Below are 72,089 nucleotides of genomic sequence, written 5' to 3' on the forward strand. Positions count from 1 at the left end.
TCAAGGCTAGTTGCGTGATTTAGTCAAAGATTTCTTAATTTAACCTAAAAATGTATCATATTTGGACGTACTATATGAATGCAAACCCTAGACCTAAGAGGGTATCGAGGGGTTGAAATGTATCTTCAAAGCTTATTTGGTACCAATCACGTTAGTTGTGACGCCCAATGAAGACTTTTCGAAGAAGTCACGAATAATGCAAAAATATGAGACTCTAAGAAAATAAAAGAAATAAAATAATTATAAATATACATGTCTTAAAGGAGTGCATCATGTCGGGTACGGGGGACTAATGTTCGTGACTCAATTTTCCCTTTTAATGGAGGGAATACGAGCGTGCTAAAGCTAGAAAAGCCAAACTCGTCCATATCCCATATCCAAGGGGCTTTTCCTAGTCTAATCAAGCAAATGTACTAATCTAGGTCTAATGCTTAGATGAAATGCAGGTCTAATGTCATGTTTCATACAAAGATATACATATAAAGGAAAATACGGGGAAGGGATATATGTATAAGGGGGGATGTCATGCCAAGAAATGATAAAAGATCCTAAAAAGTGAAAAATATGCATGAGAATGTAATGTAGTCATACGAACATGATCTAGCACGGGAGGTCCCTAAGGGTCTAGCATTGGACTAACCCTTAACTAACGTTCTCTCGCAAGCATTGGACTTGTGAGGGATCGAAGGGAAAGACCATGACTAGCATTGGACTAGCCACGGTAACGTGTATTCATTCACATAATCAAATATAATATTAAAGCAAATAGACATGCAAAGCACCTAGTTTCACATAGCACGTAGCACATAAGCATGCTTATCTAGATGCAAAGGCCTAGGAAAGCGATAAACACATAGGCACACACAAGCATATAGCACATAAGCCCTATCTATTACACTTGGGGAACCCTACTACAATTGTGGCATTTAATTGCTCTCCCCAAATAATTACAAATTAAACTAAAATAAATATACAAAACTAAAGCCAATAAAGTAAATAAACAAATAAATGAAATAAATAAAAACATTCAAGAGGCATGCAATCAAACACGTAAAGTCACATAGGGCACGTAGAATCAAATAAAGTAAGAAATAAGGGATTAGGGTGTACCTCCCTTGATTTGGAGCCTTAATGGAATGAAAATACTTATTTACCCTCCAAAATAAAAGAAAAGATCAAGGCATCACAAAATGTCACATAAATACGAAATTGAATCATTAAAAGCATTGAAATAACTAAACAGTCCATATTCACAACATTAGGATCCAATTGAAAGGAAAAAGAAAGTTTAAGGGATCAATTTTGATTAATTTTTCAATTGCTTGGGCCATAGTAGAACAAAAAAGAACTCAAAGGATTAGAATGTGATATTTGGAAGATTTTCCATGCAAATTCCATGCAACAAATAAGCTTCTGCAATTGAAAAAATGTTTTGCAACTTCCCTTATTCTCTATTGCGACTTATCAGATTACGTTCTCAAACTCAAAACAGCTACTTCAATCAAATTCAACTTGAATACAAGGACTTGGAACAAGGGGAGAAGGAGATAACAACACAATGAAATGCTATGATCATGTGCTAAACATTCGATCCAGCCTTTCCAAGGAAAACAAAACCCAGAACAAGATAATAGACACTGATGGCTTCGTATCACTAAGTTCCCAAACACACACATGCTTTGTAAAAGGAAAATGGCAACTAAAATCTTGCTTAATGCTGACCAAACCAAAATCTCTCAAACAAGCTCTTGAGTAATCCTCAGGACTACACAGAAACGCAAGGAAAACAACTACTGGAACAAATGTGAACCAGAGAAAAACCAGTTGCAAAACATCAAAACATTTCTGCATTTTCCTATTGCAGCCCTTGCCGCAAACTTCCTTGATGCTTTGGAGTTTTAACAAGTTCATGCACCAGTCATTGACAACTCCAGAAAAGAAACCTTAATCTAAAACCAGATAAACAACAACATTCAGCGTCCAAACCATACAAAACTTAAATTGAGATCATGAAATTCTCATGTTTAAACACGAAATCATGCAGATTAGATTCAGAGAAAGTTGCTGCAATTTTTCCAGCCACGATTCTATGCAATTGCTATGTTCATCAAGTGTAAATTTTCCATCCGAACACAGCTAACATCTCAACCGAACATCAAAGGCATGATCTTGAACAATAAAAAAATCGCAGAGATTCATTATTCAAGCAAACAAGTTTTCGGCAAAAAATTCTGCAATCTTCGGGGTTTCATCCTTTCATTACCAAACATATAAGTTATGCAAATCAGTTTCTAAACTAGAAAACTGTGCAACCTATACCCTTTACTGCTAAAATCCATCACCAACCTTGCAAAAAATACAAGCAAAACAGCAGCCATGGAAACATCAAAAAGATAACAAACACAATAAAGCTCATGAAGCCGAACCCGCAGCTAAAAATGTCTCAAGATTCATGTCCCATCGAATTGTATTCTCATGAAAGGAACTCGCCAAAGCAATAAAGGAGGAAACTATGGTTACCTGAGAGTGTTCTGAACCCGGACGGACGCAAGGAGTAGCAAGAAAGCCGTGCAGAATGGAGCCAAAGAAATTTCGTCGCCGCAAAGGAAAACGCTGATGAACCCGCGACTTGGAGCTTCAATTTGGCCCTTTTAGAGTTGTTATCCCCGAGCTCTTCCTGAATGAAATTTCCTCCATTGCAGTCCAGGATATTGCAGAAACGAAGAAACCTTCCTAAAAGCCTGAGATACGATCGGAAATTGGATATAAAGTGGGCTGATGAATCTGCCTGAAATGGGTTTTGTTGCAGAAAATTTTTGCACTTTTGCTTTCCGATTCTTTCTCACTTTTGCTTTGCTATTTTCCTTCCTTTCCTGTTCTCCCTTTTCCTCTCTCAATCACTCTTTCTGCTACCCTTCTCTTCCTCAGTCGTTACGTAGCTCTTTTTCTCAGTTCTTTTCTGCTTTCCTCCGTCACCCGCATCTCTCTATCTCAGATTTCTCTAGCTACCCAGACCCCCTCCCAGCCGTCATTTCTCTCCTTCTAGCCGTCGGGTTTTTCCTTTTCCTCTTGCTTCTGATCTCTCTACCCAGCTGCCACCCCAGAATCCTCTCCCTTCAGAATTTTTCAGCCGTCAGTCCTCTCCTCTCTTCTTGGCTGCGGCTACCCTTTTTGTAGGAATCTCTAAGTCCCTAAAACCCTCACCTCAAAGGTGAGGATGAAGGGTAGATTATTACCAAAGATCTGAGCCATTGGATGTCATCTTTTTGGATAAGGTTGGGATCAAAGAAAATCACTGCAAATTTCTGTTCTTTTCCGTTTAATGGTTCTGCCTTGAAATGGAATATTGAGAAGGAGCTTGGATCCAGTGCAGCATGGTGCATGAGCTCTTTTTTTTTTTTTTAACAAAATAAACAACAAACCTTCCTAATTTGAATCTAAAAATTTAAAGAATATTTTTTGTGAGCAATTCTCTTTTTTTTTAAAAATCTTAAAATAAAATTAATAGACAAATAAGCAAAAATGAATAAAAATAACAAATAAAACTAAATTAAAAGATTTGATGTCCAAAATGCTAAAAAAAATGTCTAAGATGAAATTTTGAGATAAATTAAAACAAAAATAGTAAATAAATAAATAAAAGAGTAAAAATTTGATGTCTACAAGCATAAGCTATGAACTGTGCATGGCATAAGTGTAAAGATCTTTATCATGGGATTTGAGGAAAATAGGTATGTATGTCGAGTAGGAATCTTTAATATGGATGATTTACGCTTGGGACCGGCCGGCTCGAGTTGTGAATTATCTTAAATGGGATTTTTGCTCCCGGATACGGAAGAGATGAGAGCCTAGGCTAGAAAGGACTTGGGCGAACTAGAAATGTGATTCTATGGAATTTCGTGTGGTTTGTTCGAGTGTTAGTAAGCATGATTAACCTAGATTAAGATATAAATTGGGGCATTCTCGTAGATTAGGGATGGAGGCCTAGAAGGAAAAACTTTTCATTAGTTATTTTTGTACTTGTGACTTAGTCTGTCTATAGTACTTTTGGATGACCCCGCAACCAACTAAGACTAACCCTGGACAATCGGAAAAGGAAGGGATTGGATTGAAGGTACCGGTTCGGGTATATTCTTTAGAGCACCATCAGGTCCCTGACTCGTCTGAGAACGTAGAAGGTACGATCCGTTTGGTACCTTAGATTTCGAAAGATTCCGTTGTTAAGAAAATTTCGAGGACGAAATTTCTTTAAGGGGGAGAGAGTGTGAGAACCCGCAATTTTCTTAATTGATAGGTTTTATTTTCTTTTAATTGCACGCTTTTCCACATATTAAGTATTCAAAAAATTGTGAAAATAATTTTTATGAGTAAATATGGTTTTTAAATCATTTTTCTAGTATAAGTGAATTTATAAGGTTTTAAGAGTGTATACTGGTGGTGGGACCCACTAGTGCGGTAAGTTCAATAAAATTCGACCAATTAGGTTACGTTTTGTATACCGGAATTAATATACTAGGTGTTAAGAGATAATTAGAAGTTGCTTAGATGGTTTAATCTTGGAGAGACAAAGGGATAAGAATAACTTAAGAATGTGCCAAGTGTCATGACCCTAGTGCAAGTTGGACTTTTGACCATCTTACCTCAACTTTACTAAAATCAAAATTTGACCAAAAATCAAGCCATTTTCTCCTTCATATGGCCGAAACTTTGAGAGCAAGAGAGAGAGAAAAACCTTCATCTTTCACTCCAATCTTGAATTCTAACCGATAGAATTGCCAATTTCTCCATAAAAGTTGTTTACTAGGGAGATTCCAAGGTGTTTATGGAGCTAATTTGGGAAGAAGAACTCTAAGCCATCACCTTTCTTGAGATTTCAAGGTATCATGTCTAGCAATCCATTCTTTGTTCTTAATAATGGTTTATTAGTGACTTGTGTTGGCTTAAGAGGTGAATTTGTGGACAATATCATGACTACTGGTGAAGAATGATGAATTTTATGTTTATTCTTGATTTTTCTGTTTTTATATGTTTAATATTGTGTGGCCATGGATGATGGCTTGGGATAGTCTAGAATGAAGCCATAGTGCGTAAATTGTAGCTAATTGCGGAAAAATTTTACTTTGTGCGGAAAATTTCAGATTAGGGTTTCAATTAACCCCATTCTGTCTGGTACTGTTTCTCCTAGTTAGAGGCCGAATTAGCCTTTAGTTAAAACATGAAAGTTGTAGAGAATGATGTTTTATAGTTGCCTGCAAAATTTTAGTTCAATCGGAGTAACGTAGCCTATTAAAAGACCAAATTACCCCTGCTGCCCTGTTTCTGTCCGAAACTGATAATCAGCTTCTGTAATTGGTTAGTTTGACTGAGAAGACTACTGATTTGGTTGTTGATGTCTTCTTAAGAATTATAGCCTTGTATCTTAGATTTTAGATGGCTTTGGAATCACTTGAATTAGAGTCGTATGTACTGAGATATGATTGAATGAATCAGGACTGCTAGTTGAATTTCATAGTAAACTTCGAACTGGAAAATCTAGGGTTGTTTTTGTATATTTGACTTAGATACATTGTAAACTGGACTGAGTAACCTTCAGCAAAGTTGTAGCCCTTTGTCTTAGCTTCGAAACTGTATACCTTGTACTTCAATCCAATAAGCGTAGTTTCGATTAGGTCCGATACGCTAAGTAGTGGTGAATCTGCCTTTTTGGTTCCTTAGCTTAAAGCTTATTTCCGGTCATTTTCCTAGCTAAATCTTGTACTTGGATGACTTTGAGCCTATTGAACGGCTGTTGTGATGAATTTATATTGTGTATGACTTTGGGATTGATTGAGGAAAATAATGAAGCCATAAGTGGCCGGGAAAATAGGTAAATACAGAGGGCATGCTGCCCAAAATTTTGGGGCTACGCGATTCCTTCAATTGAGTTGATCTTAGTACAAATGAAGAGTTTTTGGGGTTGTTTGTAACCCTAGGACCAACTGTTATCTTTTTGCTCAAAAGTCATGTTTTATTCTTTTGTACTAGTACTTAACCTGGAAAGGCGTACGACATGTAGTCGAGCCTCACTTGTGCATTCCGTTTACTCGATTTTGGATATGAAACCTTCAATTGTTTTACTTTGATGATTTTAGGGTTTCTTGGCGATTAAAGCCAGTTTGAAGTGAAAACTTTTGAAGTATCTGTACTTGAACCGGTGAGTGTACCACTCCCCTCATTTGCTGCTTAACTTGGTTTCTGCCCCTGCAATCTGCGATTTAAATGACTGCACTATCTGTTTATTCTGTTTGAGATGAGAGTGTACTTTATCACATTCGTTCTCCTGTCTGTCCATATGCCTATTTACTGTGTGAAATCTGTTATCTGTATTTGAATATGTTCGGACGTCGTTTGGAGGCTGGTATCCAACGACCTTTCTATGACCTCTGAGCTCAACACCTATGGCTAGTTACTCGAGTCGAGCCGGCAAGGGCCTGGTCGATTAGATAACGAACCACAGTAGTCTGTTCTAGGAATCTTTGGGTATTGAGACCCTTGATTCCGGTATACTTGAGTATTACCATTTCTGTTTCCTGTTTGGCGTTCGGGCCCGGTAAGGGGTATGCTTGGTGAACGGGATTTGGCGTAAGCGGGGTCTACGGTCATGGTTTTTCTTCGAGCGTTGACGGAGAGTCAATGAGTTGGGATTAAGTACTGCAAATGGGGAAAATTGGCTCCTGAGAGCCACCCGTATCCTTTCTATTTAAGGTGTTTGTTCATTTCCTTATTTGATATGCATATGTGACTAATTGAATATGAAATGCCATGTTTTAAACTGCTATGATTTTGGTACCTCATTGAGCGTAAGCTCACCCCCTTCCCGTTACCTTTTGTTTTCCTTACAGGGAACAATACTTTTGAACCATGATTTTGAAGAAAAATGTAGAGTGAGCTCTAGTTATTCTTTTGTATAGCACCTCTGTAATTGAAATCCTAATTGTACTTTGATCACTCGTGAATATTCCGACTTGTATTGCTTGTTAAACTTTTAAACCTTTCAGCGTTTGTATATCTTAAGAGATTAACCGTGTAAATTGAGTGTACTTGTTGGGATGGTACTTTTACTTGGCTTGATGAACCCTTCTGGTATCCGTATGGTTTGGTAAGTTTTATTTTGGTTTGGTGGTCTCCAATTGTTTGTTTTCTTTGGGTTTCTGTGCGCGGTTTTAGAGTTTTAAGTGATTTGATTCCGTAGACCTGGTGAGAGTTGGGCAGGTAGTCCGCTAACCCTTTGGTACGTCTTAGGGGAAGGTGGGGCTGTCACAAAAATTCCAAGAACAACCCAGATTGAAGACATCTTTACCACATGAGAGAAAATTTCATCAAAGTCTACACCTTCATTCTGACTGAATCCCTTCACAGCTAATCTTGCCTTGAACTTTGGCTACGAACTATGTTCTTGAGTTTTCAACCTATAGACTCGTTTGTTTTGAGTGCTCTCTTACCCTTAGGCTGTTTCATCAAGTGATAAGTATGATTCTCATATAAAGACATTATCTCCTCCTGCATAACTTGCAATTAGTCTTCTTTCCTCTCGTGCTCTAGAGACTCACTATAGGATTCTGGTTCCCCTTCATCTATCAACACACATATTCATTAGAATTATATCTGCTAGAAAGTCTACTTTTTCTACTAGATCTTCTAAACTCATCTTGTGGTGATGGTGGAGTTGGTGGTGTCTCTTTCTCAAATTCATTAATAGCAGTGCCATTATCATAAATATCCTCTCTCTGTTTTGTGCCAACTCCCCTATGATCACAATCAACTGGTTGTGGAAGTGGTTCTGGATCTGGATTTGAACTAGCAGGAATGTCATCTGAGAATTTTGGATTGTCACCTTTATCAATATCCTCAATGGTTTGATTTTCAATGAAGACAACATCTTTGCTCCTGACCACCTTCTTTTCAACAGGATCATATACCCTATAGCCAAAATCTTCATACGCATAATCCAAGAAAATACACTATTTTGATTTTACATTAAATTTTGACCTCTCATCTTTAGAAATATGAACAAATGTCCGGCACCAAAAAATTCTCAAGTGTTTAAAGGACACATCTTTCCCTATCCATACTCTCTCTGGGATATTACCATCCAAAGAAACCGATAGAGAAAGATTAATCAAATCAACTGCAGTCCTGATTGTCTCACCCCAAAATGATTTTGGTAGTTTAGCATTAGAGAGCATACATCTGACCCTTTCAGTAATGGATCTATTCATCCTTTCTGCTACTCAATTCTCTTGAGGAGTTTTTGGTAGTGTCTTTTCTAGCCTGATCCCATGGGACTTGCAGTAACTTTCAAATGGTTCCCTATATTCATCACTATTGTCAATACGAGCACACTTTAACTGCTTGTCAGTTTCCCTCTCAACTTTGTTATGAAAATTTTTGAACACATCCAAAACCTGATCTTTGGATTTCAAAGCAAAACACCATATTTTTCTAGCAAAGACATCAATAAATTTTGCAAAATAAACAACACCACCAAGAGACCTATCTTTCATATAGCAAACATTAATGTGCTTCAACTCTAATGGATTCAATTTTCAAGATGGAGAAAAATTTTGAAATGCAACTCTGTGTTGTTTCCCATAAATGCAGTCAACACAAGATTTAAGTGCATTACCTCTAATTTCAGGTAGGAGTTGTTTACGAACAAGTGTCTGAATCCCCTTTCACCCATGTGCCCAAGTCTCCTATGCCAAAGGTCAATTGAGGAATCACAAACTGCATTCACTTCTCTTTTCCCCAACTTGGCTTGCATCAAGTAGAGGGTACTCTGCTTCTTTCCTCTGACAACAACAAGATTTTATTTGCTGAGTTTTTATTTGCCTCCACCTTATGAGTTATGGTAACGCTTGTCATCAAATTTTCCTGTAGAAACAAGATTAGAGCGAATATCAGGAACATGTCGAACATTTCTTAAGATCAGTTGGTACCTGGTATTTGTGTTCAAATATATGTCTCCCATGCCAACAACTTTGCACGAGACTTCATTTTTCATCCTAACATCAATATTTTAAAAATCGGACCGTTAATTGAACCGGTGAAGTGAAAGGGTTGAAGTTCAACCGGTCGGACCGGTTCAACCTTGATTCAATGAATTTTTTTAAAAATAATTTATATAAATATATATATGCACAAAATAAGACATGTAATGGACTAATTTAATACTTTACATGATGAAAAGTTTACTATTTTTGAATAACTTGGATTTTTAAAAATAAATTATTTGTTTTTGAATTATAAGTTAAAACAAATAAATTTCATCTCAATTTCAATTATATCTAACAAAAAATCTTAAATCCAACCCAAAAATATCACAATATTTTGAAATTATACAAAATTCACGTCTATGAGAATTTAGACATTGTGAACTTAAATTTTAATTTACATTTTGGGATTTAGAAATTGTAATTTAAAAAAGAAAGTTTGGAGTTCGAAAGAAGTCAAGAGAATCGAAAATAGAAATGCAAACTTGATAAGAAACAAAAAATGAGATAAAAGTAAGTGGTTGTGGCATTAAATAATTTGGGTTAAAAAATAATTCTTTTTTAACTTTTTTAATTTAATGGACAAAAATAAAATTAAAAGATGTAAGAAAACATCAATAAATTAAAAATAAAGATGTTTGATTAAAAAGGGAGTGACAAAAGAAAAGAGGATAGAGAGAGAGAGAGTTGAAGATTAAAAAGAAAGAGCCATGAGAGGATGAGATTTTGTAAGAAAAATGGAAAAAAGAAATATGAGTGTTTGTTTTATATAAATAAGTTATAAAAAAAATTAATAAGATGTGATAGTGCAACGGTTACTATATTGGTCTTCTATTACAAAGGTCATGAGTTCGAATCTTGAAAGCTACATTTTGCAAAATGTTAAAAAAAAAAAAAAAAAAAAAAAAAAAAAAAAGGAAAACTCGAAAACCGGAAAAAATCAGTTCAATCCGGTTTCGACGGTTTCACGGTTGGATCGGTTTTTGACCGGTTTTCTAGCATGGTCAACCCTAACATAGAACCGGACCGGTGCCATGGGCGGTTCGCTGTTCAACCGGCCGAACCGACCGGTCCGGTCCGATTTTCAAAACATTGCCTAACATAGCCAAGGTCTCCTTTGGTGTAGGTTAAGAAGAAATGTTTGTAACGAGTAACATGGTATGAAGCACCTGAATCAACTACCCAATCATTGTAATAACAAATAATATTCATATGATAATCATCACATAACACAAACATATCATCATGAGTTACTACAATTGTTGTGGTCTCCTCATCATCTTTTTCCTTCGTTTTACCTTTTTTTTCAACTTGTTTCTGTTTTAAATTCTGCACTCGTTCATATAATGCCCTTTTTTTTTTGCAATAAAAACATGCAATATGTTTTCACGACTCAGACTTGCCTCTGGATTTGTCATTCCTGTTGTGGAGTCCTCTGCTTTTGCTTCTCTTCCTTCTTTCTTTCTTTTCTATCACTAGGGTCTGGGATTCGTTTACAATTTCTTGTTCCTTCCTCCTAAGTTCTTCATTTATTACAGCTTTTGCCATATCCATAGTTAACACACCATTTGGAACTAAATTACTGACAGAGACCACCATTGTCTCCCAACTATCTGGCATTGAACTGAACAATAGCAAAGCATGCACCTCATCATCCAAGTTCAAGTTCAATATAGCTGCTTGGTTTATTAAGCTCAGAAAATTACTGAGATATTCAGTCATATCTGCACCATTTTTATATCTCATCCGAGTAATTTGTTTCAGACAATAGACTTTATTTAAACTGGTCTTTCTTTTGTACATTCTAACTTTTTCCAGAGTACATCTGCTTTAATTTCATTAGCAAAGTGCTAAAAAATATTTTGATCAATCCACTTTCTAATATTACCAACAATTTTTCTATGCATAACAGTCCACTTTTCATCACTCATGTCACTTGGTCTACCCTTATCCCCTAGAATAGATTCAAACAAATCTCTATAATACAGGTAGTCTTTCATTCTACACTTCCAAATCGAATAATTAGTTGTATTCAATTTTATCATACAATCACTATCCGAATCATCCATTTTAATCAGTACAAGTGAGCAGCCCAACCTGATGGCTTTGATACCACTTTGTTGGGAAAGGGATACCGTTGTAGGCACACAATATCAGAGTTAATTCAAAACAAATTACTCTTTTCTCAAGTACCAGTTAAAATAAAAATAAACCAAATCACCAAACAACGAAGCCAACAGTAATAATAAAATGCAGGAAAAATAAAAGACACATGATACCAAGATTTTTACGTGAAAAATCCAAATTGAAAAAAATCACGGGATCTAATCCTGTCAAAAAATCTCCACTATCACAATAATGGGAATACACAGGTCTATCCGAAATATTCGGATGACAATAATATCACCAACCAAATTAAATTACTACAAAATCATCTCCAAAAACTATAACTGTCAAAGAAGTGGGTTTGAAAGGGTATTACCAAAAGAAGAGAAAATCCAAAATTTGAACCAATAGATGAGTAGAGTTTGACGAGAGGATCACGTGGGTAAAATTTCATCTCAATCGAGTTTTGAATCATCCTCTAATCAAGACCTTAAAGCTATTTCTCTCTCTCTCTCTAGTTTCTTTTCCAATTTCTCTCTCTTTGTTTCTCTCCAAACCAAGACCTTTTTCTTTCCTCGGTTGATGAATGATGCGGCTGAAGCTTTTCTTTTTGTTTCCAAGAAAGAAAAGTATTAGTCAATCTAATGGGTTTTGTTTTGTGGGTTGGCCCACCAAATGGGCTGGATCTCACAAACCCAATAGATTAGAAGGTGGAATGATGAACTTCCAACAATCCAAAACAAACAAGGATCGAAGAATCAATGCTTAAGAGCTGAGAGGTCAAAAATGGAGGAACAACTAGAAAATTTTGAGGATAAAATCAATTCATTGAAGGTAGAAATGGCAAAGCTAAACTGTCACGTGGGGCAGTTTGAGAGTCGCATAGCCACCTTGAAACAAAATGTTAAGAACATGAAGAGTAAGTCAAAAGAATTGATTGTGTTCTTAGCCCGAATATTAGGCCTCTCCTTGGTTAACACGACAATTCAGTGCATGGAGGTAGAACAAGAACCTGGAAGCTATTAGAAAATGAAGGGAAGAAAATTGATTACACCAAAAGCTTCAAAAGCATATCTAAGTCCATAAATGAGGAGTCAATCGCAAGGACCAAGATGATCTGGAGGCTAATGCATCGGTCAGAACATCAAAAGAAAACTGATACCCAAAAACTGTGGAAGGAGTTCATGGAAGATGATTCCATCAGTGAGAATGAATTAGAGCAAGTGCTATCCAAACAACAACTCAAGATTGATAGGGCTTTAGTCTTTCAATGACTTGATGGGATCCAAAATTGTGCATTCAAAGGAACCTTATATGGGTGTGGCGGATCAAATTACTTTTGAACTGTGGATAACAATCATCAGTATAATTCTTGTCTGATTTTTCATCTATTCTATTGCACAATGATTTATTATTTTTCCAGTTGCTCAATTGGTAAACACAACCAAGTGAGCTTGAGGTCACTAATTCAATTCTCAAGCCATTCTCCCTTCCCCAATGTAAAGTTTAGAGTCTTCTCTTGAATTAAAAAAAAAAAAGAATTGAGGTAAGATAAGCCTAGGAATCGTTTCCCATTTTCCCTACCCCTAATTGCCTAAGCCACTAACCAGGAAAAGAAAAAATGCATTTAACCATTGCCTCGACAAACAAATAGTGATAAGAATAGAAAAATTATTTAGGCGTAGTTTGGATTGAAGAGTGGAAGGGACAGGCAAACACATGAGTAGGAGGGATTGGTCGTTTGCATTTAATTGTAATTCTTGAGGAAGGGATGGAAGGTTAGAAAGGAAATGGTCTAACTATTTTGTCTTAAATTTAGTTTTCGTCAAAAAATGTGTGAGTGTACATAAATGAGACACACTTGCAATTAAATTTCTTTACTGCCTAATTCATAAATAATATTTTCCTTTCCCTCCCCGGTTAGTACATTATATATATTTTAATTACTTTCATATCACCAATATTTGTGACCTCAAATCTTTCTCTAGCAACAAATGAGATCTCGTGGGTGGCAAAGCAACATTGGCAAGATTTGCCAAAATTGTGGAGGTTGATAATCAAGTGGCATCCTTAGACTGTCGATGCTTCTACTATTTGGTTTTGAGTAAAGAACCCAGGATTGTGACGAGTTAGCAAACTTAGCTTTCACTAAGTTAGCGCTAATATGTTGCAATTGTTACATCATAAAGGAAGCAACAGACATAGGCAGTTCATCTTCTTGAGATGAGGATTTATGGGGACTTTCCTCAATGTTCTTGCAGTTATCTTTCTTGGTGCCCGAATCTAAAGTTTTGCGGTTACACTCTACGTCACTGAGAATCTTTAAATTACTCATCAATTTTGTGATTTAGAGATCTCTCTTCTATGATACTTTTCAAGTTGTCAATCACCTTTAACATCTCTAAAACTTACTCTTCCAATTGACAAGTATTAGTTACCGTAGATGGCATGATGTCCCCGCAAATATTTTGTTGTAGTAAGAAGAGAGGGCCACTTTCTCAGAAGATTGGCCAAATCTAGCAGATCCCTCCAAGATTGCAGACTTTCTTTCATGTGCAAATAAATTTTCACTTGTTGGGCTATTTTTGCAGCGAGTGCATTAACCTTAGCGCGTGTCATAGGACCAGCATACGGATCATCAGCAATCATCATGTTCCTTTGAGCAAACAAGTTTCCTTGAATGGCAATGATACTTTTTGAAGCAGAAGAGATAGAATGTTTTGGTCCGACTGGGCATGCCATAAATTTGTTCTGACAAATTTCAAGCATGTAGAAGTATAGGAACAAATTAACAAAGAAACATAGATCTATTAATTTCGAATCTGATGGGCACACCACTCTAAACTTATATCTTTTACAAAAAAATGAATAATAAAACTTCCTTGATTCTTACTCCTTCTAATGGAGATTTAGGCACAAAGATAGACAACAAATCTACCTCAATAATGCCCAAAAAGGTTGTAAGAAAAACACTTGAGTGTAGAACTCAAGAAAGAATGCCTCGTGATCCACGGGAGTCTTAGCAGATCTTGAGGAAGAACGTTTTAGTGATTGTAGGTTTGAGCGCTTGAAAAACTCCAACAAGTTTTGAAGAATTCTTGCCGCCTATGTCTATCTATTTTATATATATCTACGTGTATTTTATTTAGCACAAGAACACCCTATCTATAAAATGCTTGTGTTTCCTAACTCCTAATGGGTTACTTGTGGTTCAAGATTTCCATCAGCAAATACAAGGCATTAAGTTAACCCATCAACATGGACATGGCTCAAAATGCCAGCTAGAGCGATTGATATTAATTCCAACTTTCACTTTGGGCCAAATTTAACTAAATCCAATAACTTGTTTTGTAATAAATGGACTTTAATTTGGATAACCACTTTAATTATTTAACCAATAAAATAAATTTTAATTATTTTCTTCACGAATTAAATTTCAAATTTTCGATAACAACTTCCAAGTTGGTCATGTATCTCATGCAATCTCTTTTGTTTTTCTTCTTTTATTGAAAAGATTAAGCAAATGAATGACATGCAATGCTTATGTCATAGTCAGCTAGGAGATGGGTATGTCGTAAGTATTTTCTCAAATTCGTATTGACACGTGGTTATTTCATTTATTTTTCATTCTTTTGTGGCTATCATTTTCTATTACAGCAAGATGTTTTTGTAAAATTTTGTCAGCATTAACCCAAGGGCTACCCTTATATCTAAAGTAAAGATACATGAACATTACAAGGAAAATTATTTTCTTTGACCTCTTGCATTCAACTCGTAAAAGAAAATCTAGGATTTCAAAATATAAACAGAGTCGCACTGTAATGCCAAATTCAACAATGGAAAAATCGAGGGTAATTTCAAAAACCTCCTCTGAGTTTTGTCATAATATCACTCAACTCCCCTGAAGTTTTTAAAATCTCACTTACCTCTCTTGTCAACTTGACAAGACTAAATATTTCTATCAAATGTCACAAATTAACAACATTACCCTTGCTCTTAATAACTATTTAACCAAAAAGCCAACACAAAATAAAATTTTAAAACCAAAAAATGTAAATTGAAAAAAACAAATGATTAGCTAATAATGGTCCATATTTCTTTATATTGGGATCATGGTAGGATGGCAAAGGATGTGGATAAATTAAATCTTATCAAAGTCAGCCACTTAGGAGGATTTTTGGTGAGTAATTAATACCTTAAAAGATTTTGTGTAAAGTTAAGTTACAATTAAGGAAGTCAAGATATTTTTTTGGGAAAATATGTTTTAATTCATAGTATAGTTTAAGTTGTATTGAAAACTAAAATAATCTCTTCATCGTGTGAATTTTTCAATATATTTGCATGTTATAAAAATTTAACCTTATTTTATTTTTTATTGTTGTTATAAACTTTATAAGTAGGATAACATAAGGGTAGTATTAGAGTAAAAGTTTTATATTTCTTGTATTTCTTCCAAACGGATTCAAATGTTACAAGAAATATCAATTCAAAGGAGATAAGTGAGATTTTAAAAACCTCAGGAAAGTTGAGTGATTTTATAAGAAATCTCGGGGGAAGTTTCTAAAATTACCCCAAAAGTCAATCATCATTCCTTACCTAAGCAATTATCATTAGGAAATATTAATATTAGTATCCATTTTACACTTTTAATACTCATTTATTGGTCTTTTCGTACAAATCAAAATATGCCAAAAGGTACCCTTGTCCGCACTTATGAATTTGCCACATAACTTATAATTGCAAGGTCAATTTTGTGAGGACTCGTAAAATTATTTTTTTTTTCGACCCCTAATTTTTGCTCATTTAATTATTTATTCATATATTTGCTCTGATTATTATTTTCAAGCCTCATTAGACCTAAGTACATGGTACTATAGTTTCGTTACATTTTTAAAGTGTCTCGTTTCAAAAATTATTTTTCTTAGGAGCTTGTTTAGAGAAAAGGTGAAAATACGTTTGGAGAATTTTTGCCAATTAAGAGTACAATTAGCCCGGAAAAATTTGAGACATGCACAACGGTTTTAAAATAGGTAATTTTAGATTTAAGTACTTAAATGATAGTTAATAGTATTATCGTTATAAGAATTTCTCGGAGGTTTCGCGTATTAGCGCTAAAATTGACGGTACGCGTTTTCACACGTGCGGCTTTATTTGAGGGACTTTAGACCCTTATTTCGAGACAATTAAGAGTGAATAATATTTATATGAACATAAGTGCATTAGAGGTTTAGTGCACTAGTGAACCAAACGCGAGAGAAATCGAGCCCTAAACGCACCAAACGAGCTCTAATGAGAGTTGACTTTGGAGTGAATTTTCACCACTCATTTTAATCTTCCCTTGGAAGCTAGAATTGATCATATTTCACTCTCTCTTCTCTCCCATAGTGCCGACCAGCCCACCTCTCTCTCTCACTCCATTATTTCAAAATTTTCTTCACCAAATCAACCACAAAACTTCAATCAATCTTCACCAAACTTGAAGACCATCTAGCAAACTACTTGGAGGTTGGATCTAGCTAACTAAGGGGCTGCATTTCACGGTTTCTTGGAGCCTCTTGAGGACCGAAATTTCTGATCTAAAGCACTAAGGAGGTATAACATCATCCTACACCTTAAACTTGGTTTATGATGGTAGAAATGCATCTTTAAGCTATTGCATGTATATGGATGGCTTGATATTGTTGGAAAATTTGAAAAGTGGGCTCTATGAATTCCCACTCTTGGGTTGTTGCTGATTAGAGGTTTAATGTTGGATTTAATGATAGTTTAGTGGTTAAAATGATGGATTTATGGAGTATTATGGTTGGAAACTCAAAGTTAAGGTCATGACAAGAAATTTCCGAAACTGCCCCTGTTTTGTTCGGCCATGATAAGGCCAATTTTTGGTGATCTATTGGCTTGAACCTAATGTTTATATGTTATGTTAGATGTGCAAAAATTTTCATTGGAAAACATTAACGTTTGGATGGGCAAATGAATTTATTCGTGAACTAGGCAAGCTGGAAAACTATTTTCGGATAACTCTGTCCAGTGGTAGCATTTTGACCATAACTCTGTCCTCCAATGTCGAAATTGAGTACCGTTGGTGGCATTAGAAACTAGACATCCATACCTTTCCAACGGTATAAAATATGAATTCTGATTCCATGTGTAGGAGCCGAACCATTCGTTTTAAGATAGCTGTCCTGTCTCTCGGATCTGCTGGAATGATTTGTAGAGGCAGCAACTTGAGGCTCAATTTCGAGCTGGTTGCTTGCCAAATTTCAGAACATTTCCTTCTGTGAACTTTTAGCCCTATGAATTTATTTTCCAATGCCATAAACCATGCTCAATTCTGAGTTAGGTCGACTGAGTTGTGATCAAAACAAGAACACTGCTCTGTTTTGGAAAAACTTAATTTTGGACAGATTTGAGATAAGACTTGTTGTGGTCTTACTAAATGAAATTCATGGTGTTAAACACCTACCAAATGTACCATGAAAGTTCCTTAGACTTTCCTTTCACATATGAACCATGATTGAAGGATTTTCTTAGCCAAACGATTGGATTTGGAAAGAAAAGGGATTAAAGGCAGATTGCCTTAAGAATTTTTTCTGAACTTTAGTTGGTTCGTTGACTACCTTCCTGAAGGTATTTTTCAGTGAAACTTGATAGAGAGATATGCTTCATATAAGAGTAAAATACTGCCAATTTTGGTACCAATCCAAGTTTGTTTCGATACCTAACTAAACTCCTAGTGTTGGAGGTTCAAATCTGGAAATTCTTCTCCAGTCTTGAATTTTCTCCAACTTTGAGCTACCGTATCTCGGTACTCGAAACTCCGATTCTTGATCTGCTTGTTTTGCTATAAACCTCACTTGCAACTCTAATTGAGTTACAAATTTTAGAGGCCGGTTCGTAACGTGTGAATCGTGCCGAATTTTCAAAGTTGGCCGAAATCCAACTTAATTCTGCCTTGTAAACCGAGTCTGTACCTTCAAGCTCATTTTTGAGCACTTTCCACTTCGATTCATGGAAAAGTGTCTTCTAGGAACTTGTAGTACTTTCTAAGAGGTTTCCAACGGTATAAATTTTTCCAATTCTCGACTTGTGCAGAGTGAGTTACGATTTTTCAAAGATTCATAATAAAACTGAAATTTTCCAATTTCAAGGAAGTAGAGTTTTTCAAGAACTCTTTATTCTTTTGATATTATCTAAACGTTTTAACCCCGATTTCCTAGATAAAGACTTAAATACTTTTGAACGTTATCAAACCCCACTCAAACCTCGATTTACGAGTAATTGAGGTTCATTTTCAAGGAATTTCCTAGATTAATACTAGTGAACGAATTATTCCTCGATATTTGGGATATGAATGATAATTCACTATTATTTGCTCAGGCGCACACGAGGACCTTCAAGAGGATTCCCCGGTGGACGCTTGAACTTCCCTTGACCTTACTTACACCTAATACTTGGTGAGTGTCAGGTGTATGTAAACTGTTACATGTTTAATTGTTATTAATGATTGGAAATCTTGAAAGTGGAGTCGAGTGTGTACTTTACCACACTCGTTCTCATTAGAAATGAAATTTTAATGATTGAAATGCATTGAATGAATGATTGAAATGCATTGAATGAATGAAATGTAATGGTATGCTAGCTGCATACGTCGTTGGAGTGAATCTCCTCGACACACAAGTGCACATGGGGACGCCCAAATCTCATTGGCCGACCTTGGACTCGAGCCGGCATGGGCTTGGTCGGGAACCTTGGCGAGCCATGAGATGTATAAGCTTGACTTAATGAGAGGTCTTGCTTGGCATACTCGAGTAGTATCGCCACAAACAAATGACAGGCGGGCCCGATACAGGGGTATGCAAGGTGAAAGGGGACAGGTTAAGTGGAGTTCTACGGACTAAACCTACCCGATTGACGGAGTGTCAATTCGTGGAGGTTATTGACTGTGCAAGTGGAATATAGCTCCTGAGAGCTCCAGTATCCGTGAATTGTTTCTAGTTATATTTCCAGTAAATTGTTAATTACTAAAAATGCGATTGCTTGACTTGTAAATTGAGATTGTTATTTGAGCAATGTGCTTGCATGTGTGTTCTTGGCCTCACGAGCGTTTTGTTCACCCAGTAGATTTGTTTTCCTTAACAGGACTGGATCTGGGGACGAATTGGAGAAACCCTCTTGATGTACTTTTGTTTAGGGTTTCTATCATCTTTATGACTATGCCTCTTGGTTTTGGGTTGTACTTTTGTATTTGGAATGTAGTACTTGGGCATGAGATGAATTTGGGTTTAAAGTTGTATTTTGAACACCCGATGTACGGGTTGGATAATGGATGACCATGGTTAACTTGAACGCTTCCGCATCATTGTATTTATGTTATTGTACTTGTGACTTTTAGATTAGTAACAAGCTTGAATGTTTTGCGTGAGTCCTGGCGAGAGCTGGACAGGCGTCTCGCAGATACCCTTTGGTTCGCCTTAGGAAGAAGTGGAGGCGTCACAAATTTGAATGCCATTTTAAGCTAATCTTCAAATATGTGCTCCGCCTGCATAACATTGCTAACTACTGCACCATGATTGCAGGGGCAGTAAAGTTCCCTAATCCCCCCCAATACGGATAGCCACACAAATTGACTTTGCGATTGATTTTTATAGCTTATCCAAAACTTTATTGCTATGTTTTCAAATCAAACCGTTAAGTAAAGTAAATAAGTATTCGATTTACAATTCAAATCGGTTCAACTGGGATTCATATGTTTTTTTTATTCTTTTATTTATTATAAAAATTGGATGACTTTAAAATTTTAAAAAATTAGTATATACTAGTTGGAAAGTCCAGGTTTTTACTTGTTTTGATAGGTTCAACCAGTTCTTAATCGAATTTAATTGATTCAATTAATTTATGAGTTTATTACCAGATCGATGTCATGATCAGTTCACGGTGCGTAATCAGTCAAACCGGCCGATTCAGTCCAATTTCAAAACATTGCCTTATAACCCAATCAAATTCATACTTTGCATCTAATGTAGTGTGAATCTTTGTAGCATATCTATTACACTAGAAATAGGTTTAAGTAGAAAGCAATTGAGACAATTGACTCAAAACACAAAACATTCCCTTTTTTTTATCACAAAACAGTGCTTGGCAATGACTGTATGCTACAAATTTGAAATACTTTTGTTTACAAGGAGCGAGAGTCATTTTTATGTGACAGCCCCACCTTCCCCTAGGGCAAACCCAAGGGTTTGGTGGACTGCCTGCCCAGCTCTCGCCAGAACTCATGCACTCACTCAAACCAAATCACGATTTTCAAGCCAAACAATTTCTTAAAACTAAGAAAATACTTGAATAACAACAGTCTCAATCCTTAGGCAATAGCGTTAACTATTACAACCATAATATTTCAAATACAAATGAAATCTACACTTCTAAATGTCCAAAAGCCGCTCAAGGAATCACACTAACTCTAGACAAAAGTTGGCTAGTCTAGAGCCTCCAATTCTTCACTTCAAATTCCTGTTAAGGAATAACAACTTAAAGGGATGAGCGGACGTTCAGTGAGGCTATCAAGCAAGCAAGTAGAACAAGTACTATTATTCAACTCAAGTAGCACATATACAGAATAGCAACAATGGTTTCACATAAAGCCACAAAAGGACTAAAACACATTCATTAAGAGGATACAGGAGCTCTTAGGAGCTAATTCACAAGCTTGCCATTTCACGATCTTGGATGTCATTTTCTTTTGTTGACACTCCGTCAACCACGCAAATAACATATCTGTAGAATTCACTTGACACGAATCCCCATCCACCGTTTCACCCCCTACCGGGCCCGAACGTCAAATAGAAATAGTGGTGGTAATACTCTAGTATACCCAAGCAAGAACAAGTATGGTTGATGAGATAACACTCCAATCGACTTAATCAGGATAAAAGTACGAGATAACACTCCAATCGACTTAATCAGGATAAAAGTACTGAGACGGGATGAGAGGCACCTCCCACTCGAATTGAGTGTGGTACATACTGCTGCTCAGCACTTACAAGTCAAGCACAAACACAAACACAACCACAAGTACAGGTCAATCAAGTTCAAGCAAGTACAAGATCATTCAAGAAGGGGAGAATGAGTGTGATAAAGTATACCCTCACCTCATCAAGTTCCATATTCAACACATAACACATGATATCATTCAAATCAAGATATCAAGAAACATTCACTTAACACTCACCAATTTAAGCAAAATAACGACAAAAATTCGCCCCCGAGTTATTCCCTTGATCACCGACAAATCCTAAGAACAAACAAGTAAAGTATTATAGTTCAACCATTCAAAGCTTAGGTAAACCAAAAAAAATCTAAGTAACTACTAGTGCAACGATGCAAATATGGTTTTGGAGTGAAAAGAGAACATTTAGAGCTAAGGAACATGAGTAACCAAGAATTTCCTCATTCCAATCATAAAACCAAATTCAAAATGGTTTAACAATTCCAACTTAAAGTTGGAAATGAAAGTAAGGGCAGTTTTAGGAAAACAGAATTTTTCTAGTTTTGCGCGATATTATTTGAAAAATCATATCTCAAGCTTCTTAAGTCCAAAATTTATAAACTTTATACCATTCAAAAATAGACTCAAAGAATTACAATTTTCCAGAAGAAACATTTGTAAGATTCTCTCCACAAGTCAGTCAAATTCCAGCCTCAAATTGCTGCTTCATCCAGTAGAAAAACAGAGCAGGTGTGGAAATTTAGTCAACTTTGGAAAATCACAGATATTCATAGGAATTGAGGAAATTTCTGAAATTTTCATGGTACAAATTAATCTGAATCTAGTTTCCAACGCAACAAGAAGAACACAATTTGGATTTTTCTACACCAAGATATGACAGATTTCCCAAGACTGTTCAGAGTTTCCTGCGGGAAAATTTCCAGCCATGGGTTTTGGTCAAAATGTGAGGTTTAAGCCACTTAAAATGCATGATTTTGATCAAATTTCAGCACACACTTGTAGGCTAAAGTAGTATAACGTATTTTGAGCAAAACCATGCCTAAATCATCAAGAAAATTTCGAGACAAAGGTTGCAATTGCAGCCCTTCCATTCGGCTAGCAACTAGAAATTTTCCTCCCAATTTTTCAAACTTTCCTCCAACTCATTGTCCCAAATTCAGTCTAAAACATCTAGCAATTCCATAGGGTTTCATCACCAACATTGTGAGGACCCAAAATTTTCATACCTTTCATTTCGGTTTACTTGCTTGTATATATAGTGAATGATAACGGACAGTTGTACCTTATTGTTTCTTTTAATTGATTGCCTAACATTTTGTGGCACGAGATATTTATGGTAAGAAAGAAATTTTAATACAAGAGATTTCAAATCCTAGATTTGACCAAGAAAAAAAAAGTTTGGTTCATTTTTGCTCACTTTCAGATGTTTGCAAGTTGTGTTGTGACCCGATAGTTAGTTACATATTTTCTTTGATTTCATTTACTTGCCTTGAATTCTTGGTTGTTTTATTAGTTTAACCATGATTTTGACCTATTTTCTTATTTTACTTGGTGCATGTTTCATTTGATACATGTTAAGTCTCATAGTGCATAATACTAGTGTGACCGATTAGTGAGATGTGTGCAATAAATTTAGAGGATTAGAAGGAGTTTTGTGCAAAAGGAATTATGTGACAAAAGGTGTTAAGAGATGATTGGAGGAGTAATAGATATTTGACTGCTTAAGAGAGACAATTAGATAGACTTCACTTGGATTTGTGCCACTTGTCAAACACCAAGCCAATCTTGACCAAGACCTTGACCAAGATTAAGCTTAAAACTTATCCAACTCAAGTCAATCACCATTTTCTTCCTTTGCCTTCCATGATGGACGGAATTTGAGAGGAGAAGAAGGGAAAAATACTCCATTTGCAGCCTTGATCTCTTGTTTGAATCATGGAAAAAAAAAACCAAGATCAACCCTAATCCACTCCAATCAACCTTGAGATAATCGTGAGGGAAGCTCTTGGAGAAGTTTTGGAGGAAGAAACCCTTAAGTACTTCTTGTTTGGCTGTCCATCTAAGTTTTAGAGGTAAAGAGGAGAACTTTGCTAGAAATCCTCCCTTATCTTTGAGTTTCTTTGATATATGATATTATATAAGCTAAAGGAAGGATTTGTATGGTGGATTTCACGATTTTCAGGTTGTGTTGTGATTTTCCAGCATTGTTTTGTGGGATTTAAGAGGTAAACATGATAGTCACCTTATTTTTTCCACTTGCCTTTGTATCTACTTGATGGATGATACTTTATAAGGTAAAAGGCATGACTTTTATGATAGCTACCATGGTATTGTTAGGTTTGGTGAAATTTCCAACCTTGATGTAGTTACTTGAAGCTCTATATATACATGGAGTTGTGATGGTTAAATGCTATGTATATGTTTGATTTAGTGAGTTGGTGGCCTGGTGTGTATATGCTTGATTTGAGGCTGTTTTGTGGTGAGAATGAAACCTTGAAAATGGCTGGAAATTAGGGAAAATAAGGGAAGTGCTGCTGAGAATTTTTCCTGCAGGAGACTTTGAGCAGTTTTGGGAAATCTGTTATATCTTGGTATAGAAAAATTCGAATTGAGTTCCGTTTGTTGCATTTGAAACTAGACTCATAGCTCTTTTAACCGTGTAAAATGCATGGGTTGGTTCACTTTCTATAAATACCAGAAAAATTTCAAAATGGGTTGAAAATCCAAGACTGTCCTGTTTTTGCACTGAGTTGAGCAGTGAATTGAGGCTTAGATTTGACTAATTTATGGGCTGAATTTTATGAAGGTGTCTTCTAGAGAGTTGCAGTCTTTTGAGTTTATTTTCTAGCGGTATAAAATTTATGATTTTTGGACCTACAAAATTCAAATTATGACTTTTCCAAAAGCGTTACAAAAACTGGAATTTTTCTTATGAAATGACAAAAAATTTGAAAGGGTCTTGGAAACATTTTCTGGTTTTTAAACCTAACTTTCTCGATTACTTGCACTCCATTTCATACTTAGATCATGGATTTATTATATATATGAGCTTGTCAACTTTCACATGGGACTTTCTAGCTTTGATATAACATAGTAAGCTTTGAAATGTGATTTTTAACTTGGTTGTAGGGATTTCCAGCTTTCAATTGAAATTTCCGGCCTTGAATTATAATTTTCCAGCTTTAATTTGTAAATTTCCAGCCTAGGGTTTAATTTTCCAGCTTAGATGTATAATGTTTGTATGCTAGAGATAAACCTAAGTTAGTTGGTTTTGTAGTCTAGTGTAAGAACCCTTTTTTTTCTTATGAGTTGTGAAGTTGATTTGGGCTGTTTTACCATAAAACTTAGCTTGAAAAATTGGAGGAAAAATTGAAGGAAGAACAGGGGAATTGTTTTCCATTTCATTTCTTGAAGGATAAGTGAGTAAAAGTGGACATGGAGGTGTGCTTTGTAATCGATTTAGACTTCACTTGTTTAGGAATGTTTGAGTTAACCTTGGAGGTGATATGTAAGCTGAAATTTTGCCAAAATTATATATTTTGCAAGATGAAAGTAATGACCATTTTAAGACATGATTTTTAGTAGCGTATGTCACGTTTTAAACTTAAAAGTTTCGATCGTTTTCTTTCTAAAACAAAGGCAAGCATGCATATATTTTGCCTGGGGTTAGTAAGTCATGAAGTCTATGTATATAAGTTATATTCATGATCTCCTTGTGATATTCACAAATGAGGGTTGGATATTTGGAAACCCTACTTGATTGTATTTTGTTATTCAATATTTGATCGCAGATTTAGAATCTGGCCAAGGAGTTAGGCCTCAACCTGATTTTGCTAAACACTAATCGTTGGTGAGTGTTCATTGCATGTGTGTGCTTTAAATGACTATGTGGAAGGTTGTGAATGTTGTCTGAATGTTAAATGCTTTCCAATGATTGCTAAATGAATTTTCGATGGGCGAGTGTGTACTTTATCGCACTCGACCCAAGCAAAAGTGAATTTTCAATTATTTAATGCTACTTGTGCATGAATGTAAGTCTTTTGACTGAACTGGACCCTTGCCCTTCATTGCCAATCGACTCGAGCCAGAAGCTGACTCGGTCAGGCGGCTGGTGACCCTGAGATAATATTTGGTATATTTGAGTATTACCACGAAATCTGGTGGAGAACTAGCTAGTGAATTCAATGCAATAAAAATAAATGAATGAATGAATGACATGAACATTGAAGAAGTTTTCAATTGCAAATGTTTTCTGATGTCGGAGGGATAAGAAAAATGGTTGGCGAATGAATTAATGAATGGCTCCAAGTGAGCACGTATCCTTTCAATGAGTGAATGATTGATTTTTGAATGACTGCTTATACTGTGCCAAGTGTGTAAAGTGCTAAATGTAAATGTTTCCATGTATGTCTGCTTGATTGCTTATTTGGGAACCTCACTAAACTTTTAGCTCATTCCATTAGTTTGTTTTTCTTACAGGGGTGGAGGCCGGAGCAAGTAGGCACGAACTAGTATATATAATCTCTTGTACTTGTACTTTTGTAGATGAGATGTATTTGGAATCTTTAGAATGTGATCCTATGTTTTTCTTTTGGATTGTGATTTAAGTTTGAATTGTTGGTTGAAAATGGAACTTTTATGTTAATTTCGGGACTTGAAAAGGCTATTTCAAGAACATTAGTGAATGAGTTCTGGCAAGAGTTGGACAGATGGTCCGCCAAACCCTTGGGTATGCCCTAGGAGGAGGTAGGGTCGTCACAGACATAACCATAGATACATATGTAGCCATAATCACAACAAAATAGCCATCATAATCACATCACAATCGTATGCATAATCAAACTCTAGAATTCAAATATAAGGCATAATAATCATCAACTCATAATCTTTCAAGATTCACCATAAAATCTTGCCTTGAATCCAAAAATCCAACTTGTTTCCAACATAAGGCAAAGAAAGAAGAACAATACTTTACCTCTTTGGCCTTCCAATCAAGATGAAACTTAATCCACTCACCAAATCTACTCCCTTTTCCAAGCTCAGGCAAAGGTTGGTAGAAACCCCAAGTTATTTTCTTCCTTTCCCCTCAAAGTCCAAGCAAAATTGAAGCTAGTTGGAATGGATCTTTTTCTTCCCTTTTTCTCCTCAAGCTCATGGCCCTCACTCTTTTTTTTTTCTCTTGGTTTTTATTTTGTTTGGTCTTAAGTCAAGAAAGGAAAGAAAAATGGTAAGACAAGATTGGTCAAAGGTGTCTTATAACAAAAACTCGGTCCCTACTTCGCCAAGTGTCACTTCCTTGTGATTTCTAGCTTCCAATTTCTCTAATCTCTTTCTTTTGTGTTGGTTTATTAGGTTTAGAACAAGTAATGAAAGGATAATTGGTAAGAAAGCTCGGTCAAAGTAGGATTAAGGCTTGGTCAAAGAAGTTAACACTTATGGCTATGGTGACACATGTCACCATCTAGATGTTTCTAACTTCAAGTATCCTACCTCTTCCTTATTGCAGTAAACCCTCTCTTTTTTTCCCAAAAGTTCCTTTCACACCCCACAAAAAAAAAAAATCACATTTTCCCCCACTAAACTCCCACATGTAAAATTTAATAAAAGCATTAAGACAAAATCATTATCAAATCGATAAATAAACAAATAGATAACTAAATGAATAAAATTGCAAGGTAAGTCTATCTTTACTTGTCAAACATATGTGAGTTGTCAAGACTTATTCTAACAATTACCCCTCACTTCTATATTCTCATGTTTTCCTACTAATTTCTTATTCTAGTGTTAATTTCTATAAAGGTTGATCCAACACTAATATAGGGTACATCCAAGTTATTTAATCACAAGAAACAAGAAACAAGTAACAAGTAAACACAACACCTTCAATTTTAAAACAAAAGCATGAAATACATAATAAATTTCGGGCTCTCACATTTTACATCAAATACTATTGAAAGTTGTTAGTCATGTTTAACAAATAAACGTTATTAGACAGTTTCTAAACTAAAAAACATGGTACTCCAAAAGTTCGTGTAGGCATATGCTTAGAGATCTTCAAAGTGCAGGAAAGCACACTTCAACAGTAGTTTTCAGCTTTAGCTCATTGGTAGCTTGACGCATGCATAACGATTCATCAAGGTTAAAAATTATTTCCAGGGGATGGGAGCTAAATTGATTGCCTTTGCCCGTGTACAAAGATAATTATCAGTCAAGTCAACCAAACAATACACTTTATTTTTCGATCTCATTTTTTGGAATATCAGAAGGTTTTCAACACATGAAAAATTGATAGAAAAAAGATAAAAGATGCTGCTAATGAAGATTGGTGATAGGCTATTGCATATCAGTTCATAGATGATCGAGTATTTACAACGATTGAACCCGAAACTAGCTTTACTTATAATATCCTGATGGGACAGTTGTGTTAAAATACCTGTTGAGAGTGTGAGGAGGTCATGCTTGTCTGACTGGTGAATTCATCGTAAATTTTCCAGGGGAAGCATATAGAGTTGGTCTTGCACATGGCGATGGAGTATATGGCGATATTGGTGAACGCAGTAGGGGAGTGTGATGATATGAGATAGGTGTCTGATGAGCTGAAGAAAGTGGGGACACCATTGGAGTTTTCCTGTTTACATTGGAGGCTGAGGCTGCTCCAGGAGATCTTAAAAAATATTTCTTTCCCGGAAGCATATTAATCTTAATTCTGGAAGGGGAAGCGAGGTGCAATGTACTTAGTATTGCCAAAATGAATATGTGGATCAAATGAAGACAACAAGAAGCTGAAAATGGTTTGAACTTACTTATTGTGGACGTCAATATATTCGTCAGTTTCATCATAGATTGGCTCCTACAGAAACAGAATGCATGTTGGAAAGGATTTAATTAGTCTCATTATGTACGCAATGTTGGAATTTTGTTGATTAAGCACAATGGAGATATTTATGTAGTCTGTTTGTCAGTAAAAAGCACTGAAAGATAACCAAATTAAATTGGTTTTGCACCATACGATAATTTTATTCTATACCTACTATTACCCTACTCTACACCAAGGGCAAGGAGTGAACCCAAGGGAATCAATGCGGAATCCGGAGGAGACTGAACCGCCTCCCGCCATCGAACCAAACGAGTGTCTTTGCATCCGTTGGTGAAATATTCTACACTTACTCCTACTCTACACTAAGGAAAAAGGGTGGACTCAAGGAGATTAATGGAGAACCCAAAGGGGACTGAATCGCTACCGGACCAGATCAGATGAGTGCCTTTGCACCCGCTGATGAAATTTTCAAGAAATTCTAAACAAAAATACAGGCCAAGGGATTCAATCCCTTGACCTATACCGAAGGAGACATTTAAAACTCTCCCCGTGGCCAACTACTCTCACCATCAAGTGGTCAGATTTGGTGAATTCACATACACGAGTTGTTCTCATAAAACTTAAAAGAGTAAATTGCCGAGCTACCCATAAACTATTACTTTTGTACACTTTTAGCGTCTCAACTATATTATGTATCATTTAAGCCCTAACTAACTGAATGTGTACACTTTAGGCCCTTTTGTCAATTTGTGCTATTTGAGCTAACAGAATGGAGGGACAATTTTGTCCCTTTTGGCCCTTTTGGCCTTTTTGTCCCTCCATAAATAAACATATAACTGGAAGATGAGTAAAAGAATCAGACCACCATATTTCTTGTTATTCTTGTAGAATCTCATAAAACTTAAGATTAAAAAGTGGAGATTCCATGAGGAAGAGAGGAATAAAAGCCAAAAGCTCGCTATCCCTTCATTTTTTTGTGGGTGGACAATTTTGTCCCTCCATTCCATTAGATCAAACAATAAAAATTGCTAAAAGGGCCAACAGTTTACACTTTAATTTGTTTAAGGGCATAAATGATATACAATATAGTTTAGGGTACAAAAGTGTAAAACAGTAATAGTTTAGGGGCTGGTTGGGTAATTTACCAACTTAAAATGAACATGATTGTTAAATAAATGTGGATTAAAAGGATCATTTTCTTCGTCAAAATGTTTCTTTTCCATAAGAAGATTACCTGCAGTAATTCTTCCAGAACATCTTCCATGGTAATTATACCAATGACTTCTTCATCTAAACTTGGAACTGTGTCTATTGCATCTGCTGCTTCTAGCTTGCCACTTGTGATTTTGCATTTCGATGCTGGACTCAAGACTCTAATGTGACAACAGGGCCCTGATGACTCCAAAACATTTAGTGGTTTACCTTCGCCATATTGATAATTATTTGCTGCAGCAGAAAGAACAGCAAGCAAGGGAGCGTTACAACTATTACTCGATCAGGTTCGTATATGTCATGGAAAGACTAATACAGCATTAGCTATGAGACACTTAACACTAACTAATTACCATTTTGAGCTACTTGAACTTTATATGAACATGAATCGATTTCTCTCTTCAACATTTCACGTTTGGATATAGCAACTTCGGTAGCATCATTGTTACGCTCACGGCTCTTCACAACAACAGCCATATGGCTATTCCCTTTCTGAAACTGATTCAGAATATCATACAATGGTATCGAATCATAAACCCTGTTACAACGCATCACCATCAGTTACTCATACTTTTAATTTCAGTGTTAATTATGATTTGGCTCGTTCTGCTTTATTTGATCATGCTCTAAAGCAACAACAGAATAGTCTACCTGGGTATTTTCCTGATTGTCAGATTCCTGATTGGTGTTTCATCTTCAGGACGGCATTTCAATAAATTCTTGACCTACATCCAAATTCAACAAGACAAAAGAAGTAAGAGAAATGAAAAATTTAGCACGGAGTTAATTTTAGCCTCCAAGAAGAGTACTCTATGGACATGATTACCAGAATAAGGCCAACGATATTAGTCGGACTTCCTGAGTACACGGGCACACGACTATGTCCTTTGTTCAATATCAAAATCATTAAATCACTGAGAAAGCATACCGAAGAGATTTTAGTTGATACGAAGGAGCAACAACCCGAACAACATATATTTGTTGACCAAATTCAAAGTGGCATACTCATTGAGCTTAGAGTTGAGATCAAGGGAAAATATTTTCGACATAGGTGTCATAGCATCTTTGGCAGTTTTCTGTGTCAAGTCCAACGCTCCCGAGATGATGGTAGTTTCATCATGAGTTAACTCTCCACCTTTTCCTGCCTAAAATGAAAAACGATAACGTATAATGCTTTAAAATGTATTTAGGATGATGATTTTAGAAAGAACCTCGTTTCCATGGAAATCAATCAAGGTCTTCAGCTCTGCACGCCGTAGTAGAGCAGAGTGCCCCTTTCCTAGGAGTAAATCCAGCAACTGATGCAGTGTAACAAAAGGAGTCAGAATAGGACCTTCATTTGGTTTGATTTTTGTTATCGTATCAACATTTCAATACTACAAGAAAATTGCACGTGTAAAATTAAAATCTGATATTTTGAAGAAAGTCAACAATGCATGTCCAAAGCATCCACATTTTTGGACAGTATTAGATTAGATTAGATTAGATTAACTTAGAACCCCTTTAAGATTGTGAAGGAAAACGTACCTTACTAATAGGATAAGATAATGGGAAAACAACTATGACAAGCAAACGAACCACTATTGACAATTTCGCACCAATACTCAGTCCATAACGAGAACACACGGCCTGGGGAATAATCTGCAACAAAAAAGCAAGCATTCCCTCAGAAAGCTGCCAATACTACTCCAACCAATCCTGTCAGATATCCCAAATACTATACAAGATTTACCTCGCCAAAAGCAAGAATGAGGGTGACTGATATTAATATGGCGCCCCAGGCAGGGAGGAGAGCGTCGAGGAAGATTGGTAGGGCCTTACTCAACAAAATAATATGATTTCAGTAACTGTGTGAAGAAAATTTTCATTTTTTTCAATTTTTTTAACAGGAGAGGGGTGAAATTTAAGAAACTGGAGGGAAGAGAGAAATTTGAATCCAGAATCTATAATTCTTGAGACCATGGCCTTAGCCGCGATGTTAAATTCTGCTTGGCATGTGAAGAACTATTAAATGCCAAAAATTACATATCAATCCATTGACACATGTACCTCCATTGCCAGGGAGTTGCATATGAGGAGTGTACACAAAAGCAAGTGTTGGTTTTTGACAATGGGCAGAATCTTTGCTGCAAAAATTTTATGGAGGCAAAAGAAATTAAAAGCAGAGAACAGAATAAGCTGTTCATTCCTGAAATGAAGTTTTCAATATAGAATAGAGAAGACTGTGCGCTTCAGATATTTAGACCGGACCTGCATTCTTCCTGTCCTCTGGCAGACCTGCCTTAACAAGGACCTCAAGCTCGACAAGGCTGAGTGACATGAGTCCAAGGGTGAGCCCTGACATGAGACCTGCAAATGCCACGAGTCCCACAGATATTACTAAGTATACCCAGAACATGGATTCACAACATGGCACATCATTGGCAGCCATTTTGTTGTATGATCAACAGAAGTTCTGCACATGGAGTATAAATATATAGGATCTGGCACTCACAAAAAGATGGTAAACAACTAAGGGAATCAGGACAACACGGTGCAGGTTTATTACTACCCATAATTGCTTTATAATACTACATTATTAGCAGGACAAAGAAACAAAACAGACGCGGCTTCATGACCTCAGTAACTAACCTAATTTTGGCTTTGCAGAGTTTGAGATTATGAGATAACTAGGAAGATGACAAATATATTTCGCCTAAATGCACGCTGGCCAAGAGTTGAATCCAGTCTTTTTAAGTATATTTGTGACATGCTATATTATATTGATTAGTTAGCTAATAGTTAGCATCAAAACTAGAATATGTTAAGATAATTGATAACTGGAGCAGTTAAGACCTGACGGGAGACCACAGGTTACAGCCTATGTAAGCAATCACTACCAAAACAATTAACTCCGCAATACACAATACACTTCCAAAACTATTAACTCCGCAACCTCAAGACAATCTTCATGTCATCATATCAAATAGAACCAATTGTAACTGGAGCAGTTAAGACCTGATGTAAGACTACAGGTTACAGCCTATGTAAGCAATCAAAGTTCTTTTGTCCTGTGCTACTTGGGGTTGCTTCTCTGTCAAATAAGATATCGTCACAATCCATGGTTCAAAGTTGTAGTCGCGACCCGGACCCGGGCCGTTCCACATTGGTTTCAACATATTAGTAGCGGTCTTGGTGAGATGTAAATTTTGAAACATTTAATATTCTAAAAATGGTGAATAATATAAAAAAAAATACTAAACAAAAATAACAAAAAATTAGCAAAAGAAAATCTGTAAAATTTACAATTTTTATACATATTAAACACAATAAGTATCTTTAATCATTTAATATAATGGCATCACAAACAAAATCAAGATAACACATAACACAATTTTAAAACTAATAATTGCAAAAGTAATATTAACCATTAACAATACAAAATAAGGATTTATTTTTTATACAAGTTGGAATAACTTCACTTATTTCATAATCAATCTCCTAACAAAAATAAAAAAGAATCATATTAAACAAAAGGCAAATATCTAAAAAGATATACTATTACTTTATATTTTCGTACCCGTCAATACCAAGAAGAATGACGATGTGGTTCAAAGTCACTCTCATTTTCAGATGAACGGTAACGTATAAGAGCATTTTAGTGTATTTGCTGGATGTGGGTTTTGACTAGACATTCCATAATCATTAGACGGAAGAAATTTTGGATTAGAGATGAATTCCTAAGCATGATGGTAGTATCCAAACCTGTGACGCCCCCACTTCTCTCTAAGGTGAACCAAAGGGTATCCGCGGGACGCCTGCCCAACTCTCGCCAGGATTCACTACAATCTACAGTTCAAAAGCTCGAAATACTTCAAATAACTTCAACATATAATTAAAATACTCCAAAATATTGCATGCTTACAATTAGTTAGCTTTCAAGCTTAATACAATCCAAAAGAATATGTATTACAACCATCCGCTATAATACAACTTAAGGTCTTCAAAAGAAAACAATCTAGTACCATTCACGAGCACTCTTGGTCTCGAACCCTGTTAAGGAAAACAAAAACGTGGAATGAGCTACACAGTCCAGTGAGGTTCCAAGACACTCTAGCAGTTCTAATAAATCAAATAATTTGAGCATACCACATGTATGGTTCAAGGTTGCATATTTGGCACATTAACATGAGATAGTTATCATTGTACGAGTAATTTGAGTATAACACAAGCATGGTTCAAGATTGCACCTTGGCACATTAGCATGATACAGTTATCAGTATGCAAAAATAAACACACATTGTAGGATACGGTGTTCCAATGGAACCATTTCGGTCAACTTCACCTTATAACTTCCGGTCCCCTCGGTATTGTCTGGCCATCACCTTATCCCTCCAGTGGTAATACTCGAGTATACCAAAACGGTGGCCCAGGGTTCTAACCTACCCGACCGAACCCAGTCCTAACTCGAGTAGGTTAGTAACCAATGGCAGGGCCTAGTTTAGCTTAGAGTTTACAACATGCACAAGTAATCAAGTAAATTGGTGTACGGTAAAAATTTATCATTTTAGTAGGTCGAGTGAGATAAAGTACACACTCGCCTTAAAACGGTGGCCAATTTCATATGAGCAATTATCAGTAACACTTAACACTTAAACACGTAAGCAATATGCGGTAATTTCATATGAACATGTAATTTACGATAATCAAGTAATCAAGTAATCAAGTAGTCAAGTAATCAAGTAAATCGGTAAACGGTAAGTAATCACGGTTATCGGTAAACGGTAAACAGTAAATAGTAATCGGTAAACGATAGTAGTTCACGGTTAATTGGAAGACATTTATCATTTTAGTAGGCCACCTGTTGGCCGTCCCCACTTTTACCACTTAAGAGTCGAGTAGATTCACTTCAATCGATTTATGCAGCCATAGCATAATCAATCATTGAAACACTTCATGTAAATATGCACTTCCAGTATTTCATGCCGAGTAATTCAAGTATACTTCACTTAAATGAGAACGAGTGCGGTAAAGTACACACTCGACTCAAAATGATGGAAAAATCCATAGGAGCAATTATCGATAGCACTTAACAGTTAAACACATAATGACCAAGGAGTAAACATGTCATAAAACTATTCAAATCACGTACTCCTATATGGAACACTCACCTATTCAAAACAAGTGAGTAAGTGCTCAAACAAGTGTTTAGGCGTCCGCTTCGAGTTCCTCTTGAAGGTCCCCTTGAGCGCCTGAGCAAATAATAATTAATTTTACTTACAATCATGCATTTACCAAGAAAGGATGCACACTTAATTAGACTAAATCAAAGTCTTAAAAGAGAGTTTCAATTCTCTCAACTCGAGATTTAAGAGTGAAGTTTTAATGTCCGAAGAGAGACTAGCATCTTCCATGAAATCGAGTTCAAAACGTTAAATCTATATCGAGAAAAGAAGTCAAGTTCCCGAAATTGCATTTTCTAAGAAATTGGCAAAATTTCAGCTTTGTGTGTCAAATTTAGAAAATCATATCTTGCACTCAGTACGTCCAAAAATGGAAAACTTGGTACATTTGGAAACTACTTCCAAAGTACTAAAAGTTCCTAGAAGGCACTTTTCCATGATTCAAAATGGAAGACACTCAAATTTCGGCTTAAAGTTGTTGACTTGCATTTCTAAGACAGATTCGGGGTTGGTTTTTGGCAAATTTTGGAAATTCGGAAAAATTCACAGAATGTGAACTAGCCACTAAAATTTGATTCGAATCAGGGGATTCATTTTATACCGTTAGAAAACTGGAAGTGTCTAGTTTCAAATGCCACAAACGGTACTCGATTTCGACATCGGAGTAAAGAGTTATGATTATTTAAAGTTCGCTGCCAGAGCACCTCTGTACACATTTTCCAGGTTTGAAGAATTTTCGAAATTGCAACTTGTAGCCAACCAAATCAAGTGATTTTTGGTGGAAACTTTCCATACAACCTATACAACATATCTATATCAAAATCAAGGCAATTTTATCACAAAAATTTCGAACTAAGGTTGCGGCAAGAACAGGGCAGATTCGGCCCTTCTTCCCTTTCGTTTTCTTTTGAGTTTCTTTCCACTTTTTCAACTTATAACCACTAGTTTAACCCTAAATCAATATAAACAACACCCAAAATCATCATATCAGTCCAACAAGTCCATTGTGGGAGTTCATAGAGCCCACTCACATGATTTTGAACCATCCAAAGTTACCCACATGAATCTACAAGTTTCCAAGTGAAATTTAATTCACTAGAACTAAGATTTAAAGGTTGGATGATTCACTACCTCTTGGTTGATGAAACTCAGAAATTTTGGCCACTAAGAAGCTCCAAGAAACCGTGGAAATGGTGCTCCTTTCCTAGTCCAAGTGAATCTCCAAGTGATTTGCAAGTTGGATGCAAAATTTGAGGTGATTTGGAGTAGGGTTTGAGGTGAAATGAGATGAAGTTTTTCCTTCTTCTTCCTTAGCTGAATTTCGGTCACAATGAGAGGAAAGAGAGAGATGATGCAGCTGGTAAAGCTTCTTGGAGAAGCTTGGTAGTTGGGCTTTAATGTGACACAAAAGTCAACTCTCCTATAGTTGGTACGCGCGCGTTTCGTGCACAATTCCTCTCGGGTTTGTTTCACTTGTGCACTAAACCTCTAATGCACTTTCATTAACACTATTATTATTCACTCTTAATAGTCTAAAAATAAAGGTCTAAAGTTCCTCGATTAGTCACGCGTGCGAGAACGCGAACTTCCAACTTGTGCGCGATAAAGTGTAAATTCTAAAAAATTCTTGTAACGATGATATAACTAACTAATACTAGGGTAAATAATCATGAAAATAACTTTTTTAGAAATAAAAACATGAGTCCTCACATGAGTCTAGTATTAATTCCTCAAATCTCCAATTAATTTGTACCAGCGCGTCTTTCGGAAAACTTTCGACGCGCACACGGTATAAGTTTAAACTTTAACTCACTCACATCTAATCTCTTGACGGGTATTTTACATACGTGCAAGCTAAAAAATACCGAATTACACCCGTTCACTGCAAGTATACAGATCAACTAGTAGTTTAGGGTATATATCGGGTCGATCCCACAAGGAAGAGTGAACAATTACCGGTATTACTAAAGTTTCTCTATTATTTAGACTATCAATTAATGATAAGAAATTTAACCTACTGCACTTATACAAGAAATTAACAAATAAAAGCTCCTTAGGTTGTGGTATCCCTAACTACTCATGCAAGTATTATATTTGGATCATTGAATACTACATCTAGGCTAATTATGGTGTAATTTCCTTATGCATTTGAATCCTACTTTCGCAGTGAATCAATTATACTTATAACTAATCCATACCTATTCTCATGGTTATGAAATTAGCTACAAGTTCATTTCTTCAGTGAAATTACATGAAATGAATCACTAAAAACCACAAAGGTGCACCTCTACTTTCGTGAGTGTACTCCCTATGTTTAGCACTTCTTGAACTAATGTTAAATCTCAATTTTCATTGCAGAAATAACACCTTAGATAATCAGAATTAATGGTACCAGATTAATCATGATTTCAAGAGCCAAAGTGCTAAATAACTTGCTCAAATACTAGCAATCAAATAGCCAAATAATAAACACTAACAATCATAGGAAGTTCAACCAAACCCAAGGTATAAACTTTAAAAACACATATTAAATATAAAATCCAGAACTTGTATATTAGCTAAACTTGGAATCAAATACAAAAGATAAAGAGTTGGAAAGGAATGTAACCCATGTCACTTGAGCTCATCACCTTGCCTTCTTCATCTCCATTTTCATCCTAATCTAGATAATGTACAAGAGTGGATGAACTAACTAGCTAAACTATACTACACTAATCTAATACTAAGAGAATGGAAAAACTACATTTCTGCACTTCCAAGCTTCTCCCGTATGCTCTGCATGTCCTGGTTGCTCCCTATATAAACTGCTCCAAAAGCTCCTTTTCCATTGGTCCAAACTTGCTGCATTTGATTTCCAAATCTGAAATTGTTAAGATAGTCAATAGCCATTGTTTTTGACTTGAAAATATGCCAACTTTCTTGCCCTTTTGTCTTCTAAAGCATGTGCACCGAATTCTCTTGCAGATTGTAGCTGGAAAGTAGTCAGAACACAAGAGAATTGACTGAGCAAAATTGCAGAATTGCGGCCGGAAAACGCGCCTACACAAAACGCGGTTACAAGTCACGTTTTGTGTACTCGCGTATTCACTTTGTCCTTACTTCAACTGCAATTTTCTCTATCATAAAGGCTGAACTGGCTTTTGTACAAAACACCAAAGTTGTAGCCCTTTGAGTTAGCTTTCCAATGCTTTAAAAAGCATCCAGATCGGAGCTTTGTAGCCTGAGATATGACCAAAATACTAAAGACTGGTCAGAACTCTGTTTTCCACTTTGGACAGCTGAGTTGAATTTCGGTATTTCAACTTTTGGACTATGAAAACGGCTGAACTGGACTTTGATGTCTTCATACCAAATGTAAATATATCTCTTAGCTTCAACATGGTACCAAGATCACCTTGATCCGATCTGTGTAGCTCCAGATATAGTCAAAATACCAAAACGTGTCAGAGTTGTCAAAACCTGACTTTTCTTGATTCAAATTGCATTTTTCCTTTTTACACTTCATATTTTATTTTCACCACTTTAATCCATCTTCAATCATCCAAATATTTTTCCAATACACTTCATTTGATAATTGAATCATTAAACCTACAAAATATGAAGTTTTTACCATAAAAATCCATAAAATGCAATGTTTAGCCACTTTAACATAAAATGTAGTTTTTTACCAAAACCTTAGTTATTTTAGTTATAATACTAAATAATCAAACCAAAATTAACTAATAAAACACACTAAAAATACGTAAAATAAACTCTTATCAAATACCCCCACACTTGAACCATTTCTTGTCCTCAAGCAATAAGAAATACAAACCAACAATGATCCAAAATTTGAAAATAAATATATGTAGCATTTCAACTTCATTTTCTCAAAACAAAGTAAATAACCATTATGCAATTATTCAATTAAATTCAAGTACTCATAATATCAAGTAAAGGAGAGCCAATTATACCGCAATTATAACAAGTTTAATTCAATTTCTCATTCTTACTTAATTTCATACGCAAGTAACTCATATGGTCAATAATATGCTTCCTAAACCCATGATCATCTTCTTATTTAACTTAAAGAGGGATTTATTTATATAATATAGCTAAATATTACTTAAGTTGTGAAAGTATCTTTTTACGCGAGGATCGACATTTTTAGATGAAGATCACCGGTTACTTAACACTTCACATACTCAAGTTGCTTTGCATACTCTTAATTCAAGTACCGTTTTACGCGAATGTCGACATTTTTAGATGAAGACATCCGGTTACTAAATACAAGAATCATTGGAGTAGAAGAATTTTTATTTATTTTCTTTTCTCTTTTGTTTTTTTTTCTCTTTTTCTTCATTTTTTTCATTTTTCATCATTTTTTTCTTTTTTTTTTTAATAGCAAAGGGAATAATAATTTTCTAAAAAAAAATAATCATGAGAAGAGTATTGCACTTATTGACCATATTTATCACTTAACTTATAAAATCCAATAAAGAGAAGAAATTTCATCAAATATGCAAAAAAAATATAGGCATAATTTTCTCCACTTCACAAGATATATTTTCCTACAAATGCAAAATTATAATCACATAATAGTCATTTCCAAGTTAAATGAGAAAAGAAGTTTCCAAATCACATATATTTATCTCAAATGTAGAAGGAATTTGAACTACTAATGGTATGAAACTTGTTACCCCTTGGATAAAATTGAAAAAATATGAAACTTTTTGGGGCAAGTTTGCAATTTTGGACAAGATTTTAGAAAAATTTTGAATTTTAACACAAGTCCAATATTTGCAACTAATAATTCAATCACATACAATGTATATAATCTCAATTCTCCCCCCACACTTAACATACGCATTGTCCTCAATGTGTAAGAAGGAAAATCAAGATAAAAAATAATAATAATAATAATACTCCCCTATTGTTGTGATTGAATATGAAGCTTCAAGGTATATTGTTCGCTTGTCTTCATCGCTTCATGAGTTCCATTTGGTAACCATTAGTGATATAACCTAAAAATGAAAAATGAGAAACAAAAGTGATAACAAAGGCTTAATAAACATATAACGGCGATCCGTAATTCCTAAGCCTTTGTGGTGGTGATGTACCTATAGAAAATACACAATAAGCAACTGAAGGTACAAGAAAATATATGAGGAAAAGAAGAAAAAGAGAATCAAGGAAGCTGCATTTTTTTTTTTTTGTGTTTGTTATGTCTATTGTCTCAATTTTTGTTTTTAGTGTCTTTGTGAGTTTTTGTGTTTTTTCTATTATTTATTTTTTTTTTATGTTAGAGTTATCTATTCTTCTTGACTAAACTTGTTTTTGAGTTATTTTAAAGACATGTTTAGGGGATCAAGGAGAGTAGAAAATATGAGGAGACAATGCATGAGAAGTGGAAGATCGGCAATGGATGGTTACCAAGTGCAAAATTCCTTCAACAGAGGTAACCAAGAATTTACTGAATGTATGTCTTTTGAAGATGGTTTAAGGTGCTTAAAGGCTAAATTTGATGTTATGATGTTACAAGTTCAAATGGACACAATTATGCATGAAATTGAGCAAGGGAGGAATGTAAATGCTTTTAATTCTTATCATATGATTTGTGACTTGTGTGGAGGTTATCATGCTACTAACACATGTATGCAAGTACAAAATGTGGATTATTGTGATGAATTAGAGCATTACAACCCCTGTTTTGATCGATATAGTGCTAATGCTTATGGTTGGAATGATCAATGTACTTATAGTGATTATTCATGTTTTTATAATTACCAACCTGAATGTGTCCAATATGAATCAAAACCATTTTGGGAGTTGGCCATAGAAAGAGTAGCTAATGATTCTAAGCCATCTTGGGAGTTAGCTATAGAAAAATTAGCTAATGCAACTTTTGACCGTTGTGATAGGGTTGAGGAAAGAATAGATGAACTGACTTCTCACTTTAGTAGAATACAAGAGAAATTGCATGCATTGTGTGAAGTTATTTCTTCTAATGATATGAAAAATGACCCTATTATGAATGGTGGGAATGTTGTATGTGAAAATGGGTTACATTTTAATGAGAATGATGAATCTCAATTGTGTTTTAATGAGCAAATATCCATTTCACAAGATAATATCTTTGGAACTAACTTTGAGCCTCAAGAGGTGAGTTTTAATGACTCATTTTTCACCCCTCTTGAGGAGTGCATTGAAGGTATAGGTTCTAAGGGTATTGCTGCCCAAGATACTCTCATGGCATTTCATTTGGTAAGTTCTCAAGTGGTGCATATTCAAGGTAATATCTATGAAACACTTGGGATAGGTAAGTCACTTCCATTTCTTATATCATTAGATCATGTGGCTTTTTCTATAAAGTCACCATTTAATGATCCACCACGACCAAAAATGGTGGATTATTCTTTAACTAAGCCTCCTTGAAAAATGAGGTTCAATAGTCGAGCCAACGACTATAAATAAAAGCGCTTATTGGGAGGCAACCCAATGTTTTGGTTATTTATGTTATTTTGGTGTGATTTTATGTTTAAAGTATGTGTTTGAGTTATTTCGTTATTTTTCATTTATAGGTATTGGAAATGAAAGCAAAAGTGACCAAATGAGGTGAAAAAGGCGAAGTTTGATCAAGGAACTCAACCCCTCGATTTGAGTAATTGTTGTTTTTGATTCGTTACAAGGGGTTAAAATGCATGTTATGATCATTTTACATGTGCATGCATTGAATATTTTAGCAAACAAATGATCTATGATGCATTTTGAGTAATTAGGGTACCTTTTGTAATTTTGCAAAAGTTGAATTTCTGCTAAAATTCGCAGCAGAAAACGCGTTTCTCAAGAAAACGCGCCTCTGAATCGCGTTTTCAATTCTGTGCCTATAATGAAGAAAACGCGCCAAAAACTTGACGGGTATTTTACATACGTGCAAGCTAAAAAATACCGAATTACACCCGTTCACTGCAAGTATACAGATCAACTAGTAGTTTAGGGTATATATCGGGTCGATCCCACAAGGAAGAGTGAACAATTACCGGTATTACTAAAGTTTCTCTATTATTTAGACTATCAATTAATGATAAGAAATTTAACCTACTGCACTTATACAAGAAATTAACAAATAAAAGCTCCTTAGGTTGTGGTATCCCTAACTACTCATGCAAGTGTTATATTTGGATCATTGAATACTACATCTAGGCTAATTATGGTGTAATTTCCTTATGCATTTGAATCCTACTTTCGCAGTGAATCAATTATACTTATAACTAATCCATACCTATTCTCATGGTTATGAAATTAGCTACAAGTTCATTTCTTCAGTGAAATTACATGAAATAAATCACTAAAAACCACATAGGTGCACCTCTACTTTCGTGAGTGTACTCCCTATGTTTAGCACTTCTTGAACTAATGTTAAATCTCAATTTTCATTGCAGAAATAACACCTTAGATAATCAGAATTAATGGTACCAGATTAATCATAATTTCAAGAGCCAAAGTGCTAAATAACTTGCTCAAATACTAGCAATCAAATAGCCAAATAATAAACACTAACAATCATAGGAAGTTCAACCAAACCCAAGGTATAAACTTTAAAAACACATATTAAATATAAAATCCAGAACTTGTATATTAGCTAAACTTGGAATCAAATACAAAAGATAAAGAGTTGGAAAGGAATGTAACCCATGTCACTTGAGCTCATCACCTTGCCTTCTTCATCTCCATTTTCATCCTAATCTAGATAATGTACAAGAGTGGATGAACTAACTAGCTAAACTATACTACACTAATCTAATACTAAGAGAATGGAAAAACTACATTTCTGCACTTCCAAGCTTCTCCCGTATGATTTGCATGTCCTGGTTGCTCCCTATATAAACTGCTCCAAAAGCTCCTTTTCCATTGGTCCAAATTTGCTGCATTTGATTTCCAAATCTGAAATTGTTAAGATAGTCAATAGCCATTGTTTTTGACTTGAAAATATGCCAACTTTCTTGCCCTTTTGTCTTCTAAAGTATGTGCACCGAATTCTCTTGCAGATTGTAGCTGGAAAGTAGTCAGAACACAAGAGAATTGACTGACCAAAATTGCAGAATTGCGGCCGGAAAACGCGCCTACACAAAACGCGGTTACAAGTCACGTTTTGTGTACTCGCGTATTCACTTTGTCCTTACTTCAACTGCAATTTTCTCTATCATAAAGGCTGAACTGGCTTTTGTACAAAACACCAAAGTTGTAGCCCTTTGAGTTAGCTTTCCAATGCTTTAAAAAGTATCCAGATCGGAGCTTTGTAGCCTGAGATATGACCAAAATACTAAAGACTGGTCAGAACTCTGTTTTCCACTTTGGACAGCTGAGTTGAATTTCGGTATTTCAACTTTTGGACTATGAAAACGGCTGAACTGGACTTTGATGTCTTCATACCAAATGTAAATATATCTCTTAGCTTCAAAATGGTACCAAGATCACCTTGATCCGATCTGTGTAGCTCCAGATATAGTCAAAATACCAAAACGTGTCAGAGTTGTCAAAACCTGACTTTTCTTGATTCAAATTGCATTTTTCCTTTTTACACTTCATATTTTATTTTCACCACTTTAATCCATCTTCAATCATCCAAATATTTTTCCAATACACTTCATTTGATAATTGAATCATTAAACCTACAAAATATGAAGTTTTTACCATAAAAATCCATAAAATGCAATGTTTAGCCACTTTAACATAAAATGTAGTTTTTTACCAAAACCTTAGTTATTTTAGTTATAATACTAAATAATCAAACCAAAATTAACTAATAAAACACACTAAAAATACGTAAAATAAACTCTTATCATCTCTCAATTAGCTTTTCTTAATCTATTATTGATCATTCTTAATTCTCCCAGAATAATGCACTCTTGATTCAAATGTAGCCTCGACAAACGTGTCTTCGCTATTTCTTATCGAATGAGCCTCCGAAGAATAAATTTCTCTAACGTAAGTGAGACATTGTTTCGTGTAAATGGATTTAAAATGGTTGAAATAAATTATTCGGAGAAAACGGGTGAATAAATAATTAATTAAGCCATTAAAATAAGATTAAAATACTAAAAATTCGGGTCCTCACAAAACCCTCGATAATTAATACTATCGCTAGTACTATATGATGCAGTAGAACCATAATCATAAAATCCAATACTACTGGGATCAAAAGAAAAATCGTTATGAGATTTATCTATCTACCACCATGAATGCTAGTAGACCTTTCGACCTATCCAGATCCACCAAATGGCCCATATTCACTGTAATAGTCAGGAATGATTCCATAGTCAGCAAATTTGTTCTCTTTTTATTGCTTTTTGCTGTTGGTTTTTGGTTGGATCCGAGTTGACTCGGAAAAACTCGGGGTGATTCGATGTGATTCAGCCATTTTTATCCATGTCGGAGACTTCTCGGTCGAATTCTTGGTGACTCGGCCATGTTCTAGGTAATCCATGTATCTCAAAGTCATATCCTAGTATCGAAATAGAGAGCTCCGTTCCGATGATAGCTCGGCCGAGTCATGTCGAACTCTGCCAATTCTTTGAACCATATCACAATCATGAAAATAGATGTATTGTGATACTAGTATCGACCAAGGTTTATAAAATCAGAATTCTACCTTAGATCAATTTAGAAGTCATACGATTGAATGGTAGTTAGGATCGTAAGATCCTACTAAACAATGCTAAAAATTTGATTTATTTTACTATACATTTAGGCCCTATTTGATAATCTAATTTAGTATTTAAACTTAATGGACTTAGATTTTAACATGTTCAGACGTATTTGATAACCAAAAATTAAGCATAAATTAATTAAGTGGTTGATGCGGTTGAGCACGAGGCCCAAAGCGTTCAAGTAGACCCTGTGAAGGTGTCCCAAGGCCCAATGACACGAGCACGAGCTAAGAGATTCAAGGAGTCCCTCCAAGCCTTGGTCCGTGCCGTCCAAGTCCAAGAGAAACCGGCCATTGAAGGAATTGAGTTGGAATATCCTTGCACGACTACTAAAATGCTGCTTACAATTGAAGACACAAGTGTTCAAACTTCAAACAGTGGGCTGAGACGCAGTTAAGTACCCTCGCTGAGCCGTACGGGGGTCTTGCTGCCCGGTCAGCGAGTCGGGGGTCCACGGGGCGATGCGCCCCTGGCTTGGGGGCCCGAGGGCGTAGCGAAGCCCCCGGTGGGGGTTCGGGGGCAACGCCCTCGAAATTTACGGTCTATAGTTAGTTGGGCTAGTTTTCGGTCAAGTGAAGGCCCAAGGGGCTGGCCGAATTTTCCTTGTTATTTTTCCAGTTTGGTAGGTCTTTGTCACGGCTATAAATAGCCTCAAGTCGAATGTTACATTCAGTTTTTGAGAGTATTGAATAAAATTTCCAGAATTTCGTCCATTCCTTGTGGCAAATTCCCTTAGCTTGTGAAAGCTAAGTTGAACATCCTAGAGTTGATCCTAGACTGTTCTTGACTTATCAATCAAGAACACACACTTGATTGTGGCGTACTCTACCGTTGAATCTGTTCTTGAGTGGTCCAAGTTCGGGTTCAACTCCATCAAATCGTCAACGTGTTCCTCTAGATCCGAAGTAGCTTCCGCGTCTCGTATCAGTGGTACTGAATTTTATGAGCAAAATTTGCTCCAAAAAATAAGTGATAAACTATTTATTTATCACTTAATGTGATATAAACTCATATGTATCAGATTTAGTATTTAACAATTCAATAATTTAATGAATTCAGATTTCAAATTTCAGAGTTTAGATTTCAATTTTCAGACTTCAGATTTTTGAAAAGCAGTCTTAATATTTATGAAAACATATGTAAATAGGTGTTGAAAATGCAATGTAAGCCAAAAAAGTAAGTTTTTTTCAACTAAAGTGTATAATTTTAGCATTATATGATGATGGATAAAAATTTGAGTCACTACATAATTTATTTGATTTTTTGGTTAAAATTTTGAAAATTAAATATCATTGATCTAAATTCATGAAATATAAGATTTAGAATTCCAAATTATTAACATATCTCTTAGTTTATATATTAGATCCTATAATATGTACTCAGATCCACAAAATTCTAGTAACAAGATCGTATCAGGCCCATAATTGAATTTGTAAATTTATATGATACTGTCATGGGATCGCAACAGCAAGGATTGGGAGTTCTAACAATTTTGATATCGACACGAAGCATTTTGATATTTTATTCATTTAATTATGGTTTAATTCGAAAAAGCACTCAGTCGACGGCAGCATTACTTTAATCCGCATATTCAAGGGGAGCCACGTTGATGAGATTAAAGCAAGATTAGGTAGAGAATGAGTGCCAATTCTCGTCACCATAACAGTCCGATGAAGATACGTAATAGGGCGGTCAAGAATGAGTGCCAAATTTCATCATCATAGCAGTCTGATGAAGATCCCAAACAGAGGGGCGGCCAGGGAATACTATTGCGGGCTCAAACCCAATTTGAGAAGAGGACGGCGAAAGGAAAATAAGATACAATGACAACCGAAACCACTACTCACAATATGGACTAGGCATGTCAATCCAAATCCAATTTAGACCCAATATGTATATATTTTTGCCAGGTTAGACCCAATATACTTGAGTGGGGTTTAAATTTAATTTCTCAAATCCAAACTCAGACCCATGTATGTATGTGTGTGTAGGGATAATTTCAGAAACCTCTCTTGAGGTTTCTCACAATTTCACTGCTCTCTTCCGAAATTTTGAAAATATCACTTACCTCCCCTATAAGTCATTTGAGGCCCAATGCTTACCTCATGGATGGTCAAATGACTTTCCTATCCTTACAACTTAGGAAATATTACGTATTTATATGGAGAGAAACAATTGAGTCACTTGTACTAAAGTAACCATGATTTGAAATATAAAAAATTTGAAAATCTTGAATACTAAATTTTATAACGATAATTGTTAACATTTAATTTTTTTTTGTATTTTAGTAGTTTTTGTAATTTCTTTTTCCAAAAAAAAAGATTAAAATTCCTATTGAAATATTATTATTTCATAATTTTTCATAATGGACCCCGTATGTTAAAGAAATAATTCAAAAAGCATAACATATTTTAGCATATTCTGTATTTTTTATCATTAGCCATCTATTATGTTTTTTTTTCTTGAAAAGGTCATACTTTGTTTTGTTCAATTCCTATTCAAAATCTTTCAAATTTTGATACCAAGAGTTTAGGGGTTTTACGTGTAAATCTTGATTCCAAATTAACAAGTTTTCTTCTCTAATAGTTTGATTTTGCTATTTTATGTAGTTTTATGAAAAAAGTCATTGTTACTAAATTCTATTATACTCATGCTAAGCTTTAGGCTTTATTTTCTATTTTTTAACTAATATTTCCTGTTGATTCTAAGTCAACCAACTAGTGATAAGTTATGGGGTACTTTTGGCATGAGTTCATAATATATATATATATATGAGTTCATAATATTATGTGTGTATTACCATAAATATATATTATGGTAGGGTAATTACCTCAATTTTGTGTTAGTTGCATGTATTATCTTTCACAAATTTGCTTAATTATTTTCAAACCTAAGTTTGTATTCATCAATAATCATAGCCACCATTGGCTGGGTAATGAATAACTGTACTAATTATTATCTAAGGGGAAATAATCACCTCAAATATATGTGGTTGGGCCCTAATCAAGATTGGTGCTTCTTGATCCCTATAAGGAGGTGTGTGATAGTTTAATTACTATTCTATTTACTCATCAAAATGATTTGAGGAATAAATTCTTCATGCATTATTAACATAAAATTACATTAGCTAAATTGGATGCACATCATATACCTATCATTTAAAATCAAAGTTTTCTTTTCATCTATGTGGCATTCATATTTCTTGCCTTTTATTTCCTCATATTTGGTTAAGGTAAGAGCCTGAGACACCTGGACACCTAACAAATTACGTAATGCCACTATCATAACCTTAATTAGTTGTCTAGTGATTAGTGTTTTAATACCTACCTCCACTATTGTGACCTTAATTAGTTGTTCATTGACTGATGTTCTGACCTTAATTAGTCTTAAACTTCGAAAATGCATTTAGATTGGGAGGGTTAACTGCAGGAAGGTAATAGTGTAAATTTAATGCTAATATAGCTCATAACCTTTTTTTTTGTTAGTGGTAGGCCTTAAATTTAGGATCTCCTGTTTAAAATCCCTCTCACCTCATCATTCAACTCAATTTCCCCCCATATACATAATAACCTGTTCATCTGCAACATTATTATCTGCAAATGGAGGATTTTGGAGTGTCAAAAACATGAAGGATTACCAAAACAATATAATTCAATTTTAATTAGGATTTCCCTAATCTCAAAAGCGTTGCTTCCTTCTTAATTCAAAATGAAATCCACTGAGTTTTGATAATTCATATAGTATGTATATGAAATCTAATCATAGTATTTTGCTGCCATGCATTTAGAACAATAGTCAATTAAATGAAAATTAGTTTATGAAGGCAGGAGGAGACTCTAGAATAGGAGACTCTATTCCCGTCTGGGTTCCCTAGGGTTTTGCTTTGATCATTCTTTGGCATGGCAGCTCTCAAGCTGCCAAGGCTCCCTGTGGATGGTGCTTTGTCCCCTCCAACAAGGAGCTTTGCGGCGGTGGTGTCTTCGAATAGCTCTATGGACTCGTTTGATCCTGGTATAGTTGCTACGCATAGGGGAGAACTAGCTTTTCATATGTCTCAGCATGATATCATGAAACTAGCACAGCCTTTCGATAATGCTTTGGTGGGTGGATTTTCATGTAGTAGGCCTCCTATGGATCTGGTTAAAAAAATTTTCCCTCATTGGGGCTATAGGGCGAGTGTGCAGTCAGGTTATTAGATTCTAATCATGTGCTGATTCGGCTGACGGCAGAAGAGGATTATACATGTTTGCTTGTACGTATAACGCGGTATATCCAAAGTTCACCTATGGTGGTCTTGAAGTGGTATATGGATTTTAGGGCTAATAAGGAGGTATCGATTGCACTTGTGTAGGTGAGCTTATCTTCCAGTGCCTTTTTTTGGCAAAAATTAGCTCACGAAATTGGCTTCAACTTTGGGGAGGTTGCTTAAAATTGATTCAGCTACATGTGATCTTAGACGGCCTTCTGCGGCACGAGTGCTAATTGAAATCGATGTTTCGAATCCTCCGGTGAGAAGGATTTGGATTGGTAATGAGGAATATGGTTTTTGGCAGAATGTTGAATATCAAAATAGGCTAGAATTTTGTTCCTTTTTGTGAAAGGTTGGGACATGATCAAAGCAACTGTTTTAAGAAAAACCCGACACTGAAACCTACCAAGCAAGTTCAATGGAAGGAGCGCATAAATATTATGGCCAAGAAACAGACGCAGGTGTATATTCCAAATGGCCTAGTTGATAAAGGAAAGGGAAAGGTGATAGGGGTGAATACAAAGGATGTGGGGGATTGCGACCACGGATTCTTGGTGATATAGGTATAATTATTCGTGAGCTAGAAGTGCATATGGAGCAACCTCCTTTTAAGGAGATAGGGAAGAGCAATGGGTCGAATGGTAACACTGAAGGATGGCGATGTTTAATGCCAGAAGGAGGGGAGCTAGTGGTGGCTGAAGCCGTTCAAGTAGTTTCAACAAATTTGTTTCCAGGGAAAGGGACTTCGGTGGTCAATGCCGTTAAGCAGAAGGGCATGGAGGTTGCATTGGAAGCTATTGTGGATGTCTCCGGGAGTATGTTGAAGGGCAATGCCCAGACAAGCAGGTTGGTAGTGTCACAGCATAATGGTGAAGGGCAGAGGATACAAGTATCAAATTCCTTTGATATTCTTGTGGGGCTGGAGGAAGATGTAATTTTGCCGAAGCCGAGGCCTCAGAGGAGAGCGACGTCACTTAGTCCTATGTGTGGTGATGATGGTGAAAGGTTATTGTTTCAGGATTTGCGCATGGTTAGCATTCAATTGGCAAGAAGATTGGAGAGGTTTGGAAAACTAGTTAAAGATTTTGAGCCTTCTCTAGTGATCGATGAAGTGGATATTCAACTGTTAAATCAACTAGAGAACAAAGGCATGAAGAGGAAGCCCGGTAGATCTCAGAAGTTGAGCAAGAAACTGAATCTCAAGTTCAATATGGTCTCCGTTCCAATGTTAAGTCCAATTAATCATTTAGTTTGGAATATACGGGGTGCATCTAGGAGGGACTCTCTTAGGTATTTCAAAAAGATGGTTAAGAATTTCAATATTAAAATTCTGGTTTTATTGAACCCATGTCAGATAATGGACAGCTGGAATATGTTCAGAACTTTTGAAATTTCAATCAACATCTTCTTTTGTTGAAGGGAAGATTTGGATTCTTTGGGACCTTGGCCTAAATATTACTTTTGACACTTTTCCAGAACAACTATGATGAAAGGTCCAAAGGGTTCAAGGCTAATCGCGCTTCAAATGAGCAAGTTGCTCAAGTTTCAATTGGTCCTATCACAAGGTCTCGTGTAAGAAAACTTAGAGATTCATTACAAGCACCTGTTTGTGCTATTCAAGACCGAATTGTGAAGACATGCGGACCATTGAAGGTTTTCAACTTGAAGAGCTTCCATGTGTTACTTTGCTATAGCTTGTTGTCGCACATGAAGAGTTAGAAGCAAGCTAGTTTAGTTAGTTATTTTCTTAGTTAGTTGAGTCGTTCAAGCAAGGGCTTATATGTCATTTACCTTGCTGTTTAGTCATTTCTTTTAACTTAATAATTCGGCCAGAATTGTCCTCATGAAAGCTGAATTCTAGTTGTTAGTTTTAAGTAAATAAGTGAGTTCAAATCACATTAGGTTTTCTATGAGGATCCGAATTTTTATTTTACTTACTTTTATTTTACTTACTGGCTTATTTAATTATTTATTTATTCATTTGCTCAAATTAAATTATTTCATCCATTTTAATTACAATTACATTGTATATTACCCCAAATTATATTTTAGCACATTTGTTTTAAAAGTTAATTTTTCTATGGCTCAACCAGTGAGAATTAGTGAATATACGTTTTTCGAGGCAAAATTCGGTCCGAGAATGCAGTGGTCTTGGAGAATTAAGAATAATCAATAGTAGACTAAGAAAAGTTAATTGAGGGATTAGAGGTGAGTGAGTTGAATTAAACTCAATTAGGAGCATTAATGGCTCACAATTCATTAGTTGACTTTTTGCACACAAGATAGCTTTATGTCATATCACCTTTTCATCAAGTCATTTCACTCCAAAAGCTACCAAAACCCTTTCTTTCTCTCCTCTCTTGGCTGGCTCTTCCTTCACCCATTTCTTACCAAAAATTTCAGCTTCCTTTTCTTCCATTTGGCTCCTAAAAACACACTCCAATCTTACACCTTTCCTTGGAATATCACTCAAGCTTGAAGGGAAACTTGAAGGAGGAAGGAACCTTGGTGGGTTAGAGCTTAAACACTAGTGGTTTGGTCTTCATCTCTTGGAAGTAAGGTAACACTCCAAAGCTCTCATTTTTTTCCTCCAACTTATGGTTGGTTAGTTAGTTTTAACTAGTTAAACATTGCGTTGTTGATGGGTTCTAAGAACCTTGACACTAGGTAGATGTCTTGAGATGGCTTTTAGGTAGTGGCCTTGAGGAATTGCTTGTTTGGTTGCTATTTTTGTGAATGAAATCTTGGTTTTGGTAGTGAGAGTTGAAAAGAAAAGTTGAAGAGAGAAAGGAGCATTCTGTCCGAAATTTCTGCTGGTTATTTCCTTCATGTTAATTTCAAATTTTGTGGTTATTTTGGTGCCAAAATGCTTGTTATATGTTGGTGTTTATGTGTGTCAATTATCTCTCAAAATGCATTTCATTTGGTTGAGTTAAAGTTGGTTTAAAGTGAGTATGCAATCTGGAAAATTTTCTGATCAGGATACCAGACCAGTGTGCATGTTTTGGCCCATAACTTTTCATCCAGGAGTCAAAATCAAGTGTCGTTTGTGGCATCTAAAACTAGACTCCGAGGGATTTCCAACGGTATAAAATGCACCTTCTAGTTCGTTTTCTATGAGCTGTAGTGTACCCGAAAAATTGACTGATTTTCCTCACTATATTTATCCAAAAAACAAGTGTAGCTGCAGTTTGTAGCTCGTTTTCACTTATCTTGCAAAACGAATTTTAAGATGGTTCCTTCCAATAAATTTTAACATTTTGAATCTAGTTTCAAATGCCGTAGACCACGTTAAATTTTGATTTGTGAAGCTTTAGTTATGACCTGATTTATACACTGTGGCAAGTGCTCCAAAACTGGAATTTCCATGAAACAGGTTTTAAAAATCAGCTTTCCTAAATCTGTTTATCTTGGAGTAGGAAGGTCCAAATTGAGTCTCGTTTGTTGCATTTGAAACTAGACTTAGATTTCTTTCATTGGTAAAAATTTCAAGGACTGATTCTATTTCTATGAATTTTTCCAATTTTCCAAAGTTTACTGAAATAGCAAGCCTGGTTTGCTCTGTTCTGTCTGAAACAGTGAATTTGAGCTCAAATTTGAATGATTTTGGATATGAATCTGGGAAAAATATCTTCTAGAGAATTTTACTACATTGAATCTAGTTTCCAACGGTATAAAGTTTCCAATTTTTGGACTTACAGAACTCGAGTTATGATTTTTCCAAGTGGTATCACACAAAGCTGGAATTTTCTGGTTTTCAAGCAAAATGCTCATTTAAGAACTTTAACTTTCCTTTGAGATTGTTAGCTCATTTTAAGTTTGATTTCATGGTTGGATATAAGGTCTCTTTGAACATTAGACCATCATTTTGAATCTTGGTTTCCAAAGGATTAAACCTCTCTTGATGTGTTTCTTGGTTGCCTAACTTTCCTTGTTAATTGCACCTCATTTCATACTTGAGAAATGGATTTCAACCCCTAGTCTTATGCCCTTGATTTTCATGAGATTGAACTCTAAATATGGAGTGTTTTAACTAGAGTAATTCTTGGAAAATTTCACTAGCTTTAAACTCGAAACTTGGAACCTTTAGCTTTAACATTTACTATGGAAATGAGTGGAGTTTTGATGCATTAGTTTAGAAAATGTTAACGCTCCTTATATTCTAAAGTTTGGGCGTAAGACTAGAAGTTTTAAGAGATGAAAACTATCTACCCTTTTCTCGATTTTCGTGCCGAAAGTAAATATGGTACTTTCTTTTGGAACTAGGAGTTCTTGCCAAGACTTGAATCGAAAACGACCTTTGAGTTCTCTTTGAATATTATTTCAATGATTTAGCGAGAAAAGCTCCTTTAACTTGACTTGAACTTGTAACCGTGAGAGTGGGTAGCAAGAAAATGTTTTCGTATTAGTCTTGGTTGAGTACCTAGGTAATCGTGATTGTGCATGTCTCAGGTGGTCACGAGGACGCCGAAGAGCTTGTCTGATCTCTCGCTTTGCTCTTGTTTTGCTATTGGCTCTTGGTGAGTGTCAAGTGCATGTTAAATGTTCCTATGATTGAAATGATATTTGTACAAGTGTTATATGATACGTGAACTTGTCGAGGCGAGGGTGTACTTTACCGCTCTCGTCTCTCTCTCTCTCTTGATTGAATGATACTTGTTAAATGAATGTATATAACTTACACTTGTACTCGAACATTCTTTTACTCGTGAGCACTGAGCGGTAGCATGTACCACACCTTATTCGGGTGGGAGGTGCCTCTCATACCGACTCAGTGCTATGATCGATTCTTTGACCGGCAGCATGTACCATACCCTATTCGGATGGGAGGTGCCTCTCATACCGACTCAGAGCCATGAACAATTCTAAGTGGATTGGAGCGTCGTCTCATCGACCAATTATAATTGTGGGGACACCCCAACCCATTGGCTAACCTCGTAACTCGAGCCGAGAAGGGTTTGGTCGAGAAGATTGGTGAACCATGGGAAATTTTATAGGTTGATCTTTTGATATCTTGCTTGGCATACTTGATTAATATTGCCACCTCATGCGTGTTTGGTTCCGGATCCGAGAGGGTGTTATGTTGGATAGAGGAAGTAAGTGGAGCACTACGGTCATGTTACTACTTGAGTTGACGGAGAGTCAAGCTCAGATGGTTTGAAGCGGTCGAGACGTGAAAATAGCTCCTGAGAGCTCCTGTATCCTTCCATGTGTGTTTATTTCCTACTTGTGCACTTAAATGAAAGTCATGTTAAAGTTGCTTTCAAGTACATTATTTGATTGGTTGGTGCTACTTGCTTGCTTGCTTAAGTTTCTTGGCCTCACTGAATGTTAGCTCATTCCTTTAAGTTTGTTTTCCTTAACAGGCTTTGGAGGTGGAAGTTGGAAGTTCTAGACTAGCGACTTTTGGTAGAAGCTTGTATACTTTTATATGTTATTGGAGACCATTAAAGTGTAAAGTTTGTTATACTTGGGATTTGTGGTTTGTAATCATAAATGGTTTACTTAGGAGTATAGATCTTGTATATTCGAAGTACTTCTTAATTAAGTCAATGGTTAATTGTGATCTTTTATTAAGCTTGAACGAGTGCGTGAGTCCTGACGAGAGTTGGGCAGGCGTTCCGCTGATACCCTAGGGTTCGCCTTAGAGAGAGGTGGGGGTGTCACATTTTCTAGACATGTAAGGCTATAAATAGCCTATCTTTCCAACGTTTAATGAATAATCAGATTTTCCAGATTTATTGTGAGTTTAATCACCTTCTCTTGTCCAAGAGAGCCTTCCTTGAATACTTGAGTGTATTCAAATTAAACTTATCAATCAAGTAATCACCCTTGGTTGTGGTGTTCTTCTACAGACAACTTTGGTTCACTAAGTTATTAAGTTGTGGGTTGAGAAATTTTCGTAGTTCATAGCTTTGTGACTTAGAAGGGTCGATAGTTTCCGCGATCCAACTTGATTCTTTGTCTAGGTGCAGGGCTTTATGGGATACGAGTTCAAGCCTTCTAAGTGGGTTCATATCAGCTTGGTATTAGAGCTAGTTGGTGATATCAATTATATCTTATTTGTATCTTTGTAAGTTTTCTTTGTTTCAATTCTATCTGTTTTTACTCCTTATAGAACTGCTAGGGTTTCGTGTTTATTCCTTGCTGTCCATGTGTTTTTTTGGTTGTCTGAACTTCAACTTTTGTTTGCATTGTGCTTTTTGGTTTTGTTGGTGTCTTGTTGTCTTGAATCTTGAATCTTGTAATCGTTTAGAGTAAAAAAAAAAAAATTTCTGGTCGGTAGTTATTCTTGTTGAATCCGTGACTGGTCTTATGTTCTTGAAGTCAAGTCATGGCTGATCAATCTTGTTCTTGGAGGTGCTCAAAGTTCTTGAAATTTCTTGATAAGAATCTTGAATTTCTGGAATTATCTTGTATACTTTCTTGATAATCTTGAAGTTCTTGGGGAATATATTTGGGTTTCTTGAATTCTTGAATCAAAGGTGCATAAATCTTGAGCTTTGGGAAATCCTAGTTTATACTTCTTGGACAAAAGTTGTGACTGTTTAAGTTCTTGCCCCTTGAGTGCTTGATCTGAATTGATAAAAGAAAAGAAAAGAAAAGAGTTGTTTCGTGAAAAAAAAGAAAGAAGAAAAAAAATAGAATCAGATCAGTCTTGGATTGAAAAACAAGAAAGCAAATCTGTTTTGGAAACCAAAGTTGGCTCGGGTTGTTAACAAATCATAGTCACTTTATACCAATCCAAATTCGGATTTTGCTAGCTACTTGTGGATGTAAGGAAAAAAAACTCATCAGATCAGCAGCTTGCTTCTCAAAATGAATTTAAGAACCAATTGGATTGAGCTTCCGAAATTCCAGCCAACTATATAATCGGGTAGAGAGAATTTCTAGGCTCCAAAATTTCTACTTATCATGTTTTAGTCCAGCCAAGTTGAATAAACTGTCCAGTTATATAGACTTGTGTTTTGAGTCATTTTTTTTTCCAGATAATATTCACATTTAGTTGGATCAATTAGTCCAAAGCAGTCTTGGTTAACAAGAAGCCCGTTAGTTTCCTAAATTGAGTATAGTGTAAAGCCCACATTTTCCAATTCTTGTGTTACTCTTTAGTGAACAAACCAGGGATTTCTCCAGCTTATTTTAGTGTCTTTTGAGTCATTACAACAGTCCATTCCACCCTAAATTCCCAGCATTCACCCACCACATTCTTGTTGGATTTCTTGGTGAAAGTTTGATTGAATCTCATTGAAAAATTCTGATTTCTTCAAGAGAGGTAATCAATGACTTGAGAAGTGATTGGTGATATCATTAGAGTGTTTAAACATTTGAGCGATACATGAGGGAAAGTGAAACATGTGAGCAAGTGGTGAGAGTTAATTTTTTTTCTGTTTTATACTAACTTGTTTATTACAGGTCTAATATTAAACATGTCTAATGAAGGAGAAAGTTCACAGGCTTTTGACTTTAAGCTTTTTGCTGAAGGTTTGAAATGAGAATTGGGATGCATCATGCATCAAAAACTTGAGTCCATGCATGAATGAATTGACAAGCTAGAAATGTCCCAAAACAACTCTAAAGGAAGTCATCGAGGGAGGAGAAGCCATGATAGACCATCACTAGAATTTAATGATTCTAACTCGGATGATGAATTTGACAATGAACAAGGAAAACCGAGAAGGAATACCAAACCAGTGGGAGATACAATTAAAGGAATCAAGATGAAGATCCCATCTTTTCAAGGTAAATCCAATCCGGATGCGTACCTTGAATGGGAAAGGATAGTTGAATTAGTCTTTGATTGCAACGACTACATGGAGGAGTAGAAATTGAGATTGGCAATATTGGAATTCACGGATTATGCCATAGGGTGGTGGGATCAAGTGGTTATAAGCCAGAGAAGATGTGCAGCTATATCCACTTTTGGACTGAGCTAAAACGCATCGTGAAAAGTGTTTTGTACCAAGTCACTATCATAGAGACTTGTACCAAAAGTTTCAATCATTGTCTCAAGCGAGCCACACTGTGGAAGACTACTATAAGGACATGGAAATTTCCATGCTTAGAGTCGACATTAATGAAGATAGAGAGGCAACAATGGTGCATTTTCTAAGTGGTTTGAGACTAGAAATTGCAAACCAACTAGAGTTGCAGCACTACATTGAGCTAGGAGACATGGTGGAGAAAGCAATCAAAATTGAGCGGAGGCTCAAGAGGAGGGGTACAACCAGAACATATCCTCCTAATTTCACTCCAAACCAATGAAATTTCCAACCTAAGAGAGAAGAGAAGTTCACGGTTAGCACAAGCACCCCAAGACCGAGACAAGAGTTAGCATCAAACCCTCGGTCAAGCACTTCTAATTCTGATTCCAAAGGGGCATTCAAATCTGCAAATGAGACGCCTAAACCTAGGAATCAAGACACCAAATGTTGGAGATGTCAAGGTGTTGGTCATATTGCAAATCAATGTCCAAATGCGAGAACTATGATAATGTTACCAAACGGAGAAATTGTCACTGATGATGAGGAAGATGAATACGCTGAAATGCCTCCATTAGTTGAGGAAGATGAAAAGTTGGAGGAAATACCGACTAGTGACAAAGTTGGATTGGTTCTAAGAAAGGCACTCGCTACTCAAGCTAGTAAAGAGGAGCTTCAACGAGAAAATCTCTTCTATACAAGATGCCATGTGACTAACAAAATTTGTACCTTTGTGATTGATCTAGAGAGTTGCATAATGTTACTAGTGCATTGATGGTAGAGAGACTTAACTTGCCATCTAGTGAGCAACCTCGACCTTACAAACTTCAATGGTTAAACAATAGTGGTAAGGTACGTGTTCTTAAACAAATTTTAGTTTCTTTCCGCATTGGCCGTTATGAAGATGATATTATGTGTGATGTAGCACCAATCAAGTCACACATATTATTTTGGGTTGCCCTTGCCAATTTGATAAAAGAGTTATTTTGGATGGTTTTTTGAATAAGTACTCTTTTGTACACGGTAATAAAAATATAACACTTGCACCTCTTACACCTCAACAAATACATGAGGATCAAGTTAGTTTGCAAAAAGAGTATGAAATGTATGCTGAGAAAAAGAAAAATTTGAGAGTGAAAGAAGTAAGTTTGGCCGAGAAAAATCAAGAGAAAAAGGGCAATGAGCACTCGACCATTGAGTTTAAAAAAGAAAGGAAAATCAGCATGATTGCAAGAGCAAAGGATGTGAGAAAAGCCTTATTTTCTAACCAACTTTTGCTTGTTTTGTTTTGTAAAGAAACACTACTCACTAACGAACTTGATGCTTTCATGCCTAGTGTTATCACTAACCTCTTGTAGAGTATCAAGATGTTTTTCCTGAGGAAATACCTAGTGGATTGCCGCCTTTAACAAGAATTGAACATCAAATTGATTTCATTCTTGAAGTTTCATTACCTAATAAGATGCCATATAGAATTAATCTTGAGGAAACAAATGAGCAACAAAGACAAATTGAGGAATTGCATGGTAAAGGTTGGATTCGAGAGAGTTTAAATCCATGCATGTTACCAGTTCTACTCGTGCCTAAGAAAGATAGAGGATGGAGAATGTGCACTAGTTGTAGGGCAACTAATGCCATAACGGTAAAGTATCACCATTCACTATCTCAACTTGATGACACGCTTGATAAACTGCATGGTGCTATAAATTTTACTAAGATTGATTTAAAAAGTGGTTACCATCAAATTCGGATGAAAGAAGGTGATGAATGGAAGGCTGCATTCAAGACTAAACATGGATTGTATGAGTAGTTAGTCATGCCATTTGGTTTAACTAATGCACGTAGTAATTTCATGAGACTTATGAATCATGTCTTGCGTCCATTCATTGGAAAATTTGTGGTAGTTTACTTTGATGATATCTTGGTATATAACAAGAGTTCAGATGAGCATGTTCAACATTTACAAACTGTCTTAGATGTACTTCGAAACGAACAGCTTTATGTCAACCTTAAGAAGTGCACTTTTTGCACTAATTAACTTGTGGTTTTAGGATATGTTATAAGTGAACAGAAAATACAATTTGACCAAGCCAAAGCAAAGTGTGAGGACCTGAAAATTTTGTGTAAAATTTCATGCTTTTTTTTTAATTTTTATATACCTTATTATTGATGAATTTAAGTGTTTAATTGTTTTTACCACTTGAGAAGTGAATAATAGAAGTTTGTAGTATGAGAATCCAAAATTTATATAAATACTCTTCATGTTTTAATTAGAAATTTGAACATGTTATGTTACTTATTTATCGATTTAATTACGTGTTTAACTACTTTGTTGGAACTTATGTGTTCAAGTGCATTTTAATTCATTGCAAGATTAAACCCTAGGGATGTAATACTAATTAGAACAATAACTAACGGGGAACAACATAATAAGATTTAAGGTACAATCCTTGATTGCAAATTCAGCAAATTAGTTTCTTTGCATAAAATCTCATTGGCCGATGGAGTGGTCAGCCACTTAAGCCAAATAAAAGCTCTATTCTCAACTATTTCACTCAAAACCCAAAACACATTTGCTGGTTTCTTTCCTCAAGCTTACAACTGAGAGAGAGAGAGAGAGAGAGAGAGAGAGAGAGAGAGAGAGATGTTGATCTTGATCCCTACCTTTTGATGTTTACAAAACAAATGGATAGTACTAATATCTTTTCTAAAAAATCCTTTCAGCCTTGAAGCAATTTGATTCAAAGAACAAGAGCATTTGAAAGAAGAAAGCTGTCGGACGCTCACAAAGACAACACCGGACGTCCGATAGAAACTCTCTGTCTGCTATCGGACGCAAGCATCGGAAGTACCGGACGTCTGATAGAATTGAGATAATCCTTCAAACTCTCTGTTTGCTATCGGACGCAAACATTGGAAGTACCAGACGTCCGATAGAATCCTTCAAACTCTTTATCTACTATCGGACGCAAGCATCGGAAGTACCGGACGTCCGATAGAATCTTTCAAACTCTCTATCTGCAATCGGACGCAAGTAACGGTAGTACCGGACGTCCGATAATCCCAACGGCTAGTTGACTCTTCAGCTACTTTCTATCCGTTGGAAGTATTAATGAAACACTTTCTTGGTCTCATATAAATAGGACATTGCCAAAAACTTTAAACAACTTTTGCACACTGAAGATACCAAAGATATATAGTTTTAGTGAAAAAATACTCTCCAAGAAAGATTTATAGACTTGGTGGTGTGAAGTTCATTGTAAGCTTTTCATCTGTAAGTGAATACTTTAATAGTGTAGCTCTTTGAGGGTTGTCATGAGGGATAGTAAAACTTCCTAACTTGACGGAGTAAACCTTGGGGTAAGGAGAAAGTGAGCCTTCCTTTGTACACAAGATTGGTTGTATTTCATTAACTTGAAAAAGCTTGCTTTGTGAATTGATATTCAAGCTCAAAAGGAGTTTAGTAGTCAATTGGTTTGCAAATCTCCTCTTCTTATTTATTGATTATTATCTTGTGATTCTTAATTTGTATATCTCTTCTACTTCTCTCAAGTGATATTATTCCTTCATTGATTGATTCGTTGTGTGATCACTTAGAAAAGAGGACAAATTTCATATTGAGCAAAAAAGTGCCCATAAATTGATTAGTTTTTTAATCAACCTAATTCATCCCCCTCTTAGGTTATCTTCGATCCTTACAATTGGTATCAGAGTTTAATCTCATAGAGATTAATCTCAAATGGTTTAGGAGTAAAGATGATAACCAATAATGCCATATTTTTTGAAGGACAGTCTGTGATTAGATCTCCAATTTTTAATGGGTCATATTATGTGAGTTGGAAAGAAAGAATGATTATTTTCTTGCAATCGATTGATATTGAATTGTGATTTATTGTTAATGAAGATCTATATGATACCTTTATAATAGATGAAATTACTCATAGACCAAGATAAAAAATTAGAAATGAATTGACTGGTGATGATAGAACTCACCTCACCTTAAATGCAACGGTTATGAATGTGTTATCTAGTGCTTTAGACTCAAATGAATCTATTAGGGTCAAAGACTGCAAGTCAGCTAAAGAAATTTGGGACAAATTGAGAGAAATTCATGAAAGTAGTGAGAATGTTAGAGAACAAAAGAAATCAATTTTCATTACTAAATATGAGTCTTTTAAGATGGAAACACATGAAAATATTGATAAAATGTATTGTAAATTCAATGACCTTATAAAGGATTTAGAAGTTCAAGAAAAGGAATGCTTCTTGGGAGAGAAAAGTAGAAAAATCTTGAACGCCTTGTCCGAGGATTGAGAGAGTAAGGTGACTGCTATTGAAAAGGTTAAAGATTTGAATTCTATGCCTATTAAATCTCTTATTAATTCTCCAATCTCTTATGAGCGGAAGTTTAAGACTAAGGTACAAGAAAAAGAACATGCGAAGGTAAGAAGGAGTATTGCTCTAAAAACATCTCAAGATGAAGATAACTCGGCTTTCTTGGATGAAGAAGATTTGGATATTGATGACAATGATCTTGCTCTCATCACAAAAAGTTTCAAGAGAATCCTTAACAAAATGAGATTTAGAAAAGGAGGATCTAACAATCCGAATTTCAATCCATTCAACAATGCAAGAAACAAAGGAAAGCAAACGGCTAACAAAAGGCAAGGTGACAAATGCTATGAATGCGGCCAATTTGGACACTACATGAGTGAGTGTCCAATGAAGAAGAAAAAAGGAGGGAAAGCTGAAAGAAAATGAAGATTCAACAACTTTCAATTCACATGGAATGAGTGCAACTCCGATAGTGAAATTGAAGAGGAAGAAGAATCTGCTCAATTGGCCTTTATGGCTATTGGAGATAATGAAATAATAATTTCTAACTCTCAATTTGAAAGTGATGATAAAACTGATGATGATCTTGAATCCTTCATTGAAAAATTGCATGATAGTTTGAAAGAATCTTATGCTAGAAACAAGGAATTAAAACACAAATTAGTTTTCTTCTTCAAGACAATACACGTCTTTTTCAATAAAATAAAAAGTTGAAAACTGAAAATGAATATTTGAAAAAGGGTGAGATTGATCAACAAAATGAGTTTGACAGAAAAACAAGACTTTGTGAAATATTCAAAAAGGAATAAGGTGATTTAAAAAGAAAAATGGATAATTTAAATGAATTGCTCCAATATAAAAAATGAAACTACTTTCAAGGAAATGGAACAAAGTCTCATTTTGACACTTATGAGAAATAGAGAAATTCTGATGCAAATGATTTTGCTGTTTATAAGAGAAGACAAGTAAGATTTATTAAATCTATTTATGCAAATAACTCGTTGGTTATGTGTAATTTTTGTTGTCAAAAGGGTCACATAAAAGCAATTGCTATGTGAGGAAGAACATGAGAAGAGTCATGAAATGCATATAGATAGTTAGACATAATACTAACTTTCAAGAACCCAAAAATTAATTGGTACCAAATATTAGTTCTTGAACTCTTAAGTAGGTGAATCTGGTGAACATTATTAAGAAATCAAAGTGATTCATAGACAGTGAACGTTCAAGACACATGACCGGTGATTCACCACAATTCATTAAATTCAAGCCAAAGTCTAATAGCATAGTGACATTTGGAAATGACGTGTTTCTACCTCAAGATCATTAGAGCTTTTACATCTTGATTTGTTTGGTTCTACACAAATGGCTAACTTTAGTGGTAAGAGATATTGTTTAGTCATTATTGAAGATTATTCTATATACACTTGGGTGGTTCTTCTTGCTCACAAAGATGATATTTTCAAAAAATTTCGTTTCCCTAGTTGCAATAGTTCAAAATCTGCTTGGTTTGAATATTGTCAAAATTAGAAGTGGCAATGGTTCGGAATTTAAATGTTGTGACTTTCCGCAATTTTGTGATTACACTTAAGGCACTCTATGGTCATTTGCACTTCATATTAGGATGCATTTTCAATGTTCTTTTGATGTTTATGATACTCTGAACTGAGTTTTCTTTGATATTTTTTGAATGATTAGTGGATTTTAGTTGAAATTACTGGATTTTTATAATGACAAAAAGGGGGAGAAAAGAATAATGCTAATCTAATGATGTTGGATCATGGCTGATGATACTTGCTGAATTTTGGTGTTCTTAATGATTTTTGTTAATGATTTTAACTAATGGATGCTGTATGACTTTTCATTGTTTTGACGACAAAAAGGGGAAGAATGGATAATCGATTGGATGCTGTATGTAAGGGGGAATTATTGTAAGGGGGAGTTATTGGAGAGTTGTTTTGTTCTGAGATGCTATGAGTAAGGGGGAGCTTCTGCTCATTTTCTTTCCTTCCATCCATTGTTTTGTTATCATCAAAAAGGGAGAGAATGTTGATCTTGATCCCTGTCTTTTGATGTTTACAAAATAAATGGATAGTACTAATATCTTTTCTAAGAAATCCTTTCAACCTTGAAGCAATTTGATTCAAAGAACAAGAGTATTTGAAATAAGAAAAAGGAAGACGAAAGCTGTCGGATGCTCACAAAGACAACACTGGAGGTTCGATAGAAACTTTTTGTCTGCTACCGGACGCAAGCATCGGAAGTACCGGACGTCCGATAGAATTGATAGAATCTTTCAAACTCTCTGTCTGCTAACGGACGCAAGAATTGGAAGTACCAGACGTCTGATAGAATCCTTCAAACTCTTTGTCTACTATCGGACGCAAGCATCGGAAGTACCGGACGTCCGATAGAATCCTTCGAACTCTCTATCTGCTATCGGACACAAGCAACGGTAGTGCCGGACGTCCGGTACTCCCAACGGCTAGTGACTCTTAAGCTATTTTCTATCTGTTGGAAACATTAATGAAGCACACTCTTGGTCTCATATAAATAGGACATTGCCAGAAATTTCAAACAACTTTTGTACACAGAAAATATAAAAGATATGGAGTAGTTTTAGTGATAAAAACACTCTCCAAAGAAGATTTATAGTTTTGGTGGTGTGAAATTCATTGCAATCTTTTCATTTGTGAATGAATATTTCAATAATGTAACTCTGTGAGGGTTCCCCTGAGGGATAGTAAAACTTCCTAACTTGACCGAGTGAACCTTGAGGTAAGGAGGAAGTGAGCCTTCCTTTGCACACAAGATTGGTTGTATTTCATCAACTTGAAAAAGCTTGCTTTGTGAATTGATCTTCAAGCTCAAAAGGAGTTTGGTAGTCAATTGGTTTGCAAATCTCCTTTTCTTATTTATTGATTATTATCTTGTGATTCTTAATTTGTATATCTCTTCTACTTCTTTCAAGTGATATTGTTCCTTCATTGATTGATTCGTTGTGTGATCACTTAGAAAAGAGGACAAATTTCATATTGAGCAAAAAAGTGCCCATAAATTGATTAGCTTTTTAATCAACCTAATTCATCCCCCTCTTAGGTTGTCTTCGATCCTTACAATTGGTATCAGAATTTAATCTCATAGAGATTAATCTCAAATGGCTTAGGAGTAAAGATGATAACCAATAATGTCATGTTTTTTGAAGGACAATCTGTGATTAGATCTCCAATTTTTAATGGGTCATATTATGTGAGTTGGAAAGAAAGAATGATTATTTTCTTGCAATCGATTGATATTGAATTGTGATTTATTGTTAATGAAGATCTATATGATACCTTTATAATAGATGAAATTACTCATAGACCAAGATAAAAAATTAGAAATGAATTGACTGGTGATGATAGAACTCACCTCACCTTAAATGCAACGGTTATGAATGTGTTATCTAGTGCTTTAGATTCAAATGAATCTATTTGGGTCAAAGGCTGCAAGTCAGCTAAAGAAATTTGGGACAAATTGAGAGAAATTCATGAAAGTAGTGAGAATGTTAGAGAACAAAAGAAATCAATTTTCATTACTAAATATGAGTCTTTTAAGATGGAAACACATGAAAATATTGATAAAATGTATTGTAAATTCAATGACCTTACAAAGTATTTAGAAGTTCTAGAAAAGGAATGCTCCTTGGGAGAGAAAAATAGAAAAATTTTGAACGCCTTGTCCAAGGATTGAGAGAGTAAGGTGACTGCTATTGAAAAGGTTAAAGATTTGAATTCTATGCCTATTGAGAGAGTGGAGTGTTTTGGTGGTTCAAGCTTTTTAGGGGTTGTTGTGCTTCTCTAATACTAGGTAAGGTTGGTATTAGTTCATGTTTGTGTTTTTTATTAGTTTACAAGTGAAAGTTATAGCTTGTTTAGGTAGATTTTATAATTTTAGTCGTGGTTATAGTAAATTCCAGCATTCTAGTGTAATTTTCAGCTTTGGTTGTTGAAATGGATGGTTGTTCTTAGTGTTCATGTTGTGGTAATGCTTATGCTTAGTGTATGGAAGTGAATTCATGGTTAAAAATTGTTGGGTTTGTAAAAATTTCGATCAGCAAGAAAGGTGATTTGTAAGAATTGATTTCCAGTTTTAATGCTGAAATTGTCCTGTTTCTGACCGTGTCTTTTAGTACATGTTAGAGGCCGAATCAGCCTTAGGTCAAAACATGAAAGTTGTAGGAAATGATATTTTATAGCTTCTTACAAAATTTCAACTCAATCCGAGCACTGTAGCACATGAAAAAATAAAAATACCCTTGACTGCCATAGGTTGAGCTCTGTGGACGGTTTTGACATTTCACCATTCTTGCCGTATTTTTTCACCTTGATCTGCATTGAATTAGAATTTGGTCAAAACATAAAAGTTGTAGTGCTATGTTTTAGCTTTCTAACGCCTCTGAAAACAGCTCAATCGGACTTTTGTAGCCTGAGTTATTGTCAGTTGAACGCAGTGCTGTTAACCAGCCTGACGGTGAAATTCTAGTTCTGTAAACGATGAATTTGACTTGGATACACTATGAACTGGATTGAGTGGTCTTGATCAAAGTTGTAGCCCTTTGTCTTACTTTGAAATGGTATAAATTGCACCCCAATCCGATAAGCGTAGTTTCGGTTGTGACTGATACGCTAAGAGACGTCAAAACTGTTTTTACTTTTTGTCTTAAACCTTATTTCCGGTCATTTCTGTAGCATGGCTTTGTAATTGTATAACGTTGAGCCTATTGAACGGCTATTGTAACGAGACTCTTTGTATGAGACTTTGGGACTGATTGTGGAAAAGAATGAAGCCATAAATGGCTGGAAAATAGGTAAATATAAAGAGCGTGCTGTCCAAATTTACACTCGAGAACTATGTAAGGATTTGAGGACGAATACCATTTGAACCATCTAGGATATTTGTGTCTTCTTTTATCGAGGTATATAAGTTAGAATTCGGCCGAAACTTGTACCCTTGGAAAAATGAAATTTACGACTAATAGAAATACGTTTTCTTTGTCATTTCGACTCAAATGGAGATTTCAAAGATTTACGAGCGAGCATAAGTTTTACAAATATTTTACTTATGTCATTTGGTTTAAATGTACTCTTTTCACTTCCAAAATCATATTTATACTTTGTACTAGTAGTTATTCGGATTTTCTTTGATTCACCTAAACTTTGGATGGTTTAACTGTAATATTTTTCCTTGGTTATTATTAGGGTTCCTTGGTGATTGAGGGTATTATCCAAAAGGATACTTTGGACGTTATTTTGCTTAGGTGAGTGTTCTTTGTTTGTTCTGCTTCCATGTTTGTTATGCTTTCATTAACTATATGATTTGTTGTGGATAGTTGATTAAATGATAAATATTTGTTAAAAATGAATTTTGCTAGGCGAGTGTGTACTTTATCGCACTCGACCTAAATAAAATGTGAAATTTTCAATGTTTAAGTGATAAAATGTTGGTTGTGCATGAATGTAAGCCTTTTGGTTGAACTGAACCCTTACCCTTTGTTGCCGGTCGACTCGGGCCAGAAGCAGACTCGGTCGGGTGATTTGGTGATCTTGGGTGAAAGTTTGGTATACTCGAGTATTATCACGTTGTCAGGTGGAGTCTGACCAATGTCTAGAAGGGAGAAGAATGAAATGAATGAATGAGTGATAATGTCAATGGAGGGGTTTTCACTTACAAAATACATTTTAAAATGATTGGAGGAATAAGAAAATGAAAGGTGAATGAAAGAACAAAAGGCTCCATGTGAGCATGTATCCTTTTAATGAATGTGTTATCATTGCTTCATTACATTTCCTAGATTACTTGTTATTACATGATGAATGTCCTTGTTTAAGTTGATTCTGTGTCTGGAACCTCACAGAGTTTTTAACTCATTCCATTAGTTTTGTTTTCCTTAACAGGGGATGTGAGCAGGGGCGAGAGACCTGTATAGAATAGCATAGTCTAGTTTTTGAATTTTGAATTTTGCAATTTGTACTCGCTCTAGTGCTTGATTAGGGTTGGAAGTATTGGAACTTAAAACTTTTTTTATATTTGGGTTGTATTTTATTTCGAGAAAAAATGAATGTAAGTATGCGTTTCAAATTTGAGAATTGGTTTTGTTTTACTTTTTCTCGAGGTTTTATCTTATTTTGTTTGAAGTGAATGAACGAGTCCTGGCGAGAGTTGGGCAAGCAGTCCGCCGAACCCTTTGGTTCGCCTTAGGAGGAAGTGGGGTTGTTACAGTGAGATTGATCAACAAAATGAGTTTGATAGAAAAACAAAACTGTGTGAAATGTTCAAAAAGGAACAAGGTGATTTAAAAAGAAAAATGGATAATTTAAATGAGTTGTTCCAATATAAAAATAAAACTGCTTTCAAGGAAATGGAACAAAGTCACATTTTGACACTTATGAGAAATAGATAAATTCTGGTGCAAATGGTTTTACTGTTTATAAGAAAAGACAAGTAAAATTTATTAAACCTGTTTATACAAATAACTCGTTGGTTATGTGTAATTTTTGTTGTCAAAAAGGTCACATAAAAGCAATTGCTATGTGAGGAAGAACGTGAGAAAAGACATGAAATGCATGTGGATAGTTATACATGATACTAACTTTCAAGAACTCAAAAATTAATTGATACCAAATATTAGTTCTTGAACTCTTGAGTAAGGGGAAATTATTGTAAGGGGGAGTTAATGGAGAGTTGTTTTATTCTAAGATGCTATGAGTAAGGGGGAGCTTCTGCTCATTTTCTTTCCTTCCATCCATTGTTTTGTCATCATCAAAAAGAGGGAGAATATTGATCTTGATCCCTGTCTTTTGATGTTTACAAAATAAATGGATAGTACTAATATCTTTTCTAAGAAATCCTTTCAACCTTGAAACAATTTGATTCAAAGAACAAGAGTATTTGAAATAAGAAAAAGGAAGACGAAATCTGTCGGATGCTCACAAAGACAAACCGGACGTCAAATAGAAACTCTCTGTCTGCTACCGGACGCAAGCATCAGAAGTACCGGACGTCCGATAGAATTGATAGAATCCTTCAAACTCTTTGTCTGTTATTGGACCCAAGCATTGGAAGTATCGGATGTCTGATAGAATCCTTCAAATTCTTTGTCTACTATTGGACGCAAGCATCAGAAGTACCGGACGTCCGATAGAATCTTTCAAACTCTCTATCTACTATCGGACGCAAGCAACGGTAGTACCGGACGTCTGATATTCCCAATGGCTAGTTGATTCTTCAGCTATTTTCTATCCGTTGGAAGCATTAATGAAACACACTCTTGGTCTCATATAAATAGGACATTGTCAGAAACTTCAAACAACTTTTGCACACTGAAGATGCAAAAGATATGGAGTAGTTTTAGTGATAAAAACACTCTCCAGGTAAGATTTATTGTTTTGGTGGTGTGAAATTCATTGTAATCTTTTCATTTGTGAGTGAATATTTCAATAATGTAGCTCTGTGAGGGTTGTCCTGAGGGATAGTAAAACTTCCTAACTTGACCGAGTGAACCTTGGGGCAAGGAGGAAGTGAGTCTACCTTTGTACATAAGATTGGTTGCATTTCATCAACTTGAAGAAGTTTGCTTTGTGAATAGATCTTTAAGCTCAAAAGGAATTTGGTAGTCAATTGGTTTGCAACTTTTCTCTTCTTATTTATTGATTATTATCATGTAATTCTTAAATTGCATATGTCTTCTACTTCTCTCAAGTGATATTGTTCTTTCATTGATTGATTCATTGTGTGATCATGTAGAAAAGATGATAAATTTCATATTAAACAAAAAAGTGCCCATAAATTGATTAGCTTTTTAATCAACCTAATTCATCCCCCCTCTTAGGTTGTTTTTTATCCCTACAATTGGTATCAGAGCTTGGTCTCCTAGAGATTAATCTCAAACGGCTTAGGAGTAAAGATGACAACCAATAATGCCATATTTTTTCAAGGACAATCTATGATTAGATCTCCAATTTTTAATGGGTCAAATTATGTGAGTTGGAAAGAAAGAATGATTATTATCTTGCAATCGATTGATATTGAATTGTGATTCATTGTTAATGAAGATCTATATGATACCTTTATAATAGATGAAATTACTCATAGACCAAGATAAAAAATCAGAAATGAATTGACTGGTGATGATGGAACTCACCTCACCTTAAATGCAAAGGTTATGAATGTGTTATATAGTGCTTTGGACTCAAATGAATCTCATAGGGTCAAAAGCTGCAAGTCGACTAAAAAAATTTGGGACAAATTGAGAGAAATTCATTAAGGTAGTGAGAATGTTAAAGAACAAAAGAAAATCAATTCTCACTACTTAATATAAGTCTTTTAAGATAGAAGCACATGAAAATATTGATAAAATGTATTGTAAATTCAATGACTTTATAAAGGATTTAGAAGTTCTAGAAAAGGAATGCTCCTTGGGAGAGAAAAACAGAAAAATCTTGTCCAAGAATTGGGAGAGTAAAATAACTGCTATTGAAAAGATTAAAGATTTGAATTCTATGTCTATTGAATCTCTTATTAATTTTCTAATCTTTTATGAGTTGAAGTTTAAGATTGAGGTACAAGAAGAAGAACATGCAAAGGTAAGAAAGAGCATTGCTCTAAAAGCATTTCAACATGAAGATGACTCGGCTTCCTTGGATGAAGAAGATTTGGATATTGATGACAATGATCTTGCTCTCATCACAAAAAATTTCAAGAAAATCCTCAACAAAAGGAGATTTAGAAAAGGAGGATCTAGCAATCCGAATTCCAATCAATTCAACAATACAAGAAACAAAGGAAAGCAAAAGGTTAACAAAAGGCAAGGTGACAAATGCTATGAATGCGGCCAATTTGGACACTACATGAGTGAGTGTCCAATGAAGAAGAAAAAAGAAGGGAAAGTTGAAAGAAAATCAAGATTCAATAACTTTCAATTCACATGGAATGAGTTCAACTCTGATAGTGAAATTGAGAAGGAAGAAGAATCTGCTCAATTGGCCTTTATGACTATTGGAGATAATGAAGTAACAACTTCTAACTCTCAATTTGAAAGTGATGATGATTTTGAATCCTTTATTGAAAAATTGCATGATAGTTTGAAAGAATCTTATGTTAGAAATAAGGAATTAAAACACAAATTAGTTTTCTTCTTCAAGACAATACACGTCTTTTTCAATAAAATAAAAAGTTGAAAACTGAAAATGATTACTTGAAAGAGGGTGAGATTGATCAACAAAATAAGTTTGATAGAAAAACAAGACTTTGTGAATTGTTCAAAAAGGAACAAGGTGATTTAAAAAGAAAAATGGATAATTTAAATGAGTTGCTCCATTATAAAAAATAAAACTACTTTCTAGGAAATGGAACAAAGTCTCATTTTGATACTTATGAGAAATAGATAAATTCTGGTGCAAATGATTTTGCTGTTTATAAGAGAAGACAAGTAAGATTTATTAAATCTGTTTATGCAAATAACTCGTTGGTTATGTGTAATTTTTGTTGTCAAAAGGGTCACATAAAAGCAATTGCTATGTGAGGAAGAATATGAGAAGAGTCATGAAATGCATATAGATAGTTAGACATGATACTAACTTTCAAGAACCCAAAAAAATATAGAGTAGTTTTAGTGAGAAAACACTCTCCAAGGAAGATTTATAGTCTTGGTGGTGTGAAGTTCATTGTAAGCTTTTCATTTGTGAGTAAATACTTCAATAGTGTAGTTTTGTGAGGGTTGTCCTGAGGGATAGTAAAACTTCCTAACTTGACCGAGTGAACCTTGGGGCAAGAAGGAAGTGAGCCTTTCTTTGTACACAAGATTGGTTGTATTTCATCAACTTGAAGAAGTTTGCCTTGTGAATTGATCTTCAAGCTCAAAAGGAGTTTGGTAGTCAATTGGTTTGCAACTCTTCTCTTCTTATTTATTGATTATTATCTTGTGATTCTTAAATTGCATATCTCTTCTATTTCTCTCAAGTGATATTGTTCCTTCATTGATTGATTCATTGTGTGATCATTTAGAAAAAAGGATAAATTTCATATTGAACAAAAAAGTGCCCATAATTTGATTAGCCTTTTAATCAACCTAATTCACCCCCCTCTTAGGTTGTCTTCGATCCTTACAAGAGAGAGAATTGGCATGCAAAGTTTTACCCCAAAACTCCACAAACTTATTTGGCCAAACATTCCCACCAAAGCTTCCACTACCCTTCCACCTCTATTTCAACCAATTGTCCCACTAACAGCGCTGACCTTTAGCCATAACACTTAAAACATTCACCCAAAAACTATTTCATTCTATCTCCAAGAAGATATTGGAGCTGTTCTACTTCAAGAAGGTCGTCTAGTTGCTTACTTTAGTGAAAAGTTGAATGGAGTTTCGTTGAACTATTCAACTTACGACAAAGAATTATTAGCATTGGTTCGAGCCCTTCAAACATGGCAGCATTACCTTCAGCCACAAAAGTTCGTCTTGTACACTAATTATGAGTCGCTAAAGCATATCAAGTCTTAAACTATGTTGAGCAAGCGACATGCAAGATGAATAACTTTTATAGATTGCTTCTTGTTTGTGATTAAGCACAAGACTAGTAAGTCTAATATAGTTGCAGATACACTTTCTAGGAGGTATACTCTCATCACTACATTAAAAGCTAAGTTGTTAGGCTTTATGCAACTGACTTAGATTTTGGTGAGATTTTCGTTTCTTTGACATGGCAAAACTGTGAGCATTATTTCATTGCGTAGGGTTTCTTATATTATAAAGACAAATTGTGCATTTCTATGAGTTCAATGCGTACTCTTCTGATCCGTGAAGCGCATGGTGGTAGACTAATGGGTCATTTTAGAATTGCTAAAACTTTGATGGTTCTTCAAGAGTACTTCTATTAGTCAAAGATAAGACAAGATGTTGAACGTTACATTAAAAGGAGCGTGACATGTCATCACAAAAAATCTAAGATAAACCTTTATGGTCTATATACTCCATTACCCATTCTAAATGAACCTTGAGTTAATTTGTCAATGGATTTTGTACTCAGTTTGCCTAGAATTAGGAAAGGTCATGATTCAATATATGTTATTGTTGCCCATTTTTTTAAGATGACACATTTTATTCTATGTCACAAAACTAATGATGCTAAAAATGTGGCTGATTTGTTCTTTCATGAAATAATTCGATTGCATGGTGTGCCTCGAACAATTGTTTCTGATAGAGATGTTAGGTTTCTTAACTACTTTTGAAAGACTTTGTGGTGTAAATTAGGTACTAAATTATTATTTTCTACTTCTAGTCACCTACAAACTGATGGTCAGACTAAGGTGGTTAATAGAACTTTATCTATTTTGTTGCGTTCAATCATCAAAAAGAACATTAAAACATGGAAAGATTACTTATCATATGTTGAATTTGCTTATAATCGCATTATGCACAGTGCTACACAATATTCTTCATTTGAAGTTGTTTATGATTTT

The 72,089-nt window shown here is 35.3% G+C and overlaps 1 protein-coding gene across 1 annotated transcript; it reads right to left on the reverse strand.

Annotated features, from left to right (window-relative positions):
* Window positions 1-27,600: 27,600 nt before the first annotated feature.
* On the reverse strand, window positions 27,601-31,607 carry LOC113771287 (DUF21 domain-containing protein At5g52790-like). The gene is made up of 12 exons (XM_027315886.1): window positions 31,427-31,607; window positions 31,226-31,302; window positions 30,909-30,992; window positions 30,704-30,817; window positions 30,388-30,474; window positions 30,182-30,321; window positions 30,003-30,090; window positions 29,828-29,901; window positions 29,560-29,714; window positions 29,199-29,284; window positions 27,951-27,997; window positions 27,601-27,853 (listed from the first exon to the last, which is right to left on the reverse strand). Exons 1-12 carry the CDS (start codon window positions 31,605-31,607, stop codon window positions 27,601-27,603), a joined length of 1,386 nt encoding a protein of 461 aa, XP_027171687.1.
* Window positions 31,608-72,089: the final 40,482 nt, after the last annotated feature.

This window comes from Coffea eugenioides, chromosome 5 (assembly GCF_003713205.1).
Source record: "Coffea eugenioides isolate CCC68of chromosome 5, Ceug_1.0, whole genome shotgun sequence".
Taxonomy (NCBI): domain Eukaryota; kingdom Viridiplantae; phylum Streptophyta; class Magnoliopsida; order Gentianales; family Rubiaceae; genus Coffea; species Coffea eugenioides.

What these genes read in the sequence shown, in the direction of transcription:
- LOC113771287 (XM_027315886.1), bottom strand. Translation starts at nt 31,607, where the DNA reads ATGGCTGCCAATGATGTGCCATGTTGTGAATCCATGTTCTGGGTATAC. An exon ending in ATATCGTTGGCCTTATTCTG is followed by an intron (nt 29,902 to 30,002) that starts GTAATCATGTCC and finishes ATTTGGATGTAG; the next exon opens with GTCAAGAATTTATTGAAATG. An exon ending in TTCTGGAAGAATTACTGCAG is followed by an intron (nt 27,998 to 29,198) that starts GTAATCTTCTTA and finishes CTGTTTCTGTAG; the next exon opens with GAGCCAATCTATGATGAAAC.